Source organism: Ornithodoros turicata, unplaced genomic scaffold (genome assembly GCF_037126465.1).
Source record: "Ornithodoros turicata isolate Travis unplaced genomic scaffold, ASM3712646v1 Chromosome48, whole genome shotgun sequence".
Taxonomy (NCBI): Eukaryota; Metazoa; Arthropoda; class Arachnida; order Ixodida; family Argasidae; genus Ornithodoros; species Ornithodoros turicata.
In genome coordinates, this window is record NW_026999378.1 from 292,325 (window position 1) to 363,829 (window position 71,505).

Consider the following 71,505-nt stretch of genomic DNA (forward strand, 5'->3'; position numbering starts at 1 on the left):
TCGACCTTGACTGGGGCGGTTTTGCGTAGGCCAAGTTCTCGGCGCTTCGAAGATAAGCGATCCAGATTGACGGGAACAGCAGCAGCTGAAGAATCTATACAAAATGATACACCATTAGAGACCACACTCTACTTCGCTTCAAGAGACTGCCTGCGACGCTTCACTCTAGAGCCCTGCGCGGATGAGATTTTTGGCATCCGATCCGCATCCGCGCACACGTTATCCGCATCCGATCACCGCAGCATACACAACACTTTACATCCGCATCCGATCCGCTGAGCAAAACGCACCATCCGCATTCGATCCGCAAAAGCCGCACGTTTCGAAGGACGCGTAAGGACCGCCGGAAGCATATGTTGGTATAATTTCGGATGCCTCCATATTATCACCGAAGGACTCGCAAAGACAAGCAAAGGTAAACATTTAAACAAACGCGATATGGGGAGACTTCTGGAACGCGTGGAACGCTACCTCGTCGGTGCTCGCATGGTTCGAGACGCCAGAATGCCTTTTCTTCCATCTTGACCGTGCATGGTCGAAGGTGAACCCGAGCATGCGCTCGCTGTCGGCGCGCAATTCAAATAAATAGCTCGTGAAAAAATCACAGCGCGCGGTATATCCGCATCCGATCCGCTACCGATCCGCCGCCTTCGTATCCGCATCCGACCTCGCGCCATCCGCACACCGCAGAAAGTTCTAAATTTTCATCCAAATCCGCAAGTATCTTGCGGATATCCGCTTCCATCCGCGGATAGTGCAGGGCTCTACTTCACTCTCATAGAGACGCAACGTCACGCTGACGCGAGGGGAAGAGCCCACGCGCACCGGGCAATATTCGAGACAATCCAAATACTTTTCCAGACGTACGAAACAACTTGTGTGTTTTTTTTTTACTTCTGTAAATAAATAAACGCGAAAGAAAGATCCTTACCATCTTGAATTGAACGAGCGAAGTCACAGCTGTCCACACATGTGACCCAACTCTAATATAAAAATGACCAATCATTATTATCAAAATACTCGGACAAATGCTACCAAGTACGCCTCCATTTGCAAACACTCAACATGTACCATACTCACACAATTCGTGCCGCAATTGCCATCGGAATCTATGGAACAACCATCGAGACACTAAAGAACAGAAAAGAATTCCTCAAATTGGAACATTGCATTCACATGACGTCACTGGCGGGACATTTGCCGCCATGATGACTTCACCCTTGACCCATTTTATTTTATTTATGAATGCCCACGGTAGGCCAAACAGAATGTATACAGAGTGTACGCACAAACGTCATCAAACAACCTTTTATCTCGGGAATTACATTTGTCATAATTGAGGCGTTATTGTTAGTGTGCCGTTCACTGGCTGTTTCGAAGATGTTGTACCGTGTGAATAGCGAATGGGAGCGAATGAACGCCACATTTTAGCAGCCGTCCGAGTGTACCTCGAAATAAAGGATCGAAATCCCCGTTGCAAAATAAACTCTTGGAAATTAATGGTTCGTGGTCCTCCAATTGAAAATAAGCTGCCTAAAATGCACGGTCGCGCGCGGGAAAATGCTGGACTTATACATGATGGCGATGGCCTCCCCTTTTCGAAACCGTCTAGAGCTGTGACGTCAGTGAAGGAACTCTATCCTGGTTTGGATTGTAATCAAATGACATTACCTGCACACAATCGGGTGATGAGCATGTTGGTGGAATGGGGAAGTAACTGTGCTCCACTTCTGTGTCGTCGCTTTTGAACTTGTAAAGGAGAAATGAAACGAGATTTTAAACAAGAATTCTGTCGTAGAACTCGACAAACAAGACCGTTACATCACCAACGCCCTGACGACTTTTCTTCCGCGTTAGTTTGTAAAGAATAAGAAAATATCAATTAGCTCGGGGACCAAAATAAAAGCAGTAGGCGTCATGCTGACTCCGCAAACGAACAAAGATGCACAATATTAGCGATTTAATTTTTGTGTTCAGCAACAACAACAACAGATCAATTAATGATGATAATGTTCAGCAGCCGTTATAGAAAGGAAGGTAAAAAAAAGAGAGAGATGTGACCAGCAGAGCCGTCCTGGGCAATGAAGCCCGCAGGACAACTGTACATAACACAATAGCAAAAAAAGAAAAGGACATCATTGACTTTTCCGCGTTAGATGACTGGTTACTTATTCGTAGATGTTCTGCCCTTGAAAGAAAAATTCTAGAAATGAAACGGTGAAAAATTCAAGTTTAAACTCTATAGCGGAAATAGACCTCTCCCTGTTTGTAAACAAATGACGTCATAGTGTTCGACAGCTCCACCGGTGTATGGTCGTAGGTTTCGAAGCAGAGACAAATCGGAAGGGGAGAGCTGGGTTCCACGAATGGGCACGTGTTCGCTGCCTCCTACAGAAAGAAAAGTAGGACCGAAGGTCGCGTCCCTCTCAGGGATCTCAAGACCGTGGTTTTCGGTCGCGACCTTGTTCGCCAAGTAACTTGGAGCATAGTTCAACGACTATTCTCTAGAGAGCTGGCCTAGGATTTTCCCTCTCCCTCGCGCGCCCCGCCCACCCGGAGCGCGCCAATGGGAGGACGCGTGGGCGGAGTCGACTTTCATTGCCATCTGGGGGCAGAGGTTCGAACGTAGACGGAGACGTGATTTTCGCGATGCTACGTCCACTGGGTCGTTCCATTCACCATGGCCCTGAGTTGGCCCGTGTTCCAGAGATGGCCCTGCTCGATCTGTGAACCTAGGGACGCGCGTTCCTTGGGACCACGAAAATGGTCGGCGATAAGTACTGTGTCTGAGCGATGCCCGCGTTTGTTTGTTTTTGCTTTTAATGAACGTTTTATGATGACTTGTTTTTGCTTTTAATAAACGCTTCGTGATCGGCGTCTCTGAGCGATGCCCGCGTTTGTTTGTTTGTTTTTGCTTTTAATGAACGTTTTATGATGGCTTGTTTTTGCTTTTAATAAGCGCTTCATGATCGGCGTCCCTGAGCGCATCGCACACGAATCGCATGACATGCTCAATAAAAGGGAAGGCACACGCCAAAGAACGCCCTATTATATCAACCAAACACGGGCGCAACGATTCCGCGGACGTCTTATCAAGATCATTCTAACAACGCGTGTTCCATATGTTTAATAAAGCAAACAAACGCGGGCATCGCCCAAGGACGCCGATCATGAAGCGTTTATTAAAAGCAAAAACAAGCCATCATAAAACGTTTATTAAAAGCAAAAACAAACAAACAAACGCGGGCATCGCTCAGAATCGCCGATCATGAAGCGTTTATTAAAAGCAAAAACAAGCCATCATACAACGTTCATTAAAAGCAAAAACAAACAAACGCGGGCATCGCTCAGAGACGCCGATCAAGAAGCGTTTATTAAAAGCAAAAACAAGCCATCATAAAACGTTCATTAAAAGCAAGAACAAACAAACGCGGGCATCGCTCAGACACAGTACTTATCGCCGACCATTTTCGTGGTCCCAAGGAACGCGCGTCCCTAGGTTCACAGATCGAGCAGGGCCATCTCTGGAACACGGGCCAACTCAGGGCCATGGTGAATGGAACGACCCAGTGAACGTAGCATCGCGAAAAGCACGTCTCCGTCTACGTTCGAACCTCTGCCCCCAGATGGCAATGAAAGTCGACTCCGCCCACGCGTCCTCCCATTGGCGCGCTCCGGGTGGGCGGGGCGCGCGAGGGAGAGGGAAAATCCTAGGCCAGCTTTCTAGAGAATAGTCCAGGGCGAGGTCAACCGAATCTTCCGTGTCGTCCCCCTCTGAGGAAAGGGGCAGCTCCTGCACTCCCCACGGAACGACAATTGCCAGTATCGCGAGGGAAAATAATCTGGACGAATCATTTGTCGTCATTTTCAAGTTTTGTATATAGGTAGTAATTTTAAAAGTGATGCGATGCGTGTAGTTACATATTCGAGTGGAACACACACATGTGCGGATATTCAGCATATGGGGTCTTCGAATGAAGCACAACTCACTCTGTTTTATATCCTCTCTTCTGACGTTCTGGAGATTACGAGGGCAACTATTCCAATATGTTCGCATTGGGAGAGACATCACACTGGCCTGATATTTAGAAAGAAAAAAAAAGTCCATATTCTATTCGATTAATTCCAATCAATTATACTATTATTCGCTTCGGTATTGGAAAAATTGCGATATTAACCCTAGTTGGTCGCAAGAGCTATACTGAAAGCTACATAGCTTAACCTTTCTTCGAGAAAATTATGTTGAGTCACAGTTTTTTTAAATATGATAAATATGATAAAACACGGACTTACCAGTGCGAAGCATCTCGCTTGACATCGTGCAACCTCGTGCATCACTTCACAGCGTTCTCGTAAGACATCACAGTATTCGTCGCATCCAGAGTACTACAAGAAACACTGTTCACAATCCAACTGAGTATGGAATACTTCACTACGCAGTTCAGTACGTGTGCTCGCATACTGGCCCAAATTACGGGAGAAACAACGGAATAGCACACACGAGGAGCTAACAGACGACGCGATTGGCAGACGAACTTATGGATGGTGGTCGTCTGCGAGCCCATCAAGTAAGTACGGACTGCTTTCGAAGTATGCCATTCAGCCTTGTTTGGATCTCCACCACTTCCAATAATCCCAATTTCCTGTAAAGCAGGCCGAAGACAGGAAATTGGGATTGATGATAACATTGGCAATGTTGCAACAAGGACTCGCCTAATGGAAAAGGCTTATTTTTCTACACTTCTTCAAAAGAGAGAATGTGCCTGTAGTGTTATTGGCATAATGTCTTCCTCGATGCGCTTCCCATAGATAACACTTGAAAAATGCAGTGCTGGGCAAATATAATGTACTTATTGCCTTACGGGTTCTGCCATGTCTCTAAAACAAGACTAATGAATTTTGCAACTTATTACACACTTAATTGATGTAGCTCGCTCAACCTTGCTCCTAACAGTCTACAGCATTTGCGTAAAGGGACCTCATATAAAATGTCCTGCATGTACGGTCTCTTTACGTGCATAACTGTCATGCGAGCATACAATTGCAGTTTCATTTTTGACTACCTCACGTAAGAGGCATTGAAAAGGACGCACCAATGAATGCATGGAACACCCTTTCCAACACATCGTGACGTCAACCGCACTGTTGCTTCAACGCATCTGTTCAAAATATCTGTCTGCTTGATTAGCGCAAAGTTTACTAGAAACAGCTGAGCCGTGTAGGAAATGATCTGGGACGGGAAACACTGTTGTTGTTACCTGTCTAGCTGGTGAAGTGAAAATAGGCCGGTTCGAATGAGACACATAAGCTTGTTTGGATTCTCGCCGAGCTATATTGATTTGTAATTAACGCCAATCCTGCAGGATCTTCCCTCTTTTTTAAACCACATCGCTGAGTGTCGACGCAACGATCGAAACACGGTGCTTCCTACAGGGATGTTCCCAGCCACCCATAAAGTCCCGCCAAAGCAGCTCGGAAAGCCAGAACACACGGATTTGGGATCCTGCGTAAATCCCTGGGTTGATGCGTAACAAGAGAGACTTTTTTTAGACTCGTTACATTCATTCTCCTTAATGATATTTCCTAATTGTTAGTTTTTGTTCATATGCTCCACCTTATGTACGCTTAACATGCGCGTAAACCGTACACTTGAAGTAAATCGGTCCTACATGTATTACTGGGAAAAGGGCATGAGGAATATATAGTAGAGCATACAAAATTTGCCTAACGCACGTTGCTTTGTGGAGCAACGTTACGGACGCCGGTGTGGAAACACATATTTCGCCTTTTTACGGTTTAAAGGAGTAACGAGGCTAGAAACCCTGTGTCATATGTCAAGGAATCACCATGGAAAATATTTTCGCTGTGTGGTGTATTGACACTGCGCAATCCAATTTACAAGAACAGGCCGAGAACGTAGCCGCGATCCTTTCTTCTCAGCTCACGCGCTGCTCCGGTCTACGCAGACTTGTACGTATCTTGAGCACGTACTCAAAATAGAGTATTTTAAATACTTTTTCCGGTATTTTGGTACACTACTCAATACTTTTTTGCGACAAGTATTTTTAATGTATTTAAAATACTTTTTTCGGTATTTGCTACTCAGTACTCAAAATACTTTCCTTCCTCGTCAAGCCATATCCAGCACGCTTCCCGCCGTGCCGAGATTTTCAGCTCACTGGAATTTAACCCCCTTTTTCTTCGTTTTCTTTTTTTCGGGAATTCGCGAATCTGTCATTTATCCTCTTGTACAATAGGCTGGTCCCAAGCCTGACCTTGCTTCTCAATAGCCAGCTTCGTCAGAAAACCGTTCCTATTCATATTGCCAGGTGAATCACCAGGGGATTAGGTACAGTCGACCCGCGTTTATCCGGACTTCATTTATCCGGATGCTGCGCTATCCGGACAAAAAAGCATGGGGACGGATTTCTCCCCACGTATTTCGCCCTCGTTTATCCGGACTTCAGCTTCCGGACTCGGACGAGGATTCCAGGGAACAGAAGTGACTAATACCCAACAATCGGTTTCAGTTATCCGGTCATTGTCCAGGAATGACACTTGGCCCGCACCTAGTTAAGCGAGGTCGAGAACCCTGGTCGTGGCCTCCTTTTTACTCACACAAAGGCGGTGTTCCTAGGAAGAATTTTCTCCCTTTCCGACTTTGCACGTTACACAAAAGTAATCCAATGAGCAGTCTGGTCATTTCAGACTGATCGAGAAGGTCCGCAACGAGGACCCCTGCGCTGCAATCACACATGACGACATCGTCAGTGTCGTCGCTTCCGATAGTGTTCAAGAAGAATCTGATGATGAAAGCGTGGATGCACCGGCTGTGACGGTAGAAAATGCGGCACTGAGAACAGCACTATTATTTTTCGAGCATCAGAACAAGATTTCGCAAATCAATGCCATTAGCAAAGGTTTGCAAGACTTGGATGCGTGTATTAGAATGAAACAGATGACAATGTATAGTTTTCCGTGTAATGGTCAATAAAGATGTCCTTTTACGATCACTCTGGATTTTCGAGTTTCACTTATCCGGTTCCCCCGCTATCCGGACATTTTCACAGAAAACGAAACCGTCCAGATAAACGCGGGTCGACTGTACAAGGTAATCTCGGCATTTATTTCCTTGGTCATCAAAGCAATAAACACGTGCCAGAGGTTGAAAGACCCGAACCGACATACAGGAGGGATTACGAAGTTTTGGGTTAGAACATATCAACAAAGTTTACTTGGGTTCTCCAAAGTTCACCAAACATTACTTGACACCAAGACGTTGCAAATGAAAGATATGCATGGCTGATGAGGTTTATTCCTTTCATTTGTAAGGCCACGTTCAGAATACGCGTTTCACGTACTGCTAATACTAAAGTACTTTAAATAGTATCTTAAATACTTCTTAGAGTATTTAGTACTCTACTCAAATTACTTTCAGTTTTGAGTATTTTGTACTCTATTTTAAATACTTTTTCCGTAGAGTATTTTGTACTCTATTTTAAATACTTTTTCCGTAGAGTATTTTGTACTCTATTTTAAATACTTTTTCCATAGAGTATTTAGTATCTTATTTTAAATACTTTGGCTCAGTATTTTGTACAAGTCTGGGTCTACGTCACGAATACTATACGTCACTATAATACTATACGTCACAACGTCCCTTCTTTCCAAGAGTGGAGGACTTTTTGAAAGGAACAGAGGCCCGTCGTTCTTTTGGAATACGACGCGGCAAGAAAAAAAAAATCATTAAAAAAATCGGAGGTCACTCGAGTGCAGGGATCCGCCAGGCTTTCTCTTTTTCTTGCTAGTGAAGGTATTATTGGTTGGGGAAAATTTTTTCCATAAAATGTGGGAGATCACCAGCGGGTTCTGAACTAATGGTCCCCGTGGCCTAATGGATAAGGCGTCTGACTTCGGATCAGAAGATTGCACATTCGAGTCCTGTCACGGACGAATACTTTCTTTCTTCTTCCTCTTTTTTTTTTAATCTTTGTTCGACATGGAAATTTAGGTCTCATCAAGACTTTCTTTTTTATCTTTCTCTTCTTCTCTTTTTTTTTTTCGGCGTGAAACCGGCGAAGGTGAGGGAAAAGTTAAACAAGGTTAGCAGCCGGGTTGGTTCGCGCTACATTGGTAAAAACGACAAAATGCATGTGCCGGGACTATAAAAAATGACCAAGGGCAAGGCAAGGAAGCACACGCACTGAACTGCAAACTGAAGGTTCAAAAAGAAAAACATGATCTATAAACCCCTTCTTCTCGTTCCGGCCCGCTCACATGTTCAACTGGAGTTTTACCTGTACCTGACAAAATATTGCCTATATTACCTGAGAAGTGTATAGAGGGCTTGCCAACAAAAACGTCGACTTCCTAACCTTTCGATTTGCATGGAATCTTTACAAAAGGAGGAGGAGGATTCACTTTCGTTTCCCTCTCCCAAAAGTACTAACAAAAGTAAGATTTCAGGGGGTTTGAGCCAGTTTGAACCCTCGGACCTCGGACAACCTTCCCCTGGCTGTACGGCGAAACATTCAGGAGCCATCACCCTTGTTACGTAATAATAATGGCCTTCGTAGTGTCGCTTTGCCTCGGAATGTAGCATCACACTGCGACTCGTCGAAAAAATCGCAGATTTTAGCAACCTCAAACAGTGCCTCAGGGTGTATGCTATAAAAGGTCAGTCACATTTTCGTGCAAGAAGTGATACCTCCTCGATGCTATACCTCTATCACGAAAAGACTTCCTCTGCCTCAAATCGAATAATTTATGCTAGAGGAACCTACGAAACGATTGTGGTTACCTAGCACTGTGTAACAAAATAAATATGACGATCCACTCATCCACCATTCACATCCATCCATCGGTACTGCGCATAGGAAACACATGAAGACGAAAGTTTCCGTGGCCGTATTTATTTTATTACGCAGTGAATGGTAACCACAATTTTTTCGTAGGTTTCTCTGGCATAAGTGATTCACTGTATGGCTGCACAAGTCCGTCTCTCAAATAGATATAGTGTCACGCGCGAAAATGCCCCTGACCTTTTATAGCATACACCCTGTATTACTCGGGAGAATCTTTTCGGCTGTAGTTCGAGTCACACGGGCTCCGCCTTTCGGCGAACGTCATATGTCACGTGAGAAGGTCGCTTCTGCCCGCGCGCTGGGGATTCTTCTACCTGCGGAGAGATGTGGAATGTGGACATGTGCTCGGAGTTTTATAATGTAAATGTGTTTTACGCGCACTACTGCATAGCCTTGCTGGATGGACATGAGATGAGTTTGTGTAAAACCGACAGAGGTTCGCTACACTGAGTGCATTCAGGTGGTTCTTCCTCTCGAGGGAAACGGGGAAGTGTCTGAAGTTTCACCGCTTCCCCGGGCAAAATAGGAAAGCCGACCCGTGACAGCGCTGGGTGTTTGTCACTCAAAATAATTTATACGGCAAGGAAAGCTTTTGTTCGTTTATTAAACCAAGCATATCATTCCAGATTGCAAGAAGAAGAGTAACTCGTTCACCAGTCTTCGCGGGCAAGATGGGTGGGGGGATATATTAGACCAAATAAAAAAGGGGAGGAGACGCAAGATGGGGACCAGTGTTTGCCGAACGGCAACACAAGTGCCTGCTGCTGAACTTCGGAAAATTTTGCGATCAACAACTACAAATCGCAAGAGGACTGTTCTGAAGTCCCTGAACTTTCGCCTTCTGTCACGTCACCTTAACACCCGGACAACTGCAGTATAACACAATTTAGAATAAGTGCGACAGGTGTGTGAGCAAGCAGTTGTGTCTGTGATGTGTGATTCAAATGTGTGCTCAAATCGCTGGAAACATAAAATAAAATAAACGAGCAAAATAATACACTGAGAGCAATGTACATGTGATTACTGTATCTGTGACTCTGTATGTTCTTGTTAATATCTATATCTCGAACTTCGGAAGCACGTACAACAACAATAATAAATGATAGTGAAGCTATGATGATGTGCGATGTTTACCCCTGGTAGCCTCATGACCCTACCTACTTCACAGAGGCTAATATGAGAGTAAACACGTTACACGTACAAAAGTTACACATAGCCATGATAATCTTACTACTTTGTGAAGTAAGATAAATGCGAAAATCGCCGTGCATCGAATACATAATGGTGAATTCGAGAAGCCGTATTGGGGTAACACGCCTCGGACAGCAGTACACAGGCAGCAGCGTAAATAATATTTCATGACGTGCTGAAGTGCTGACTGTTTCAGCGTGTTCTCAGTCTGACGAGCTGTGTACATATAACCACTCTTAATACCTTTTTTGAAGTTAGAACTCCCAAAAAATCGCATAAATTGCCCTATTTGCAAACAGTTCTGCCGCCATGCACATACCAATCTTACCACCCCGCGTTTGCTCTTCCCGCCATTCCCGCCTCTCCCTTGCTCTCTCTGTCCATCCTCACGTGACATATGACGCACGCCATGAGGCGGAGCCTCATGGCTCGAGTCACACATGGCATGTGTGACTCGAACTACAGCCGAAATGAGTCTCCCGTATTACTCAATGCCTGTCCATTTGCAGATACGCCGAGTCGCTTCCCTTTCCCGCGGAGGGCACGTAGAGGGCGCCACTTCCCTATAGCCCCTGTCGTCTGCCATGCGCTCTTGTCTGATTCCGATAAGCGCGGTTTCGACCGTTTCGAAGAATGCGGTACTGCGTACTGCCTTCTGCCATTTTTTTTTACTTCTGGGACCAAGAAAAAGGAGCAAGGGGTATCGTTTCACGAGCTGCCTGCGGATCTCGCGTTACGAAAGAAGTGGTAGAAAGTGAGAGCGAGGAAATATTGGGAGGCCGAACACTACTTCCAACTGTTCCGTTGTGTGCAACAAGCACTTCCTTGCGAGTGATTACAAAGAAAACATCAAAACACGGACATGTGCGGCAGGTGACGTCAGCGCGCGTCAGACGCGTCAGACCCACTGATCTCTATAGTATAGGCTGGATCATGCATAGGGTGCTCCACAGCGTGGTCACCGGCCGCCATATTGGTGGGCCCATCGCATCCTGTCAGCTGCATTTAGTTCAAGCGGTGCTGCCCGTATTTTTAAAAATTTCTTTTAAATTAAAGGGCATGTCATGCCAGCAATAAGGAGTGTTTAAAGCCCAATAAATACTCCAAATCAAATCGCTTCACATTGTTGCCTATGGGAGCAGCCCGCGCCAGTGAGGCCCCCAAAATGGCGGCCGGTAGCCGCACCTCTCTTCCACGAGCCCCTCTCCTATGCGCGCTCCAGCCTCTATACTGCTCTATACATAGAGATGAGTGGTCAGACATGGGTGTAGGGTAGTGGCGCCGTCAAACGAGAGAACGTGGACTAATACGCATGCGCAGTCCTGCATCTTTGACCAAATGGAGAGGCATTGAGTAATAGAGGAGGCGCTGCCTCAAACTTACCGCCAATTTGTGTCGTAGAAAATTAAAACCAGATAACGCCACAATCGTTCCGCCAACATAACATTGCACTTACCCGTTGTACCCTGGTGGTTGTACCTGGATTGTACCACTCCGCGTACTAAGTTAACTGTTGCCATTTATTACTGTTAACACATAATTGACACTTTAACTTCTTTTCAGATTTTCAATCTCATGCACCAACCAATTTCGATATATGTTTTAATTATAGTTTTGGGTAGACTTTATATGTAACTACTGTCCACAGCGTAGTTAACTGTCATACTGTGAGGTTAAGATAGCGGTACGGCTAGCACGCAGGATGCTTTCTGCTAAACGACAAAATGCGTAATGTGGCGTGTTGTTTTTCCGATAACTGTAAAAACGTCTGCGGTGTCACAGATCATTTTTAGTGCTCTTTACTCAGATTAACAGCCGTGCAGTGTTGTAAATTCGATGTAATATGTTAAAATTTAAATAAGGCGTGACACTTTTGCACTCGCTCAAAATCACGTTTATACTTGTTTAGGTCCTTTGTTTTTATTGTACTTGTTTTAAAAGCGGTTGTTCCTGTTGTTTGTGTTCGCAGAGTATTATACTTGGCGTCCAGTTTCTTTGTTCGTTCCATAATATGAGTGAGGTGTATCGCCGAGTCGATTAAATTTGAGGGTGAGCAACCGGCTTGTCTACACAACTGATCTGAAGTAAGGAGTACGTCATGTCGAAGAACAGCAAAGAAAAAGAAAAGCCCCTAGAGAGAATTAAGTCATTGTTTGGACTGGGCAAAGGAGGATCATCGTCGTCGTCTACTTCGTTTGCGATTCGCAAAATCGAAGAATTACCAATCACTGCAGAGATTCTTAAGGTACGACTTGACTTTACTACGCTTATGATTGTGTTACAGCTGGGACATAGAGGTCGTAACTACCAAGCAGATCAATCCCTTCCGATTTTCAAAACATGTGGCTTTTTTTCAATCCGAGCTTTCGTAGCTGATACATTTCTGAACAGTCAAAAAGCACTAACATTATAAGTGGATATACCATGCATAACTACAATTATAAAAAAAAGGAGCGAAGCGGTCTCTTTAGGCATTACCTATCATGTCTTCAGCATGTGGGTGCTGTGATCAAGCAACACCCAAGTGTCCTTTTGCAACACTTAAGTGTGTGTGCAAGGTGTCACACAAAGCGTACATTGTAGCCATGTTTTTGTAGACATTAATTAATTAGCTTTTCCAAACCCCCGTTTTGCAACTCGAAGATACATTTTGCCACAGATCTTGTTGTCAATGTCCCAGAGACCCATTTCTGTTTTTTCTTCGCGTGTGAAACATGTTTCAAATCTTTTTCTTTTTTTCAGGGTATCGGGAAAGAGAGCAGCACACAACATCGCATGAAAGCAATGAAAGATCTCATAGATGTCGTCCGTACCAAGCGCTTGGAAAAGGTGTGGAGCTTACGTGACTGTCTTTACATCCCTGTAAGGACTCAATTATATACGTTCAAAATTTGTTTTGTGCAGAATGCTCCAAAAACATTGTACGTCAACACGTGTGACCTATTAAACCCACGTGCTAGCACGGAAGTGCGCCACCTGGTTCTCGGTTTCTACTGTCATCTCATCCAGGGGCAGGTGAAGATGTGCTCAAATTCCTTAGCATTTCTTCGCATCCTTTGCCACAAGCCCTGTAAAACACATGACACAAAGTTTTCAGAGACGTACGCAATTTTGCTTATCGCATCTGTCCTACGGTTGTAAAATGTGAGAGTTTGTACGCAGTTGACTGAAATGTTAGTTTGAGTGCTGATAAATGAAAAAAATGTGGAATAACTGTGTAACTTTTTTTATTATTATTATCGTGTTAGCGGCGCGAAGTAACTGTGGCTATGAGGGGGCGTACAGACGTGGACCGGTGGAGAGAGGACAGCAGGAAGGAGTGCTACCTATGAATATAGGTGGCGAGAATGAAAAAGTATGGGCACTGGAAGGTTACGAGCTCCACATTCACTTACTTGACAACCTTTATTCTCACACTTTGTTCTTGCCAAACATTCCTATAACTGAAACGCCTCTTGAACATCAGTAGCTTATTCGCACAGTGTATCGCTTGACATGCTTCCATAGAACAATCCCGTATGTCACTGTCATGGGATTTCACTTCACGGTAAGGCCTCTAGAAGCCAGCGAGCATGTAGAGGCCAGCTAATTCTCGTTGTTTACTGTTGGCAGCGTCACGATCCTTCTATCTCTCCCCACGAAATATTCCGTATTGCGCCCTCCACACGAATTCGTGAATTATTAAAACCGCGAAATTAACCACTTTTACGGTAGCTATCAGTGCAGCTGGAAGGATAAATACCATCACTCTTATCTTTGTTTACGTTATATATTACTAAACATTATGCTACGCTATATTTGTACGTTTATATATATATTTTTTAAATAAAATGCAAAGATAAAGTGTCTGAAAGCCGTAAGGTAAAATAATGAATAAGTAAGCCGGAAACGGAATTTACATGAAAGGGAGTAAAACAGTTAGTAGTTTAATGCATTTGAATGCATTAAACTACTAACTGTTTTACTCCCTTTCATGTAACTTCCGTATCCGGCTCACTTATTCATTATTTTATATTTATATATATATATATATATATATATATATAAATATATATAAGCAGGAAAAATCAGAAGACGACAAAGAGCTTACAGGAAAACACAAAGGGGAGTTTATTAACACATATAGGGATAGGGGTCGACGTTTCGGCAGTCAGCGCTGCCTTCGACGGGACTGGGGTTTGGTGACAAGAACAAGCTTTATATATGGGAGAGGGTTATGTACGAGGGAAAGAGAGCAGCGCATGCGCTTTTGTCATGACTAACATAGGTTGGTGACTAAGTGAAAGGGGAATGACCGGGTCTGTGCAGCAGGACCTTGAGGAAATACCCGTGAGCCTGAAAAAGAGACAAAAGAGTGTATGTATTGTGCTGGATTAGGAATGCAGGTTGCGAATAGTAGAAAGGATTCCTGGATCTTCGTTTATCTGACACTGGAATTTATGAATGAGATAAGACTCGCGCTGTTCCCTGAGCCGCTGGGAAAGAAAGCCTGACTGCAGGATGAAAATAGATATATTGGTGATTGAGTGTCCTGGTTTACTGAAATGGCGCGACACTGGCAGATTAGGTTTCTTCGCGACGTCAGATTTGTGGTTATTGAATCGCGTTCTAAATGAAGTAGCTGTCTGTCCGATATATTGGGCGTTGCATTCATTACATTGAAGAAGATAGACAACATTGGAAGAATTACAGTTAAAGTCGCCATTAATGTTGACCCGATAATTAGAATTGGTACTATCTGCAGAGTTAGCGGCTTGCATTGATTTACAAATTTGGCATCTAGTTGCATTACAAGGGTGGCAACCAATGTTATTTTCTGGAAGTTTGTTAATTTTGGCATTTACTAGTCTGTCTTGGATGTTCCGCGCCCGGCGATAACTTACGCGCGGTGGCTGTGAGAATATTTCCTTCATCCGATCAGATTGTGAAAGAATTGTGTAGTGGCGGTTGAGTATCCGGGTAATGTTAGGAACGCTGCCATTGAATGTGACAGTGAGATTTACTGCAGAATTTCCATTGGCTCGAGGAGATCTTTGGAGCAATTGTTGGCGATCTGTGGATCTTGCTCTGGCTATAGCGTCTTTAACAAGTTTGTCCGGGTATTCACGATCAATGAAGGTTTGTTCTAGTCGTTGGAGATGGTTGTCTAGTTCGGCATCGTTAGTGCATATTCTGCGGTAGCGCAATGCCTGACTATAAGGTATGGCTAACTTAGTATGCCTTGGATGGCAACTGCGGAACGATAAGTATTGCTGAGCATCTGTAGGCTTCCGGTATAAGTTGGTTGAGATGCCGCCGTTTTGTAACTTGACTTCCACATCCAAGAAGGTAACAGTGGAGGCGGAGTAGTGGGAGGTAAATTGAATGTTAGGGTGAATTTGGTTGAACCGGTTGATGAACGTGAGAAGGTCACTTTCAGAATGAGGCCATATGATAAAAATATCATCTAAAAATCTCTTGTACACAAGTGGTTTCAACACGGAACATTCGAGAAATGTTTCCTCCAGGGATGCCATGAAGATATTTGCATAGTTGGGGGCCATTCTCGTGCCCATAGCTGTCCCGTTAACTTGCAGATAGTGCTTGTTATCAAATTCAAAGTTATTGGAGGTCAAAATCAGTGTTAGCAGTTCGGTGAGGACAGTAGGATCATACGGCTGGTCAGGTTGATTTTTGTATGCTGAAACGGCCGCTGCTATACCATCTGCGTGGGGAATATTGGTGTAAAGGGACGTGACGTCTAACGTTGCCAAGAGACAGCTTGAGGGAACGGTTACTTGCGATACAGTTTGAAGGAAATGGTTGGTATCTTTGACGTAGGAAGGTAATTTAGGGGGGATAGATTTGAGAACGTGATCGACGAAGGACGATATATTTTCTGTAGCGGTACCGTTACTGGACACAATTGGTCTTCCGGGATTGCCTGGTTTATGTATCTTAGGGAGCATGTAAAATCGGCCTGGTTTAGGGTCTTTAGGAAGTAAGTATTCGTAGAGCGCATCGCCAATTTTCTTAGTGGTCTTTAACCGTTTTAGTGTTTTACATATATCTGCGGCAATTTCATTAGTGGGGTCGGATTCGAGAGGTTTGTAAAAGTCTGCACAATTAAGTTGACGGAGTCCTTCCGCCACGTAAGCTTGCTTATCCATTACGACTATGGCACCTCCTTTATCAGCCTGTTTGATGATGATACCTTCGTTGCTTTCTAGCGCGGACAAGCTTTGCTGTTCTGCTTTCGTAAGATTGTGCCGGAATTTCCGATTGTTTGAGCTTGCATAAGTACTGAGAATATCTTTCTGAACAGCTTTGATATACATATCAAGACTTTTATCTCGGTTCGGGTTGGGAGTAAAATCGGATTTTATACGGAAAGGATTTAGGTTTGATTGCGGTTTGTCGTAGAAGTATTCCGTAAGGCGTAGTCGCCGCGCAAAGTTGTCAAGATCCAGATGTAGCTGATATTCATCGATTTTACTGTTATTGGGACAAAACGATAATCCCTTCTCCAGTAGAGAGATTTCCGCGGGTGTAAGGTCACGGGAAGAAAGGTTAACTACGCTACATTTGGTTAGTGTGGGGATGTCGGGAGCAAACTGGCTGTTGCTGTCTAACGGGGTATCTGGACGTAGTTGTGAAGTATTGCTACGGGCTTCGGAATTAGGGGGTGCCGAATCTGTGGAAGTATTATGAGTTGGAGGGCAATCGATTTTGTCTCTAAATAATTTCTTTTGCTTTTGGAGCTTCAGGTGGATGTTTTTCTTTTGGAGGAATTTGTCTAACTCTGATCTATGAGAATGTGACAACGGGGTAGTGCTGTTAATGGCATCGGCGTCTTCGGATAGAGACTGGATAGTATCTTGGCAGTGAGAAATTAGAATTTTAGTTAGGTCTAAAGATGCTTTGTTAAGAATGGACAGCCATTGCACATTGCGTTCATGGTTCAAGGGGAAGGTTGATGTTTTGTGGATTTCTAGCCCACGCGGAATCCTGTCGTTTTCATGATAAGTAGCCAAAGTATCACGATGGGAGGTGTAGCGTGCAACTTTATCCGCGATTTTTCTGAGTTTAAAGAACGCCTCAGTGCTACTGCTGACAATTTGTGGAGAGTGAATTGGTACTGGCTCACCGGCTAGTCAATCCTGCTGCTTGGCTCGTGACGATTTCTCGGCACGTGTGGTTCTTTGTGTCCATGCTGCAGCCTCCTGGAGTGTCGGCCATACGGGGTCCGGCGTTCCAGTGCTTGCTGTACGTGTGGGTAGGCGACGGAGCAGCCGGGGTACCAGGGACCGCAGTCGGTGGGCGATCTGGGTGACTCCTTCGAAACTGGGGTGGAGGCCGTCAGCTGCAAGGACTCTGGTTGGGGGCTGTCGGTGGAAACCATGGTCCAGGAAATACAGGTCACGGGCACCTCGGCACAGGGTCATCAGTCGTTGGTTGAACGCAAATGCCCGGGGATTGCACTGGAATTCGCGTCGCCTGTCAAGATAAGGACGACGGCGGTTGTAGGATCTGGGTAAGATGAGGGTACATACCACAAGTTCGATGTTTCCCCGAGAGCGAATGTGGTCGATGAGTTGCACATAGCGACGGATGGCCATGTCGGGATCGGTGTCCGGCATGTCATTCGTCCCACAGTGCAACACCACGACACGAACACTTGCGGGCAGCTGGTCCACCTCTTCTTTGAAGTCTGCGATTCGGCCTCCGCTCTTGGACACGAACATTGTCGGGGCAGTACGGGATCTGGGGTCGAAGTGGAAACGGAGGTATTTAGTTTGTGAGTCACCAAGTACAGCTATAACAGGAGCATAAAAAGGGTCGACCCCTATCCCTAAAACGTCGACCCCTATCCCTATATGCGTTAATAAACTCCCCTTTGTGTTTTCCTGTAAGCTCTTTGTCGTCTTCTGATTTTTCCTGCTTATTTCATTCTCGTGGTCAACCGCCCTCCTAAGCTTCTAATCTATTTCTACGATGACCACCGACAGAGGAGGACCGAAGATGCCCATCAGGAAGTACCCTTTTTATGCTCCTGTTATAGCTGTACTTGGTGACTCACAAACTAAATATCTCCGTTTCCACTTCGACCCCAGATCCCGTACTGCCCCGACAATGTTCGTGTCCAAGAGCGGAGGCCGAATCGCAGACTTCAAAGAAGAGGTGGACCAGCTGCCCGCAAGTGTTCGTGTCGTGGTGTTGCACTGTGGGACGAATGACATGCCGGACACCGATCCCGACATGGCCATCCGTCGCTATGTGCAACTCATCGACCACATTCGCTCTCGGGGAAACATCGAACTTGTGGTATGTACCCTCATCTTACCCAGATCCTACAACCGCCGTCGTCCTTATCTTGACAGGCGACGCGAATTCCAGTGCAATCCCCGGGCATTTGCGTTCAACCAACGACTGATGACCCTGTGCCGAGGTGCCCGTGACCTGTATTTCCTGGACCATGGTTTCCACCGACAGCCCCCAACCAGAGTCCTTGCAGCTGACGGCCTCCACCCCAGTTTCGAAGGAGTCACCCAGATCGCCCACCGACTGCGGTCCCTGGTACCCCGGCTGCTCCGTCGCCTACCCACACGTACAGCAAGCACTGGAACGCCGGACCCCGTATGGCCGACACTCCAGGAGGCTGCAGCATGGACACAAAGAACCACACGTGCCGAGAAATCGTCACGAGCCAAGCAGCAGGATTGACTGGCCGGTGAGCCAGTACCAATTCACTCTCCACAAATTGTCAGCAGTAGCACTGAGGCGTTCTTTAAACTCAGAAAAATCGCGGATAAAGTTGCACGCTACACCTCCCATCGTGATACTTTGGCTACTTATCATGAAAACGACAGGATTCCGCGTGGGCTAGAAATCCACAAAACATCAACCTTCCCCTTGAACCATGAACGCAATGTGCAATGGCTGTCCATTCTTAACAAAGCATCTTTAGACCTAACTAAAATTCTAATTTCTCACTGCCAAGATACTATCCAGTCTCTATCCGAAGACGCCGATGCCATTAACAGCACTACCCCGTTGTCACATTCTCATAGATCAGAGTTAGACAAATTCCTCCAAAAGAAAAACATCCACCTGAAGCTTGTGGAAACCCCGGTGTTTCCACAACCTCGGGGCGTCAGTCCGTCCGTTCCGTCGCCAAGGAAGACACAGCAAACGAAAAGGTTCAAACAACAAGCAAGGATTTATTCCATACCTCTGACAACAGATACGGTCGATACTCCCAGAGTAACCCCAGCCTCAACTTCCCACCCGCTTATATCATATCGAAGCACACAATCAGCGCCCCCTTCCTGATGGGCGTACTCGTGACCGACGCGCTTGTTATCGACATAGGTCGCGATACTCCCCCCCTCCAAAGTCCAAGTAAACACAGCCCTCACACATCGGGCATGTCCAGTACAACGTCGTCGGGGATAGCCGGGACTCCTTCCTGTCTCTGGAGCAGGTCCGGGCGGTGCCGCTGGAGGACAGCCACTGCCGCTGCTACGTCTGAGACAGTCCTCCTGCCTTCTCTCAGTGCGTCGATCTTGGCTCGATGGAGGGGACCACGGCGGTGGGTAGCACGATGAAGTTCAGGCACTCCGCAGACGGGGCAGAGTAGACGTTTCTCATCCTCGGTGAGGGCAATCGGGGTGTCGGCGGGGTGCCTGTCTTGTAGCGTGAGTCTTCGAAACGGAGGAGGGACCTGGCTCGGGTCGCTTCCGCGGAGTGGCCTGGGCTGGGAGGACCAGCGGGCCCTGGACGCCCAAGAGACGGGACGGTTGTACGCCACCACCGTCCAGGTGGCAACTGACGAAGACCTCGGTGGTGTGGACGGTCTTAGGTCTCGACGGTTACGACGTCCTGTCGGGGCCGCCTGGTGCTGACGAGCTGGGCCGGCCGCAACCTTCTGTGCGCCTTGTTTCGGAGCCATCGCTGAAAAAATTGAAAAACAGAGACACCGTCAGGTGGAAACACCTAACGGCGAGGGTCTGGCAAGGCCCTCGTGCATATGTCGTGAGAAGCTAAAAATAGTAGCCACACGAACAAAACCCTAAATCACAAGCACTAGGTTCTAGCGATGGAGATAGTGGCAGCTACGTGCGCCGCCTGCGGGGACGCAAACTGTAGCGACTGGAAGGTCCGGGAACGGGATCCTGGTCCAGGTCTAGAGGGGGAAGCTGAACGTTTGCTTCTTCGCCCTCAGGGTCTCGGAGGTGGTAAGTCTTCAGGTCCGAGATGTGAACTGGCCCAGTCTCTTCGCCGGTGTTGCAGCGACGAAGCCTGTAAGTGAGGCCGGAGGAGCACGCACTTACCTCGAAGGGGCCATCCCACCTATCTGCGAGTGAAGCTGCAAAGCCTCGTGACGCATCACTTAGCGGGTGAGTCCGTCGAAGGACGAGGTCACCGACGCTGTAGGTGAGGTTCCGTCGCCCTCGATTGTACTGGCGAGCCTGGTCCAACCGTGCGACGTCCAGATTCTCCCGAGCCGTCCGAGCTGCATCGTCCAGTCGACTCCGGAGTTCCTCAGCGAACCTTGAATAAGGAGGCCGGGTAGCACCATCCCGGAGGCCCAGAGCATTCTCCACTGGAAAGGGGGCCTCTCGTCCCAAGTTCAGGAACACCGGGGTGAAGCCTGTGGATCTGTTTACTGTTGTCCGTGTAGCGAACGCTAGTTCAGCCAGGCGAAGATCCCAATCACGGTGGTGCTGGCTAGTAAAAGCAACCAACATCATTTTCAGGTTCCGATTAACACGTTCGGTAATGTTAGCCTGAGGGTGATATGGGGAAGTCTTCTTGTGCCGAATGCCTAAGACAGCGCAAGAATCTGAGAACACCTTACTTGTAAAGTAGGTAGCGTTATCTGTGATGAGCTGAGCAGGAAACCCGAACCGGCAAAAGGTGTCGAGTAGTCTTTCCCACACTCTCTGGGAAGTCAGCGTCCTGAGAGGAAACAGCTCAACCCATTTCGTGAAATGATCAGTAACCACAAACAAATACTGGTTACCTCTAGGACTACGTGGAAACGGTCCCATCACATCACAAGCAACTATCTGCCAGGGCCTATTACTCTGAATAGGCTGTAAGCGCCCAGGGGGTAAACCACCACGAGGTTTTGCTCTCTGGCATACGGGACAAGTACGAACATACTTTGTTACATCCTGCCTCATTCCTGGCCATGTCGCAACACGACATAACTTTTCATAAGTTTTCCTGCCACTGCTGTGACCTGCCAAGGCCGAATCATGAAAGTAACGTATGAAAGACTTACGCAACTTCCGTGGCACCACGACTCTGAATGGGGATGAGCCGTCATCGTCATCCGCCTGGGGTATGTATCTGAACAGGATGCCATCCTCGCCCAGCAGATAGGAGTCGTGCCGTCCGTCAGTCGTTCCGGTGCCTGCCGAGTCCTGCTCAGCTAACCATTGAGACACCCGCTGACAAAGGCCGTCCGCTCTCTGAGCGTCTAGGAGCTGCTCTCTGCTCACGACCGTGCCCCAAGACGAAGATACGTCTCGTGCCACTTGTGCTGCTGCCAGGAGCTGGGAAGGCGCCTCGGTGCCTTCCTCTCCCCCCTCCGGTAGAGGCGCACGGGAAAGCGCGTCTGCTACCACGTTCGTCGAGCCCCGCCTGTACTCCACGTTGAAGGAGTAGCCTTGTAGCGTCAGGGCCCACCTGGCAAGACGTCCAGATGGGTTGTGGAGCCGCTGCAGCCAGGAAAGTGCCTGGTGGTCAGTCTGGACGGTGAAAGTGGTGCCGTCCAGGTACAGATCAAACTTCCTGAGAGCGAAGATGATCGCCAAGCATTCCTTTTCCGTGACGGAGTAATTCCGTTCTGCCGGATTCAGCGTGCGACTTGCAAAAGCCACTGGACAGAGAATAGCGTCATGTTCCTGCAAGAGAACTGCGCCAACCCCATAATCGCTAGCATCTGTTTGCACTACAAACGGTTTGTTCAGGTCAGGCAAATATAGCCTGGCCGTATTAGCGATCGCGTGAGAAAGAGCTCGAAATGATCGTTCGTGCTCCTCTCCCCACTGCCAGGGTGTATCGTTGCGCAACAACCGGTTAAGCGGCTGTGCTAACTCAGCGCAATTAGGAATGAATTGTCTGTAGAAACCAACCATACCCAAGAAACGCTGCAAGGCTTTTACGTTACCGGGAACCGGATACTCCATGATCGCCTTTAGCTTGTCATCGCTAGGACTGATGGTTCCTCCGTCCACCATGAAGCCGAGGAGGCTGATCCTAGGCGATGCCAGCTGCACCTTGCGGGGTGCCTTGGTTAGCCCCGCCTGCTTCATCCTTGCAAGGACGATTGACAGGTGTTCCAAGTGTTCCTGAAAGTTTCTGGAAAACACTACGACATCATCCATGTACGCCATCGCGAAGTTATACTTCGCATCTCCCAATACGGTATCCATTAGCCGTTGGAAACTGGCGGGAGAGTTAGACAGACCGAAAGGCATCCGTACAAACTCAAACAAACCCCTATGACAGGTAAAGGCTGTTTTCGGGACATCCTCCGGGGCAACTTGGATTTGCAAAAACCCTCTACTACAATCAAGCGTTGAAAACACTGTAGCGTTGCCCAGGGAATACATAATAGACTCGATGGACGGAAAGGGGTAAGAGTCCCTTACAGTTACTGCGTTAAGTCGACGGTAGTCGACGCATAACCTAGCCATACCATCACGTTTCGGAGCCAGGACGACAGGAAACGCCCAAGGGCTCTGGGACCTTTGAACTGCACCGGTTTGGAGCATTTCATCAAGAGCAGCGTCTAACAAAGCACGCTTATGCACACTCAATGGTCTCGGATTACAACGCCAGGGCCTAGCGTTACCCGTGTCTATGCTATGCTGTAACACAGACGACTTACCGGGTTTTTCCGTGAAGACACCGTCAAACTGCCGCAGTACTTGTTCAAGCTGTCGGCGCTTCTCCTCGGGACCATGAAATGACCCCAAGACAGTCGGGAGCGGGGACGGTTCAACGGACGTTGCTGCAGCTTGCTTAGCTGAACTGCTGTCCTGTGGCACGGCGAAAGGAAAAAATCCTGACGATCCGTGGTAGACGTATCCTCCATTGGGCAGGTCCAGCACAAATTTCTGCCGGATGATGAAGTCCCTGCCCAGGATAACGGGCACTGCCAGGCCAGGAAGGTGGACGAAGCGCTGCTTTCGTCGTCTCCCATCAAAGCGAAGCCAGAGCACAACTGCAGTTTGTGCTGGAATCACGTCATTGGAAGCAAGACGTAGAGTGACATCTGTGGATTGCAATTCCACATTCCGTGATGCGCAGTGCTCATAAACACAATCGCCGATAAGGGAGACTGTAGCTCCCGTGTCGATAAGGGCGATGTAATCTCTCCCCAAAATTCGAACAGCGATGTTTGGTTCCTTGTCCTCGATGTTATCTCGGACAGAAAAAGCAAAAGGAGCTAAAGCGTCTCCTTTTATCTTGCTGCTTGCAAAGCCAGCTTCTGAATTATCAGGGTCACGGATTGTAACCGTTCGTTCGCTCTTTCGGCAGATAGCCGACGTCGCTGAGCGATTGTTTACCGGCGTCGGCTGCGACCGTTTCCCGTTGGCACATTACGGGGGTTTGGTCTTTGCTGCGGACAGTCCCGACGAAAGTGGTCCGGGCTGCCGCACGTCCAACAGCCGGCTGGCATTCTGCGTTGCTGCCGCGGAGCATGCCGTTGCTCCTGCGGCCTCCTTGGGGTTTCGCCAGCTAAATAGCCGGGTTGCCCATGATTATGGGACAGGACGGGTCTGCCAAGGCTCGTTCCTGCGGGGATCGCCCTCTGTTCATAACGGAAGGGATCGGGTGCTCGGCGTGATGGCTCCGCATAATAATTGCGGTTCTGCTCATCCAGTCCCACTGCAGGTGGGCGCTCAACCGAGGTTCTAACGCCAATTCAGGCGGCGGCGGGGGCCGATAGTCGAGTTCCGCTAAGAGGTCTCCTTCAATTGTGCGAGCCTCTTGCGCCAGCGCTTCAAGGCTATTAAAGCGATGGGCTCGAAGATAGGGCCGGTAGCGAGGATGACACTGACGGATAGCCCGCGTCACACGCTGCTCTTCTGTAGCAGTAGGTTCAGCTCTGCTATACAGGTCTTGCAAGGCCCGAACGAATTCTGCTAAGGTCTCATCTGGATGCTGAGTACGCTTATGCAGCTCCTCCAGGATACGATATTCGTAATCCGGTGGAAGAAATTCGCTGTTAAACCGCTTCTGAAAGTCCTGAACGGACGTAAACCTCGACTGCAGCCGAAGCCAGCGAGCGGCGTCTCCGATCAAAGCAACCTGCAGGATGCGTTGTATCAGGACTTCATCTGAGATTCCCATACCAGTCTGATAGGCTGTAAGGTCATCCAAGAAGTCTGCGACCGACTTTTTATCGGTGTACCCTGAGAAGGTAGGGACCGGTAAATTCAGTCGCAGGGGCGCTTGTGCCTGCGGCGGCGAAACCGACCCGGCATCAAGGCGTTGTGCCACCAACGAACATAACTCCGTCATGCGTGACAAGAGTTCTGTCGTTATAGCGGAGTCCAACTGCGGCACTGCAGGCACTGCAGATACCGTAATTGACGTACCTTGGGACGGAGGCACTGCATGTGCTCCTTTGCCCCCGGCTGGTCCTTTCGGCTCCGAAGGCGCCTCGGTGCCGGAAACCAACCCTTCCTCCGTACGGGACTCCTGCTGCACCGTGCCCTTCCATCCGTTCCGGAGGTCGTATCTGCCTGCCGGCGAATGGTGCATCGGCTCCGGGGCTCGGGCACCGAGTGGGAGCTGCGAAGCACTCGCAAACAACTTAAACACACTCAAAACAACAACGCTAGCTCAAAAAAGAAAAAAAAATGACACCCCGGAAAAAGAACACGAGCAAACCGGCGGGTCCTGAATGAAAGAAAAGAAAAAGAAAAAGCGTACCAAACGAAAAATGAACAACGCGTGCTGCGTCCTCCCCGCTGTCGAACGGACGAACTGTGACCCCAAACGTTGGGCGCCAGTTGTGGAAACCCCGGTGTTTCCACAACCTCGGGGCGTCAGTCCGTCCGTTCCGTCGCCAAGGAAGACACAGCAAACGAAAAGGTTCAAACAACAAGCAAGGATTTATTCCATACCTCTGACAACAGATACGGTCGATACTCCCAGAGTAACCCCAGCCTCAACTTCCCACCCGCTTATATCATATCGAAGCACACAATCAGCGCCCCCTTCCTGATGGGCGTACTCGTGACCGACGCGCTTGTTATCGACATAGGTCGCGATAAGCTCCAAAAGCAAAAGAAATTATTTAGAGACAAAATCGATTGCCCTCCAACTCATAATACTTCCACAGATTCGGCACCCCCTAATTCCGAAGCCCGTAGCAATACTTCACAACTACGTCCAGATACCCCGTTAGACAGCAACAGCCAGTTTGCTCCCGACATCCCCACACTAACCAAATGTAGCGTAGTTAACCTTTCTTCCCGTGACCTTACACCCGCGGAAATCTCTCTACTGGAGAAGGGATTATCGTTTTGTCCCAATAACAGTAAAATCGATGAATATCAGCTACATCTGGATCTTGACAACTTTGCGCGGCGACTACGCCTTACGGAATACTTCTACGACAAACCGCAATCAAACCTAAATCCTTTCCGTATAAAATCCGATTTTACTCCCAACCCGAACCGAGATAAAAGTCTTGATATGTATATCAAAGCTGTTCAGAAAGATATTCTCAGTACTTATGCAAGCTCAAACAATCGGAAATTCCGGCACAATCTTACGAAAGCAGAACAGCAAAGCTTGTCCGCGCTAGAAAGCAACGAAGGTATCATCATCAAACAGGCTGATAAAGGAGGTGCCATAGTCGTAATGGATAAGCAAGCTTACGTGGCGGAAGGACTCCGTCAACTTAATTGTGCAGACTTTTACAAACCTCTCGAATCCGACCCCACTAATGAAATTGCCGCAGATATATGTAAAACACTAAAACGGTTAAAGACCACTAAGAAAATTGGCGATGCGCTCTACGAATACTTACTTCCTAAAGACCCTAAACCAGGCCGATTTTACATGCTCCCTAAGATACATAAACCAGGCAATCCCGGAAGACCAATTGTGTCCAGTAACGGTACCGCTACAGAAAATATATCGTCCTTCGTCGATCACGTTCTCAAATCTATCCCCCCTAAATTACCTTCCTACGTCAAAGATACCAACCATTTCCTTCAAACTGTATCGCAAGTAACCGTTCCCTCAAGCTGTCTCTTGGCAACGTTAGACGTCACGTCCCTTTACACCAATATTCCCCACGCAGATGGTATAGCAGCGGCCGTTTCAGCATACAAAAATCAACCTGACCAGCCGTATGATCCTACTGTCCTCACCGAACTGCTAACACTGATTTTGACCTCCAATAACTTTGAATTTGATAACAAGCACTATCTGCAAGTTAACGGGACAGCTATGGGCACGAGAATGGCCCCCAACTATGCAAATATCTTCATGGCATCCCTGGAGGAAACATTTCTCGAATGTTCCGTGTTGAAACCACTTGTGTACAAGAGATTTTTAGATGATATTTTTATCATATGGCCTCATTCTGAAAGTGACCTTCTCACGTTCATCAACCGGTTCAACCAAATTCACCCTAACATTCAATTTACCTCCCACTACTCCGCCTCCACTGTTACCTTCTTGGATGTGGAAGTCAAGTTACAAAACGGCGGCATCTCAACCAACTTATACCGGAAGCCTACAGATGCTCAGCAATACTTATCGTTCCGCAGTTGCCATCCAAGGCATACTAAGTTAGCCATACCTTATAGTCAGGCATTGCGCTACCGCAGAATATGCACTAACGATGCCGAACTAGACAACCATCTCCAACGACTAGAACAAACCTTCATTGATCGTGAATACCCGGACAAACTTGTTAAAGACGCTATAGCCAGAGCAAGATCCACAGATCGCCAACAATTGCTCCAAAGATCTCCTCGAGCCAATGGAAATTCTGCAGTAAATCTCACTGTCACATTCAATGGCAGCGTTCCTAACATTACCCGGATACTCAACCGCCACTACACAATTCTTTCACAATCTGATCGGATGAAGGAAATATTCTCACAGCCACCGCGCGTAAGTTATCGCCGGGCGCGGAACATCCAAGACAGACTAGTAAATGCCAAAATTAACAAACTTCCAGAAAATAACATTGGTTGCCACCCTTGTAATGCAACTAGATGCCAAATTTGTAAATCAATGCAAGCCGCTAACTCTGCAGATAGTACCAATTCTAATTATCGGGTCAACATTAATGGCGACTTTAACTGTAATTCTTCCAATGTTGTCTATCTTCTTCAATGTAATGAATGCAACGCCCAATATATCGGACAGACAGCTACTTCATTTAGAACGCGATTCAATAACCACAAATCTGACGTCGCGAAGAAACCTAATCTGCCAGTGTCGCGCCATTTCAGTAAACCAGGACACTCAATCACCAATATATCTATTTTCATCCTGCAGTCAGGCTTTCTTTCCCAGCGACTCAGGGAACAGCGCGAGTCTTATCTCATTCATAAATTCCAGTGTCAGATAAACGAAGATCCAGGAATCCTTTCTACTATTCGCAACCTGCATTCCTAATCCAGCACAATACATACACTCTTTTGTCTCTTTTTCAGGCTCACGGGTATTTCCTCAAGGTCCTGCTGCACAGACCCGGTCATACCCCTTTCACATAGTCACCAACCTATGTTAGTCATGACAAAAGCGCATGCGCTGCTCTCTTTCCCTTGTACATAACCCTCTCCCATATATAAAGCTTGTTCTTGTCACCAAACCCCAGTCCCGTCGAAGGCAGCGCTGACTGCCGAAACGTCGACCCCTATCCCTATATGTGTTAATAAACTCCCCTTTGTGTTTTCCTGTAAGCTCTTTGTCGTCTTCTGATTTTTCCTGCTTATTTCATTCTCGTGGTCAACCGCCCTCCTAAGCTTCTAATCTATATATATATATATATATATACACTCTAAGAAAAAAAGGTTGAAAACGGGTAGAAGCGCAACAGTTCTTCCCGACCTATTTTCCCTCTACCGGCTGCAGGTTGAAGTTGTGCTGTTTTTGCCCTTTTGCTCAACTCTCTCCCCCTAACGGTAGAACCACTGTGGCAATCTTGTCACTATTAGGGTTCAAGTGACACTTTTTTTTCTTTTTGTGTGTTTCGTAGCAGGGTCACTAATGGAAGTGTAAATGGAGTCACTCAAGCGACGAGAATAGTTGAGGGTTACTAATCCTGCGCACAAAGGCGTTTGGTCCAACTTCGAGGTCACTGTTCAAGAGATTAGCCAGAGCGACCAAACACAGAGTGTCTGCGCTTGCGCGGAATCGCTGATTGTGTAAAAGGGGTCAGTATAGAGACGAACGCTGAAAGTGACAGACTGTCGGTTTGCACGTGGACATTGCTGCACCGAAGGCCATACGTGCGGCCTAATGACTATGCTGAGTCGGGTATTCGCATCTGCATGGTGGAAGGTGTTATCGGTTCAGCTGCAATGGTATGAACATAAGCAAGGTGGAGTTAAGACAGAATCAGGTGAGTAATTTTGATATTCAAGATTTTTCTTCCCGAGCGTCTTATATGCAGTGATCAGATGTGTTTTGCGCATTGCGTGTTCGGGTTGACCGGCATGTCGTCTGACACTTTTTCAGCATCCTATGAAACTGCAATATGAGCAAATGCGTTTGTGTAATACACGCAGGTCACCATGACAACTTTAGCACGGCACCTTATCAGCGCCCGCCGGATGTGATTACGGGATCCACTTCGAAAATGAAGAAACGGAGCCATAACATACGGTGAGCCACTGTTTGATGGGAGAAGGCATTCATCGCTCGAGTCATGGTTTTTTAGATGTGCGCTGTGTTATTTATTTATTTTTTTTCTTGGCTTTTGTTCACTGCCGGGTTAGCCTTCTTCTTTTTGCATGCCTATTTCTGAGGGAATCACACATGTAAACATATTTCTGATTTTTTCTGAGAAGTGAAACATGTACCGTCGTTATTATTTATCGCTTACCTTAATTGCTCTATTAATGCCATTTACATTTCAGTTGAAATCATCCGTCCTGCCACGTGTTCCTCCGGCCAGATATTACAGACCGGGCGAAGATTCGTGTGTATTTAGAGCGACGCAGTAGTGTGAAACGTCGAGCCCTCAGAAGTTATCCCGATGCCCTTGTTATGGTGCATGCATGTGGAATTTATGTGCAAGACAGTCCATGCAAGTGCTGTGCAGTCTGATGGATGCAACAATGGAGTCGTCTGTGTTGTGTCGTGTTTTCGTTCGTGTCTCCGTGCTCAGGCTTCTTCAAAATGGATGTACCTTTCACATTGGTATAAGCGCAAGTGTACGATTCCAATTGTGACGTGCTAATAAAATGCTGTGACCAGTAACAGTTGTCTACGTACATGTTCTATCTTATCCACACAAATACTATACGTCAAGTTCTTCTCAGAAGGGCAGACGTCCTTCATGAAAGGCGGAGTAAATATTTCCCTACAAGGTCTAAATGCCCCGTCATTACGGGTAGAGATATGCCACCGGTAGGCACAGCACGAATAATAGCAGAGATTATTACCATTTCGGGTAAAAAATTACCTTCCAATAAGGGAGAACAGTTCTACTCACGGTAGAACTGTCTTCCGGGAATGGTTGAATATTTAGCGTCAAGATGGGCAGATATTTCTTATCCTTGGGGTAGAGGTGTCTTCCATGTGGAGAGAAAAGATAGACCCCCCAGAGGAATAACAGTCAACCATGTAGGGGCAGAATTTTGCCACTAACAGGGTAGAATTCTCTTCACACTCAGGGGTAGAACTGTTCCACCAGTGCGGTAGAAATGAAGGGGTAGAAGTGTTTCTACCCCTCACTTTCTACCCCAAAAGGGTTGAGAATCTGTGACAACACACTTCTACCCCAAAAGGTAGAAAATTACACCTTTTTTTCTTAGAGTGTACAGTCGACCCGCGTTTATCCGGACTTCATTTATCCGGATCCTGCGCTATCCGGACAAAAAAGCATGGGGACGGATTTCTCCCCACGTATTTCGCCCTCGTTTATCCGGACTTCAGCTTCCAGACTCGGACGAGGATTCCAGGGAACAGAAGTGACTAATACCCAACAATCGGCTTCAGTTATCCGGTCATTGTCCAGGAATGACACTTGGCCCACACCTAGTTAAGCGAGGTCGGGGACCCTGGTCGTGGCCTCCTTTTTACTCACACAAAGACGGTGTTCCTAGGAAGAATTTTCTCCCTTTCCGACTTTGCACGTTACACAAAAGTAATCCAATCAGCAGTCTGGTCATTTCAGACTGAGAAGGTCCGCAACGAGGACCCCTGCGCTGCAATCACACATGACGACATTGTCAGTGTTGTCGCTTCCGATAGTGTTCAAGAAGAATCTGATGATTAAAGCGTGGAGTTGTCGCGTGTTGAGTGAGGCCAGGAGACAAAAGGCGTCAAGTCGGACCAAACTATTTTATTGACCGTCCTAGCCGGTCGCTCGAGTAGAAGAAGAAGTAACTAGCTCGCGTCTCGTGAGCGCGAGATGGCAGGGCACAAACAGGGTCATGTGGCCAAAGGCGATGTTGGTGCAGCTAGTGCTGCTACATCATCCTCCCTCCCCTGGAGAAAGATGATGCTGAAGCTGCAGGCTGGACAGTGCGGTGCAGATCCCACGATACGTGCTTGCTTGAAACTGGGCGCTGTGGGAAAGATCGAGATGCGGCTGAGGGGGCGGCTCGATTGTCATTCTGTGCGTCAGGCTCGTTCGAAGAGTCTGAAGAAACTTCCAGCTGGGTGAAATGCGCCAGAGATGAGGGGTCTAGGTGAGCGGGCTGCAGCCTATCGATGGAAATGTTGTCCTCGCGGCCATTAAGCTGTACACGGTAGAACTTGGCGTATCGGTGCAGAACTTGAAAGGGGCCGTCGAAATGAGGTTGAAGGGGCTTACGAACGGCATCCCGGCGAATAAAAACATGTGTACAGCTTTCAAGCTCTGGGCTGATGAAGGGATGGCTACGAAGGTTTCGTCGGGTTGGGGAAGGGCAGAGCTGGGACATTGTCAAACGGAGTTGGTGAAGGAATGACGATGGCTCGGCTGCTTCGGGGCGCACAGGATGGAAGAATTCTGACGGCAAACGTAGTGACGTCCCGTAGACGAGTTCTGCGCTGGAGGCGCCGATGTCTTGCTTGAGGGCCGTCCGAATACCGAGCAGCACTGTAGGAAGAGCGGCGAACCACTGGGTACGCTCACGCGCGCAGGAGAGGGAGGCCTTAAGGTGACGGTGAAAACGCTCAACGAGCCCGTTTGCTTGGGGGTGGTATGAGGTGGTTCGTATCCGATGTGTGCCGAGGGTCTGCAAGAGCTGGGTGAACAGCCTGGATTCAAATTGGCGGCCGCGATCTGTGGTAAGGGTAGCAGGCACACCAAAACGGGCTATCCAGCCGTGCAAAAAGGCTTCGGCAACGGTCTCGGCGGTGGAATCGGCGATGGGAATTGCTTCTGGCCACCTCGTAAATCTGTCAACGCATGTTAACAGGTATGAATGACCATGCGACGGGGGTAGCGGGCCCACCAGATCGATGTGCACGTGGGAAAATCGGGCGTCAGGGAGCGGGAATGCTGCTAAAGGTGCCTTGTTGTGCCGGTTGACTTTCACACGTTGGCAGACGAGGCAAGCGCGGGTCCATGCCCGAACGTCGGCGTTCATCGATGGCCATATAAAGCGGGTGGTGAGCAGCTTCTGCGTGGCGCGGATACCAGGGTGGGCTAGGGCATGCACGCTATCAAAGACAAGGCGACGGAAAACCTGCGGAATGAACGGCCTGGGTCTGCCCGTGGAGATGTCGCAAGTTAACTTGAGGAGCGATCCGGGCAGAGGCACCTCTTCGAAAGAAAGAGTGGTGGCAGAATCTCGCAGTTTCCGAAGCTCTTCGTCTGACTGCTGCGCCTCGGCGATCTTGGAATAGTCCATCGTCAACTTCGGGAAGGTGACAGCATCGACGTGCATCCTGGACAGAGCATCCGCTACAGGGTTGTCGGTTCCGTTGACGTGGCGAATGTCGACGGTGAACTCACTTATGAAGGCCAGCTGCCGGGCTTCACGGGGAGTGTAACTGTCGGCAGCCTTGGAGAGGAACGCGTAAGTCAAAGGCTTGTGATCTGACAGGATGTAGAACGTTCTTCCTTCGACGAAATACCGGAAGTGGCGGATGGCTAAATAGGCAGCGAGCAGCTCACGGCCAAACGCGCTGTAGCGGGACTGCGCTGGAGAGAGCTTCTGCGAGAAGAAAGACAAAGGTCTCCACTGCCCGTCGATGTACTGCTGTAAGACACCGCCAACAGCATGGTCAGAGGCGTCAACCATGATGTTAGTTGGCGCGCCGTGTTTCGGGTAGACGAGGACAGTAGCGTCTGCAAGGGCTTGTCTGGCAGCGAGGAAAGCGGTGTTCGCTTCTTCCGTCCACGAAAACGGCGTTGAAGATGGCGTGCCGCGCAGCATGTCTGTCAGAGGTCGCAAAATGCGCGCACAGCATGGAATAAATCGTCGATAAAAGTTCACCATTCCCAAAAACTCTCGCAGCTTACGCAGTGACGTTGGCGTTGGGAAGTTGCGTATGGCAAGAACTTTGTGGTCGAGAGGGCGGATGCCGTCGCTGCTGATTAGGTGCCCGAGGAACTCCAGCGATGGCTTGCCGAACTCGCATTTTTCGGCGTTCACAACAATGCCGAACTCTTGGAGACGCTGGAAAAGCGCGCGAAGGTGGTCTTCGTGCTCCTCGGGGGACCCGCTGGCAACGAGGATGTCATCTATGTAGGCAAACGCAAAGGGAAGGCCGCGCAGCACTTGATCCATAAAACGTTGGAAGGTCTGGGCGGCGTTTCGCAGACCAAAGGGCATCCTGAGATATTCGAACATGCCGAATGGTGTAACGATGGCAGTCTTGGAAACGTCGGAGGGTTCTACTGGAATGTGATGGTAAGCTTTTACCAAATCGACCTTGGAGAACATGGTCATGCCGTGGAGATTGGAGGCGAAATCGTGAACATGCGGGATGGGATAGCGATCTGGCACAGTAACCTTGTTAAGGGCTCTGTAGTCGCCGCACGGCCTCCAATCTCCGGTCTTCTTCGGTACCATGTGCAAGGCTGATGACCAACTGCTGGAAGAAGGCCGGACGATTCCAAGCTGGAGCATGTGTTGGAATTCCTTTTTCGCAATGGCGAGGCGCTCGGGGGCCAGGCGACGAGGACGGGCATGCACGGGAGGACCTGTAGTGACAATGTGGTGAGTCACTGTGTGCATCACGGGCTGCTCGGTGTTACATGGTTTCAAGAGGGATGGGAACTCCTGCAGGATGGCGGAGTATAGACAGTTTCCAGCCTTGAAGCGGGCGATGCGGCTGCACACTGAATGGCGACAGGGGATGCCGTTGACGCGAAACCGGGTTTCTGCATCCCAAAGCAAGCGTTTCTTCATGTTCACCATGAGACCGAAATGGCTCAGAAAGTCTGCTCCCAGAATAGGGTACTGCAAGTCAGCCACAAGGAAAACCCATGCGAAGGAGCGGCGGAGGCCCAAGTCGAGAGTGAGGGAATGCTCTCCGTACGTCGCAATCGGCGTGGAATTAACAGCTTGCAGGGTGCGGGACGTTGGCTTGCGTGGTGAACGGAAAAGAGAGGACGGAAGCACACTGACGTCAGCACCGGTGTCAACAAGAAACTTTAGTCCGGAATTGTTGTCAAGAACAAAGAAGAGGCGGGATGGACGAGTGCCAGAGTCACCAGCCGCCATATCTAGTGACTGGCTCGGGAGTTTCACTGGAAGGTGCATGGTGGTGTACAGTTGCGAGCCTTGGTGCGGAAACGGCGATGATACCAGCAAATTCCAGCTGGAGATGGGGAACATCGATGCGCGAAGCGGGATCGGCGTGAAGACGGAGAAGGACTGCAGCGGCGGAGGGCTGCAACCTCCAGCTGCAGGTTGGAGATCTGTTCCACGAGCTGAGAAAGGTCCACTGCTTGCGGCGAGCTGGAACCAGTAGCCGTAGGCGGAGAAGGGGGGTGCGAGTCCACAGCTGCGATCTGCGGTGGTGCCATTTCCATCACCTTGTCGGCAAGGTTGGCCAGGTCGTTCAGGCTCATGGTGCCAGCAGCGGCTAAAACCATGCAGACATTGGCCGGCAACCGCTGGAGGAAGAGTTGGCGGAGCAGGGAATCGTCGATTACGGCGCTGTCGGGACGGTCGCCGAGCAGTTGGCGCATACGCCGTAAGAGCTGAGAAGGCGCGCGATCTCCGAGTTCTTCTTGGGTCAGCATGTCCACATCTGTACGGCGCCCATAGCCAGAGCTGGTTCGCGGCGCCAACGCGGAACACACAAAAAAATGTTGGTTTGGAGATGTCATCGATAAATAGATTTTATCTGTTGATAAGTTTCTTGAAACAAATCCTCCACTGGAGCAGGATACTACCAGCATTTTCAGACATCTGTTGGGTACACGCATGGGATACGCTTGTATTAAGAGCTTGACATGAGATACCACTTGATATTGGAATATTATAACATACAAAACAGCTAAGAGATGAAAGCAAAATTTAGAAACAAATCTTTTGTTTTTCTTTCATCCTTCATTGCTTTGTATGCATGCAGTTTGTTGCATGAGCTCAGCATACAAGGGTGTGCCCTTGGATGCGTGCTTGAAGGAATTACGTATCTCCACCAGAGCATGTTATCATTGCTGAAATTAACTGCAATTTCAGACATTTAGTATAAGCTATCCTTGCAATGTACAATTCTCAGGTACACTGCAGAGGGGCGTACCCTTGTAAGGCTGAGTACCTCGTGCTATCACTACAGTGCCTTTTCACAATGCTGTGCAGCTGTCTATGCCGTAAAAAATCTCACAAATTGATTTTAGATTAATGTGACCACATTCCTTCAACCCCTAGGTGGGACAGTGCTGTTATTCTTCATCTAACTTTTCAATTTGTATTCTCTTTATTTTTATCGTTTGCATTTTATGTACAGCGGAGCACACACATCACATCAAATACTTTGGCCAGAATGTATTCTGTTCCTTTTTTCTTTTCTTTTTTTTTGCTCTGTCTTGATACTTGTAGATATGATGAAAAAAATCTTGCCCTGAACTTCCATTTCGTCATTATCGTGAGCTGATTATATCATTATATCAAGACCATTCTCCTCCTCCGAGGCAGCTTGATGAGCAAATCATGCGATCTTTGCTTTCCACGAAGTATTGTTGAAAGGATGGCGAACACATCATAATATTCCATTGGTTAGATCGTGGAAAGATCTGAGCTGGAAGAGGGCAACATGAGAGTAAAAACCGCTTGTTTAGCCACGTCTTTTTTTTTTTTCATTCGGGGATTGTGCCAGCCAAAAGCAGGACAAAACACCGTCCTCAAGCAGGCCGGCGGGACAGCGGCCTAAATGAGGACGTCTGATCCCATTATTTTCGATATATACATCTTTTTACTACTTGCGTTAGATGTTGCCAGAGTGGATGTCAGTAACAGAGCATTAAAGCACAAAGTCAAGTCTGTGACGGCTCGCAGGCCCTGGACAGCAAACACGCCGCCGTCGCCTATGAAGCTGTTGTTGCGCTGCACTGGCTAATGTATAATCGACAGGCACTTCTCACTGCTCACGTGTGGAAGTTTCTCCTGGATGTCCTTGCAAAGCTCGTGTGCTTACCGGAGGTTGGTCTTCAACAGCGCACGTTAATGTTTTGTACACGAATGTGAGAAAGTGCTGTTACACAACATGCTACAAACAGCACACAACAGCTGAGAGACTTAGTTCTCGACCTGGTTGCACGAGCCGAGGCGATGCACGACAATGGATCCTTTCAGGGGCCTGCCGACAAGCTCTTTGACGTCGTGGAAAAGTGTGTACAGTTTGCACCAGTGAGTATCGTACGTTAGCTAGAGCCCCTAGCTTTCTGCGGTGGAAAATTTACTTTTCCGCACGATTTACAAATCTGCTGGATTCCACGTGCAAGAAAAAACGAACAAAAGAAAGTGCGGCATTCTCCCAAAATCGCGTGCTGACTCTTCCCGTGCACTTTTCCGGCCTTTCGTAACTTTTCAGGGAGCAAAGAAAAACTTGACTCAACTCTGTCAATCTCTCTCCAGTCACTGCAGTCACGACTGATGGGGTTCAACCCGCGAAAAAAATTAATTGGCAATAAATTGATAAAAATAAATAAATACAGAACGAAAGAAAAAAATATGTCACAGATCGATTGAAATCCTTACATAGTAATTCTGTACGACATGGAATGTTGTGCGAAAAATGGGCGATTCTGATGGACACAGCAGGTTCCGTCAGACATGGCCAAATCCGTGAAATTTCGAGAATTCACGAAAAGCTATGGGCTCTACTCATGACCAGGTTGTTGCATACCACGCGCTATGCCTTTATCGTTCAGCAGGAATCGTCTGTGCAACGTCTCATACAATATCAAGCTGACAGAGTTCAGCTTCCCGCACGCAACTGGGTCAGCAACTTGTCGCAGCTGGTAGAGCGGTATTTCCAGGCGGAAACTTGCGGTCTCATTCGTGAGAAGACTTTGGACGTTCTGTCGTTTGTTCTGAGCACTAACAGACACTTTGACGAGGCAAGTTTGTGCATCGTAGGTTTGCAGTACTGCAGGAAGCGCAATTGTGACCATGGTATGTCCAGGAGGAGCTGCTAGAGAATGTTATCCTTCCTCACTTTGGATTCAGTTTCTAACCCGGTGATTGTCACAAAGGCGGTTCAACTCCTCACAGACTTCTTGCAAGACAGCGCAAGTGCACGTAATGAAGAAGTGCTGGAAATAGTGGGAAAAGTGAGTAATTTTTCTGTCTCCGAAATGCCATTGTACGGGATTAATCTAGCAAATAGTATTACACATTTTGATCGTATTGTAGAGATAGAAAACTGTGTTTACCCCGCATCAAACTTTTCAGACTGATCACCGTTTTCCAGATGTTTTTTGGAATTTTTTGCGAGTGTTAGCGTCATGTAGAGAAAAAACAAAAATCGAGCAGCATCTCACCACATACATTTTCAATGGCTTATAATCACACAAACAACATCATTTTTCGACTATCCCCGCGTTTGTTGACCAAGAGCGAGGGAGGCTCCGCCTCCTGGCTGTGTGCCAATAGGAGGATGCAGAGGGCGGGCACTTCCCAAGCCTCTGCTTTCGCCTAAGAGATGGCACAGCGTTACCATTGTTTTGCGTGTCACAAGGCTTCTGCCACACTCTTAAAAATGAACTTCACCGCATAGCACGCTCCTAGCCAACCATCATCTCGAATGGTATCATTACCTGATTTGTTAAAACCGGGAGGTGCACGCCTTTTTGTGACAATGATGAACAGCATAAGTGTCACAATAAGGCATGCCCCTCTCGTTTTCAACAAATCAGGGCGGATAATGACATAGTTCGAGATGATGGTTGGCTAGGAGTGTGCAATGTGGCGAAGTTCATTTTTAAGAGTGCATGGCACGCCAGCCGGAGGGGCCGTCGCAAGAAGCAGACGAATGCGAGTCACCACGCGCACCCGAAGCGGTAATGCTGTGCCATCTCTTAGACGAGAGCAGAGGCTTGGGAAGTGCTAGCCCTCCGCATCCTCCTATTGGCCCTTATCCAGGAGGCGGAGCCTCCCTTGCTCTTGGTCAACAAATGCAAGGGTAGTCACGTTATGCACTACAGAACCCTCTTCTTCTGTATGTTGGAAGTACCTGTGTGTTGTGATATGAAAATGAAGCGCACACAGGAAAAAATGGCAGCTTTTGAGAAAGATAGGCCATACAAAATGCAGGGGGTGAGACTTTGCTCAGTTTTTAATTTTTGTTCTACATGGCCAATAACACTCGTAAAAAATTCCAATAAGACTCGCGACAAATGGTCACCAGTCTGCAAAGTTTGATGCACGATAAATGCAGCCTTCTATGTTTGTGATGCGATTGAAATGTGCAATGTTTGCTAGACTAACCCTGTAGATGTATGTACTTATATGTGGCCGTTTATCAGGTTCTGAACTATCCATCGTGGTCGGCAAAGCCAGGATCAGCCGAAGAGGTCCGAGTGATCGAGACGACCGCTCAGGGGCTCATAGATGTCTTCAAAGTATGCTGCCATCTTTAAAATGGTTTTCATTTTATTATTGACACGCGTTCCGTAACGGTGCTTCAGAAAAAGATGAGGGTTGTACCTGAGACCGCCATTTTAGCCTACAAATTTCTCACAGACCATTTGCTGCAACAGAACGGGCCACCAGAGCCTGTTGATGATTGGCACCTGTGAGGCTTGTGGTACGTTATGCTCTTATTGATAGTGCACTGTCTTTCTACAGTACTGTCATTAGAGGCACTGACCTGTTTAGTTTGGGACAGATCTGCTCGTAAAGTAGCTTCTTTGCCCGCCTTCATGCAGTTCTCCAATGACTGTACTGCCAGACTTTCATCTTGACAAAGGCGTGATACAGTCTGCTTCTGTTCTCTTTGTAGATACTGAATTTCTTGCTTTGTATCCGTCTTGATGAAACTTGTCAGCTTGGAATCAGTGACAATGATGGCATTCATTTCAGTCCACACCTTCTCCCTTCAACCAGGTGACACAACACAACCATATTAAGTGTTGATCCACATCCTAATCATCACTCATTTTGAGCAGAGAAAGCTTGAGCGATAAAGCCAGTCAGGTAGCATCATCCCCGTCTGCAGGAAGTCCAGTTGTAGAACCAGCTCAGCTCAACGTTGCTTACATGAACCTGGAAGATGCATTCAAGGCAGTGGTTGCATGTGTCAAGCTGGTACGCGTGTTCTTTTTATGCTAATTGCTCGGCGTTAGTAGTACTTGCAGAGAAAAACCATACTTTTGGTGATTGTAGCCATAAAAATGACTTCAGACACTCGCAGACACCATTTTGCTCCAGCAGACGACACAGAGCCTTTACACGTTAACAATGTGAGGGAGAGGCGTCGTTTAATCTAGACAAACTTTCTTAGACTACTATACAGACTCGTAGTTTAAAGTGTCCAAGGAGATAAATACCCTTCTTGCAAATATCTGCAGCATCTGGCATGCAAAATAAGTTTGTAGTAAATGTCTAACGAATGTCTTGCATGGTATTGCGGATCATTATCAATTTTCTCGTAAAATATCTATCACAGAAAACATACGAGAACTCGTAAGAAATTTGCAAAGCATGTACAAGCGTGTTGGCATTGTACTTTGCTGACCAGGTTAGATTTTCTGTCTTCTTTATTGCTCAGGAACGGGAATGGACAGTTCTGTCATCAGTGTTGCAGCGTTTGCCAGGTCTGATGAAAGATAGGGGCTTGGTGCTCTGTGGACAGTGCTCCATAAAGAAGCTCTGCCTTGCCCTGTGTTCTCTTGTGAGTAAATGTTCTCAATGTGTAGCACTACTACTGTGACTTCACCTACCTACATAGTTAAATGGACAACCACAGTTTGACCTCACACCTAGTCCCATAAAATGCAGGTGGCTGACAAAGGCAAAAAGGCCTTCGAACAACTTCGTAGAGTCCCACCAGGGGTGGTTTCGTCTGACCTCATAGTGCTGGTTTTGCCTGTCCTCGGAGTCCTAACTATTTACCGCGGAGAACTGGACAGCTATGTTGTGGTAAGTCATTAGTGGGGAAATTTATTCCCAGTGGTGACATGCATGGAAATCATAAGCTGACAGGCTAGAAGGAAGAGAAAGCAAAGGATCTGCTGTAAGGAAGAGGTTTCGGAAAATATGGATACTGAACCTGTACGAGCAAACGTGATACTACCGACTGGATGTCAGTGTGGATAACATTATTAGTACCCACAAAGTCCCTGTAACCTCTGCAACTGCGCTACTCGAAACAAGTGCATCCTCACACATATTAAACACATCCACGAATATTGTATTTGTGGGAGAGAAACGTCTTTGCTTCTGAGCGTTTAGGAGAATTATGTCATCTACACTCTTCCAGCAGTTAACTGCACAACGAAGGATGGCATGCCATTTTCGTTCATTAACCACTCTCAATTGTGGCTCCACCTAGCTGGACACTTGAGCTTACCTACTTGAGGAGATCGGCACGCACTACATGCACTGGATCTGCGCACGTAACCTTTGTTATCGCACCTCACCTGCACACACCGCAGGTCTTGTGATTATGGTCACTGTATTCATTATGGAAGCTCAGCTGCTGGTATCTCCCGTATCGCTTTATACTTAGAGGTATGCGCAGGTTTGGTTATACCTGCAAATGAGGATTGCTGTCTCTGTCTACGTCCCCCAGGTGGAGCCAAAATTGACCCAAAGAATCCAAAATGGTGTCAAAGTGTGTCATCCTCTGCGTTGATAAGCCTGGAATAGCATTTTTTAGGGACAGTTGTTGATGACACAATGTTCCTGAGTGGCTTGTAACATAACATTTTCAACATGCGGATTTTTTCCCACAAATGCAGTGACCGCGAATGCGTGGATAGACTCAAGATCTGCGCGGGTGCGGATACACCTATTTCAAGCAGCGCGGTTGTAGATGCGGTCGCAGATCTGACACACGCACGTACAGTGCGGATGCGGATACTGTCAGTGTTGTCTGTGCTCACCTCTGACTATATTGGTAGTTTGGCCATCGTATCATCAATCATGTTTCGCAGAATGTTCATCAGCAGCCTAGAAGCGGGATTGGTATCTAAGTCTGCCTGTACCTGCATTCGAGCTCTGATGCTGACAACACTGGAGATGCCCGATGCTATGTACAAGCTGTTTCCTGAAGTCCTGCAGAAGTTGGCTCAAGTACCTGTCAAGTAGGTTACTGCCCACACTACCACTCACAGAAAATATTGAGAAAGTGTGCCGTCTGAAAAGATGGGCTAAAATATACCTCATCTTACCTTATCTTGAAGAATGAACCTGACCAGGGTGGTACATAAACATCATTTATCAAAGTTGAAGATTTCACACATTTATCCGAGGCATTAAAATTTAAACCTCATCCTCATGTCGCAACACTTATGCAACATATTTTAAGAAAAGATCTTCCAGGGAACAGTAGTGCAAGCGATACTTCCCTGACGACCTTTTTATCGGCCGCGCAACGTATTACTGCAATTTTCTGGAGCAGTGTGGTAGCTTAAATTTGAATATGATCGTGGACTGATTTTTCAGCCTCCAAAAATAAGGACACATATAACAAAGGGAGCCATTAAGTTATCAGTGGCTTTGAGCAAGATTTGATATTTCAGATGTTATCAGAATTCCTCAGCTGTATGTCAGCTTTGTGGAAGAAGAATACAGAAACATCTTCGCTATTGCCCTGCCTTATACAAACCCTGTCAAGTGAGTGTCTATGATTGTCGCGTGAAGTACCTAATGTCCAATAGTCTTACATGCGTGTGAATTTTCTGTATTGCAGATTCAATCACTTCACTGTTGCGCTTGCTCTGCATGTCATTGCAATGTGGTTTCTCAAGTGTCGTATCACGTTTCGCAAAGATTTTGTGTCCTATATCGTAAAGGTACGCATCACTGATCTCATGCAACAGAGTCGTTTTATTTTGTTATCAAGAGGGCACTTTGTTGTCTAAAGAATATTGTATTTTCTTATCTGGCACACAGTTAGTCTTTCCTATGTACTGGGCCTTTAGCAGATGCCCTTTGTTTCCCACTACCTAGAAGACACTAAGTTTTTTACTAGAGGACACGTACCCTTAATGTTATTCGGAAAATGCTTTAGCCTTCCTATAAAGAGGACACTTTTTAAATATTATTTATGTGGTGGACACTGACCTTGTCATCTAGCAGACACTCTTCTATAATGAATGAAACTGGCACCACCCATAAGATGTGGGGAATGCTATTAGGGCTGTGCGAATATTTGACATGTCGAATGCGAATCAAATATTTTTGGTATTCATATTCAATTTGACAATTTGATGTTTGTGGCTTTCGAATGAATCGAATATTGTTGAATATTTATTCGAGATCTTCCAACTGCACAAGCCGTTCGCAACCCTACACGGACGATTTCAGGAAGAAAGATCCATAGGGAAAGAAGATCCAAACGAGAAAGAACATCCATGCAGAAGAAACATCCATAGGGAAACAGATCTTTTTGCCGCATGGATCTTTTTTCCTTATGGATGTTTCTTCCCTATGGATCTTTATTCCCTCTGTCACGTGACCACATTGGAACTTCTTTGTGTTGTACAGTTACAGTTCGCATTGCGACATGACTCCTTGCGTTTATGTTTTCCTCCTAAGAAGTACTACGTCGTCGTCACTTAAGCGTTCCGAGTAGGGTAGGGTTTTATGACTTTTCAAATTTGGGAGGGAAAAATCGGGTGCTATTTACAACCGAGAATTCGGGAAGAAATCGGGCGCCGTGATCTCTGTTTGATATGTCACTAGGGAAGTTTCGGGTGAAACGAAAGGCGTATGAAACAAGCCGCTGCTCTGACACAGGGACGAGAAACAAGAATATTTATATTTCCGCCCGGAACTAGGGCAGTGAATGACCACGGTATTCAAACACTTGCCAGAGCTCCACAACAGCTTGTCTTTGACTCATGCAGGAGGTGATCCTAAATACAGGACCAGTAGGTTGACACAAATAGCTGTCTTTGCTGACATTATGATTTACTTTTCCGACAGTTTACAGAGAACGACAAGGTGAAGGACCACAATAATTACAATAATTTCGGGTAGATATCGGGTTTGATCCGAATTCTTGAAAACTGGTTCGGAACAGAACTATCGTGAAAAATCGGGTTTAACCCGAAAATGAAGTACCCTTAGCACTCGTTGTTATTGTTGTTGCTTACTGTATTTCATGAATTCTTCACAATCAGTATTTGTAGAATAAGCAAATAATAATTAGTAATAATACCCTCAATATGTAATATGGTTCCTTGTCCGAATGGCAATCCGTCAGTTCAGTCGAAGCGATTCCGATCACTTGGTACTTCTGCTGATACTTGGAGAGCTTCTGGATCAAAAATGCTATCATCAAAGACATATGGGGTCAATTCAAGAATACCGGGCCTCGAACCACGAACATGGCACAAGACTGACACAACGGCCTACTGAGTCGAATCGGGGTCGGCAATCCAGTTTGGCAGAGCTGTTGCAGTGGCTTCGAACCTCGCAGCATGCCACTCAGAGTCGGATGCATGCTCTGAGGCTTGATCCGCTCGCCATAGGAAGACCACAGTGCCCAAGCGTGCTTCGGAGGAAGAGACTGTTGCTTTCCGAGATGGACACATTAGCAACGTATGTAGCAGAGCACGTCCCCACGTTTCCTCATGTTGTCAGCTACTTGGACTCAATCATTGATATCTGCGTGCAAGTTCGAGATATTTTGAAATTACTTTGTGGCTGTCGGAATGCAATGACACACTGCTGCAAAACGAGAGACTGCTCAATTCGTGTCCGAATAGTGCTGATTCACAACGGAGCATTTTCTTCTCTTAGGATGAGGAAGCTGGGAACTACTGCAAAACTCTAACGTGTGTGGCTCCAAATTTTTGCGAATTTGACAGAAGGCATATCTGCCGTACGGCCTGAATTTTTCTCTTTTTTTTATAGTTTGCAGCAGCATCGGGGGAGGGGGGGATAGGGTTATATATTTCCTCAATAACTCGGGTGTAATCGGGTTCCGCTGAACCTGATTCAACCCAGTTCTGGTGGAATCTAATTGAATCAGGTGCAATTCCTCGGAATGCTCTGCGTAATACACGTTACACACCAGTAGACACAGAACATTCCGCAGTGTCTTTGTTTGGTGTGTTGGACAGGCCGTGCCCTTCAACCTAGTGGGATTCGAGGGGTGGATTCCCACAAGTTCTGTGGTCCCTGGTTCCCTGGTCCTGAGGTCTTCGTGGAAATATCGGGTTAAACTTAATACAAACAGCAGTATGGTACGATGGCCCACTTATTAAGCATTCTTTTCGATCCGATATACACATTCACGCGCTTCCTCGCTTGGATTCCCTTTCACTATTGACCTTTCTGCCGCGTGGATCTTCTTTCCCTATGGATGTTTCTTCCGCATGGACCTTCTTTCTCATTTGGATCTTTTTTCCCTTTTGATCTTTTTTCCATCTGTCACTTGACCCCGTTGGATGTTCTTTCCCGTTGGATCTTTCTTCCACAAGCGTACACGGACCTCTCTTGCACACTTCGGTGTATCACTCACCAAGTCCGCTAAACGATTCCTCCACGGCTCCTCGTCATCCAGGTGTGGCATACTAGGTAACCAGCACTCACTAACGAAACGTACATGGCGGACGGCTAAAATTTCACGTAAACATTGCGTATGGAATGTCCGCAGAACATATTGCTTCATGAATAAACGTTCTTCACAAAGGCGACATGGGGAAGTAGTACGCAAGAGAGCTGTGTTGTTTGCACTCTCGTGCACAATCGCTCTTGGCACTCTGAGCTGTATGCTCTCGAATGAGTTTCACTTTAGGGCACACATTGGTCCTTGTTGTGCTAACCTTTAACCCCCTCCGTATCAGCAACCAGGCAAGGGTACAGGTCAGCTGGTACATGTTAATCACACACAAAACCCAAGACACGTACACGATCTCAAACACTGTTGCAAAGTGTCTGATTGTTTGAGATTGTGTATGTCGTCTTCTTTCTTCCCTGGCTCAGGTTTTTTCATGTGGTCCTCTTTGTGTGCTGAGAATACACGAATGCTTCATGAATCATAACGCCAACACTGTCAAACGATGTGCACTTTGACAGCTCCTACAGCACTGCATGCAAACAGGGGAGGAAAAAGAGGGAGTATTTGACACACAGGTTGTCCGTTACTGTGGAGTACAGCACTAGTAATCAGGTGCTACAAATACCAGCAAGTACTACGATGCCGTTCCACAACCACCTCAAACTGCATCCCGGTATCCTAAGCGGGTTTCTCAAAAGCAGGAACTGTGATCATCGCGGCTGCACTTTCGAGTGTCATAAAACGAAATCAACCACCTGAGAGAGCAACGGTTTTGATAGCGCTCGACCTGCATTCTTTCAGCATTGTGGAAGACCAAGTGCAGCTGTGTAGGATATATTTAGCTATACCTGCCATCGTTCTCCAGTGAAAGGGTGTTTTCTTCCGCTGCGAATCTTGTTGCTGTGCTGGGATACCTGCTTCTAGAGTAATCTATCCGTACTGTAGTCCGATAAGGGTGCTACTAAGGTTATCAGTATGTCACCATATCTATGGGACTGTACGTAACACTCTTTGTTGCTTAGAGTAATTGTGCCATATTTTCTCTTTAGTATTCGATCCGATACTCGACATTTTTATTATTCGCACAGCCCTACATGCTATGTCTCTATATGCTTATATGTTGCTCTCTATGCTATACTTCAAGACCCGAAAGTGTAGACACGCATGGACACACAGAGACAAAACAGGAGCGCGTCCCTCTGTGTCCGTGTGTGTCTGCACTTTCGATTGTGGATGGAATACCAACATGCCCAACACTTAACTCTTCCACTATACTTCATTATGGTCGTGCAAAAGATGAAAATCACTTCTGAAGCAAGCGGATGAAGTACTTGCTCAAAACAGAAACCTACTATGCATAAAATACTTTTCAAATACACAGTCAAAATAACATCTATACAGAACTTGAGATCAAATCTGGACCTGCACCCTGAAGACTCTTCCCTTGATGAGCTGGCACAAGGAAAACGAAGTAGCAGTCTCAATGATCCTTCCTCTTCCTCTCAACAGCCGCGAAGGTATGAAATCAGGTGTTCTGTTTAGTTCAGTCTGTCTAGTTAGTGTCAGAAATGAAATGAAATGAAATGAATGAAATCCTACTTCTTCATGTGAAGTTCCCGTAGAACCTCTTTTAAAATATCCTTTTTGGCTGCGTTACTGGCATTCAGTAATGCTACCAAGTTATTCCAGCGTAAGTGAGATACCCAGAACTGTGCAAAGCGCCGTTACAGAGTACGAGGACTGTTATCGGAAATGGTAACAGGAGCAAGAAACGTTAGCTACCCTACTTTTTACGGGAAACGTCAATAGAAACAGAAATGAAAATATTTTCATTTCTAGAAACCGAAACCGAAACAAGATCCAAGGGTGGTAATGATAATGGAAACCAAATTCATGAACCATGAACTTGTCTTTCACTGAATTTATGCTGATGCACATCGTCGGCCTTTTGTGGAGCCTTGCAAGTATTGTACTGAACGTAAAGCTCTCCAATTAATCCACACGAATCTCCAACTGTTGGCCACAAACGGTATCAAAAATATGTAGCTTGTAAACGAAAACACAAATGAAACACTGGTTCTGGAACAGAAACGGAAACCGACATCGAAATTAGCTTGGAGGTGAAAATGGAAACAAAAGTCTGATTTTTTTTTTAATGTGCCAAAGACAGAAACATTATCTTCCTTAACAAGCCCTACAGTTGACTTTCTGGGAGCCATATAATTTGTCCAAACTAACCAAGCAGTTAGTGGCAGATTGCAGTTTCTCCAAAGCCTGTATGGAATTTAGCTAAAGAGGAAGCTCCGTATCACACAGACTGCTTATCTCGGCATGTAAATGGAAATTTTGCAAGCGTAGGTAGTTGCGAGACCAACGCTGATCCTCATGATTGACGGGCATGTTCGCCTCGAAACTTAGATGCCTTTTACCGTTGTCACCTCCACCTTTGCTGTACAGTGCTTGAGTAAGTTGACTACCGGCGTTTGCTATCTTGTTTACACAATTATGATGTTAATGCGGTTTTTGGCACCGATTACTGACACGGCAATGGCCTTTCTAACTTAACACTGAGTGTAACACATTGGTAACTCCTTTCCCAAAATCCACTGGCATTGTCTGTGGGACCGTCGAGTACATCCACTCATGCCTACGTGCTGGCTTCAGTGCTACGTCGGCACAACCACTGCATAAGCTCCCTGAAATGCCACAATCTGAAATACATATACACTCTTGTGGCTTCTTGATGATCGGAATATGGACGCTCTGAAAACGCAAATGTCGAGCTCGAGCCTAACCCCGTATTCCCAACCAACCCTGAGGACTCCCTATGTAACCTCTAGCCCTGAGGGAGGAAAATTTTGTTTCCCAAAGCGCCCGTATCTGCAAGGGGCTCCCCAAGGGCACGCGCCAGCCAAGTGAGCTCGCGAGCTCACTGTACGCTCCCTGAGGGACGCTCGCCTCGAAACAAACATGGATTACATGTGCATTTGTGGATCGCGTCATGCGATTCGAGCGTTATACTCTCACGGTGTTATTGTCGTAGTGACGGTTCGACGAATTCGTGACTGGGAAAACCATCTTGTGCGGTGCGACGAATATGAATTGAAAGAAAGGTAAGTTGGGGGGGGGGGCGTGTGCATGAACACTACAGACTATACTGAACATCAGGAGGGGCACGGACAGTCCTGGCTTCCCTTGTCCGCCCATTCAGTGATTGTTACAATCTGGCCGTTTCGTACAACACACACACACACACATAAGGAGACGATGGTGAGATGTGTACATATGATATCCGCAATATCCAACAGTTGTACAACATCTGAATACTGACATGAAGTAGCCCACCATACACGAAGTTTGCAAGTCAAACGCGAACAGAACAGGAGAGATACCAAAGTAGCAGACGACAGCCGTCGGAAGCGGAAATGAAGCGCGGTCCTGCGCATGCTCTTCTGCTTCGTTCTACGAGGAATCGGGCCGAATCCCCTTCGCAGGTCCCCCAAATTCACTTCGGAAAATCGTGCAACGAAGAAGGCCGCCACTAGATACCCCACTGTTGCCGTTCCGGATCACTTCAGCGCGCTAAGTTTAGCGGCAAAATGTTTTTGTTGTTTCTGCGAATGAATCTAGTTTTTATATGTCCAAATAAAACGCGTATAACAACTTTCTGTGTCGTGTTTCACTTTTTGGTCCCGTTTTTAAACGTGTTGAGCGATCGGAAGGCTCTAGTGCACGGCTGCGTGCATCACATAGCGTACCTGTCGTACCAGGCGCCGCACAGGAGCAGTCGTCCATTTCTCCTTCGGTGACTTGGCCTGGCTTGGATTGTGCTTCAACTGGATCTTTAGCGCGCTACAATGCAACGCAAGCCAACGTCTGGTAACAATGGGGTTTCTAAGGGCGGCCTCCGGCATTGCGCGCATCGGGATAGGAACAAATACATGGGAAAATGGCGACCTTGGGGGACCTGCCCCTTCGAGCCCCCCGACGGCCAGCCCTTCGCTGAGGGCGTGCAGGTTTACGTTTGAGAAACGCATGCTGCCCCGAGGGGATGTTCGCCCTCAAGGGACCCTGGGCTACGGGTGCCCTGAGGGCAAAGTTGCGGGTGGTTTGGGAATACGGCCCTAAGTGTGTACAAAACATTGAGCTGTTTGTTGAAGAAGCGGTCCCGAATATTGGACACGAAAATACGGGACTCTATCATATTGAGTTGTGACACATCCTGCAAGGAGTTCTTTCTCATTGCCATCGCACAGGTGCAACAAGTTTGGAACCCGAGGCATTCCTACGAGTTAATTTAAAAGTATCATCGATGCCTGGACAGCTAAAGAAAATTGCTGAATACAGTATTGACACTGAATATGAATCAACTTTTCTCTTTTCTTTTTCCATAAGTTACTAAAACAAATCTTAAAAACTGAGCATTTTATTATACAATTTTTAACATTCCATATATCATTGAAAAAAGTTTCGACTTCTGTCATACCTGCGGTATTTTTTAACAAGTGAAAGAAATACTGGACTTTATGTATATTGGTTCCGTGGAGAGCTGGATGGTGCCAGTTGGTGTCTCAAAAATCATAAACTTTTTGTGAATTTTTAGGTGAACTTACAGTGGATTGACCCCACGTTAACCAAAGCAAAAATTTGTGTGAAACCAAAGAAGCGTGTTATCTTCTGAAACGCAATTTAGTCCAGCACATTTCTATGTGTTACTATTGCATTTGCATACTTGCGTGCTAAAAAATTTGTATGTAGCCCTTCTCTATTGTACTGTATATACTTGAGCATGCATTTTCCTCTAATGCCTACATTAGAGCCCCGTACACAATGAAGCATGCCGTGAATTGCACCATCGCGCCACGCACTAATCATTTTATCGTGAACTAGTTTTATTTGTGTCACTTTGTACGAATTTACGTCTTTTTCTATGCCTGGTTTAACGCCATCGTCTATTTTTTCCAATCCATTCCTTTTCCTTCTTGTGGCTCTCTGTGCTATTAAACGGCTATGGCACTTTGCTATTGCACTCTGACATTATCTTACGCTTGCATTTCATCAATATCGCACACCTTGCCCTTTCTTACAACTTTCGCCTACCCCCTTCTTCCCCTTTTGGTAACTATTCGCTCCTTCCCTATCCTTTTCGACCCAATCATTGCACTTGGCATGCTCCCCAAACCCTCCAGGATCGATCCTCGTCACTCAGTAACAGAGGTGGGCACCCTCGCGAGGGCTTGTGAGGGTGAGGGCTCCCTCACCCTCACCTCACGAAATTTGAGGTGAGGTGAGGTGAGATGAGGGAAATTTTCCTTGGGAAAGACTGAGGTGAGGTGAGGAAAATTTTCTAAAAAAAATTTGAGGTGAGGTGAGGAAATTTTTTCTTCAGAAAGGCTGAGGTGAGGTGGGATGAGATACATTTTCTGAAAAATTTTTGAGGTGAGGTGAGGGAAATTTTGTTAAAATTTTCTGAGGTGAGGATTCCTTTTTCATGTGAGGTGAGGACTTTTTTTCGTGTGTCGAGAGAAGAAAAGAGAAAATTTGTCCGAAAAATTTTAGGTGATATGAGGCAAGTTGGCAAAAGGTAGTTGTTAGGGCTGTCTTCTTTACTTTATTTGTTTTTTCAGTGACTGTTGTAAACCGAACGACGCGAGTCGTTGCACTTCACTATCAATAATCGCTGCTTATTGGCTGTCCTGAGTCCTGACGATGGGTCTAGACTCTGGCTGCACATCCCACAAAAAGTAGGGGGCAATATGGGCACGACATTGGGTGCACTGATGACGTGACACTCATATGATTATGATTCACAAAGCTGCGCTTCGATTCGACCACCATGCACTGTAGCGCTCAACCTATCGGATGCCATGCGAAGGCGGTGAACGAGACAATTAGCAATGCACCTGCCATCCCACTAGCTGATGGCGAGCGGCCATGATATAATGCGTAGGACATGATCCGTAAATAATTTTAGCCATCATCGCCATTCATCAGGTACTCACCGCAGTCGTGGCGCTTTCTGGCCTCTGTTGCGCTTGCGCCACAAACACCTACAGTCACAACCTACCGCTGAAGCAGAGAGTCGGGACCTGATGCTTTAGTCTCGATTGTCGATACTTGCTTTACGCTGCGTACTTTCGTCATTTAAAAAAAGTGAGAAGCGTCGACCTTGAGCAGGGAGGGCACCCTCCTAACTGCAAGTGAGGTGAGGGCGCTTTGAACCCCCTCACCTCACGGACTTTGAGATGAGGTGAGGTGAGGGAAATTTTTTTTATGCAAGGCTGAGGTGAGGTGAGGGAAATTCTCTGAAAAGGTTTTGAGGTGAAGTGAGGTGAGGAAAGATTTTTTCAGGAAAGGCTGAGGTGAGGTGAGGAAATTTTTCTGATAATGTTTTGAGGTGAGGTGAGGCGAGGCGAGGAAAATTTTCTGAAAAATTATTTGAGGTGAGGGGAGGCGAGGAAAATTATCTGAATTTTTTTTAGGTGAGGGAACTTCTCCGAAAAGTAGTTGAGGTGAGGTGAGGACAAAGCTCCGTCCAGCAAAATCGAGGTGACCGTGAGGAGTTTTGCCCACGTCTGCTCAGTAGCGAGCGTAAACTACAGCCCCGGTGCATCGTCTTCCAGCGACACCGCCCAGGAAGAATTACTGGAGATATTTGTCGACCTGATGTCACAGTACTCCTTCGGCATGTGCTCGTCAAACCCGAAACTGTGAGTACCAACACCTAGAGCACTGTATGAACTGGTTCTGCAGTCTCAGTTTTCACACTGGGTCCAGTTGGAGAATTTTGCTGGGCTTTCACCAGTTGAACATGATGGCAGTTGATGTTTTGAGGCTAGAACACATAGAAAGGAACACATGACGAACCCTCGGAAATAACTGGGGACGTGTGCGAAGGTCATTGACAGATCATCAGAAGGTCATTGACAGGTCATTTGAGCCTTCGTGTTTGTGTTTGTTTACGTGTTCTTGTCCATCGCTCAGGCTTGCCTATCATGGAACTGGGGACGTGTGTTAGTTTTGTTCAATTGGTGGAGCCCTGGACCGGTAATCCAGAAGATGTGGGTTGAGTCCTAGAGCTGGCTAACGTTTTCAGTGACTTCCTCCTTCTTTCGTCATTAATTTGTTAGGCACTTGAGGCTTTGTATGTAATTGTCCCTTCTGTGTGTTCCATCCTCAGAACATCAATTGCCGTCATGTTCAACAGATGCCGTTTGCGTCTCCCGTCGTGTGAATGTATGTGCGAGTGAGGAAACGTGTAAGAGTGAAAGTGGAGTGAGTGAGTGAGTGTGCTTGTCCCTTCAAATGACGCACCCTTGGAAGTCACTGGAGAGGTGTGTTACACGAGTTCAGAAAATCCCAAAGTGCTTACCCAAGCAACAAACAAAGGTTCGGCCAAGCTAGGCTATAGTTACGCTGGCCTACCAGGCCTTGCTTGGTACATCATCGGCCAACAAGCTTGTTTCTTGATACGGATCTGTTCCGAAACCGATTCCAGTGACGTCGGGCCGCACGCTGTTGCCTGAATTCAGCCGGGACCACGCAGCCGGCCGCAAGATCCAATTAGATTCATTTTCTAACGTTTCCGACTGTTTCAAAACGAAATACCCCGGTTACATGTATTTCAGGCACCCACTATTCCGATCGCACTTTCTTGTTCGGACACCTTGTGACACTCGGAAGCGGAAACGTGTGTGTGTGAAAGAAATACCACCATGTATGACGTCCTCTCTTGAGATGCATGATGAACAAATCTCACGATGTATGACATCATGCTCTCTCTCTTTTGAGGTTCGCTCGCGAGGTTTTCGGTGTGCTTCGGCGACATTCGTGACGTTAATTGCCTTAATGAGTTGAAGATTTTGACTGGCAAGTTGACAGTTCTGACACTGCGCATGAACCTCTCGAAGTCGACGTTGACGGCTGTTGCTGTGATCCAGGGCTTCGAGATCGTTGGGTCGAAGGTTGCTCCGCTGATTTTCTGCCCCTATGCTCTCGGAGACGCTTCTTAACGCCAGTGACGTTACGTAGGGTTTCTTTAATGATGGTGGTGGAACTGCCTGCCGTAGTCGGACGTGCTCATTATTCTTGAGGCTCGTGTTTTCCTTTCCTCAGAACATCATCAACTTCCAAGGCTCAGGAAGGGGGGGGGGGGGGGTTTGCGTCCGGGGCCTACTTCGACGTCCAAATGCCACATATATTCGACGTCCAAAATGCCACAAGTGCAGGAAGATTGATGCAATCTTCCTGCACTTGTGGCATTTACCAGGTAACGCACCTAACGCACCTAGCCGGCCATTCATTCTGAATGATGCTAAAAACGGGAGGCCATTAACGTGAAACCCGTACGTTAACGTTATGTTAAGCTAAAGGTGCACCCTGTGCTAAAATCAGGAGTGGTCGCATTAGCTTTAGCGTGGTAAAGTTTCGTTTCTAGAAGGTCGTCCCCACAGAGATTGCAACCCCATCAATCTATTTCGGTCGTCATCCAAAAAAGACGACTTCCTCTTCCCCTTCGTAACCAGGGGGACACTAAAAAATATTGCACCCAAACCCCAAAAGGAACACTCCCATATTTATACTTCCTCCGCCCTTTTCTCCATATTGCTGTCTATAGTGAGCTCCGACAGCATGCAGATGCTACTTGAAATCAAGTATACATAAGCAAGAACGGTTTCTCTCATACTCTATTTCTTCATTCTTAGATACGAGCTCTGCATATACATGTATGTATATGCTGGTATGTAGTTTCCTGACCAGCGAAATGCACATTTCTGCATATTTTAGAGGCTGCCTCGAACATTCGGCATGCCTATACGCAAAGTGTTCGTCTGCCAACTTCTATCGCAGTCATCATCCGCCAGGACGATAAATTTACGGCCATATAACAAGGACGCATCGCCGTCATCATCAATTACCGACCGATAATTACGTGTTCTCAGAAAACGAAAGGGAGAGCGTCACAAAGGATGCACAAATTAAAACATTTCAGTAAAAAAAATGCGCGAAATAAAATATACATTACCTTAAAAGGACTCCATCGCGCCATTCAATGCATAATTTCATAGCCGATAGGAGCTGCTCTCCGAGTCCTATCGCAACCTCACACCGTACACCGCACATATATATATATATATATATATATATATATATATATTATATCAATTCTTAAAGAAAGGGAACCGTTGAGGACAGTAATGTGAGGATAAAGTACTGCATGAGGGATAGCCTCCACGGGCGGTCTCTCTCAGTTTTGGAAGATTCAACAGATTGGAAGGTCTTTACGATAGCTAAAACTCCCGCAGTGTCTCTCGCGTGATGTCGTCCACGTCATCCGGCAACACGGAGGAACGAAGAATAATCCTTCACATGAGAGAACCGATGTTCTGAGGCTGGAACAACGTAGAAGGGACAATCACATATAACGCCTCAAGTTGCTTAGCTCAATTGGTAGAGCCCTGGACCGGTAATCCAGAAGATGTGGGTTCGAGTCCTACAGCTGGCTAACCTTTTCAGTGACTTTCATCTTTCATCGTTAATAATCCTTCACATTTCGCTTTCGCTGACCTTGGCACGTCGGGGACAACGTACCGGTAGGGGAGAAATCGGAATAGTTTGGAGGTCACCCGTTTCTTTCGTATTAGTAAACCCCTATACCCGTATTCACCAACTTACTTAAACCATTGGTTTAGTGACGTCGGGTTTAAATTGATCACGTGAGACTTTCGTTCGCCAATCCTGGATCACCATCCCATGCTCTACAACCTGCTCCTGTGAAGCCAATGGCACCGCACATAGCGAGCTTCCTGCACGGCGCATGCGCATTTCGCCAGGGTCTGCCAGAAGCGATGGAGGCCGGTAGGCCTAATCCCCGGTTCACGAAGAATTTTTCATCAAATCTTGGGTAAGTTTTGATTGATATAGTTACTAGAAGCGCCCAGGAGGTAGATTTTATCGCAATGGGACGAATATTCGATTCAAATATTCCATTTCGATCATCCACCCAAGCTACTTAAACCGGTGGTTTAAGACGCATGTATTTGAATAGGACGTATTTTAAACTAGGCGAGAGGCTAGTTTAACGTCGGCCTAAGTACGTTGCAACTGTGAACGTGTGCTGAAAAAACTATTGTAGAGTGGTTGTGGTAGGTGATGTTTCACTAATTCGAAATCTAACTGGTAAAAATTAAGCAGAATCGTTTTAAATGCATGGTTAGTAAACGAAAACGGCGTAACGCTTGACCGGGGGTACGAAATGCGGCTGTTGTTTTTAGAAGGCGCTATCGCGAACTTTTGCATGACAAACGTAAAAAACACCGTTAAAGTGTGGTCAAAGAGAGTGACATCGACATGTGCCACTGGACAAAATCCAGATACCAATCCAATGTACCGATAGAGCGTGCGGATGGCCGAACGTCAATGTGCATCATCAAAAACAAAGCATAGCGCTGGCGCTTATTATGATGTCATCTCCTGTGATACACACTGTAAGCACCCCGTCATTGTACAGTAAGAGCAATAACGTGCTAGATAGTTGTTGCGATCCCGATGGAGAAATTGACGGGCGTTATCCACTCGCATGTTTATTAACCGTCCCAGTATCTATCATCTCTTTGCAGCGTGTCTTATCTCCAAAGACATTTAACCGTGCAATAGGACTGATCAAAAGTGCATTAGCGTCTTGCGGCTGTTGTGTGGATACTATCTAGGCATGGAAATATGCATGTTGTTGCACTACACTGAGCACAGAATTTGAGCAGATTTTGCTTTCCCAGGTTATGAAAATACTGGATCAAACCGAACGAGGTCCCCATTTTTTCTGAATTCACATGTAATAGATTTGTAGTTCACATAGATGAAACTGAAATGTGTGTTTTACTTATTTCAGCATGCCACAGCAGAGGAGACCAATGAAAAACAGTTCTTCAGGTATTGTGTTACTACTGCTACATTGAAACACATTCAAAAAGACAGCTCCTTACTTCTATTTTGATTTATCGTATGGTAACAGTAGATCTGCTTTTGTAGGGCTGTTTCTGCAAAAGACACTACACAGCAGTGTGCTAAAGGAGGCTGGAGACCTTTTGGATGCATCATTACCTTTTCAGGTTAACTATTGCAGGTACATAGCCATAACCAATCACTGACAGTTTTTCTGCATTGTATAAGCACAGATATTCAGGAGATCTTAAAAATCTCTGGTGTGGACTCATTCGTCACAACAACTTTGTATTCGTGAGATTTTTCTTTATATTCAGACAATAAAGGCTATTACGTAGTTCCACAAGGATGACTGTTTTCATACAGGCATGCATTCTCGATACCCTGCTCAATTACTCCGTGAGGTCACGTGAAAGCATAAGCAACAGTGTAAGCAACATACAAAACATAAGCAACGGTGCACAAGCAAAAAAATCCTTGCTACATTCCACATGCTGACTCCACTAATATATCTGAGGTGTACTGCAAAAGAGCTGAATTGCATAGGAATCAAGGGCAATGTGTACAGAAACTTTGAGCTCCCTTGCTCACATTGCACTGCACTGCAAGTTGAAAATTAGATCAACCGCAATTACTACATATAACACTTTCCAGATAAATATAACACAATGTAGGCTACGGACTTATCTGGTATTGACAATTATAATAATAGCCAGCTGGTACATGCAACATCAAAATGGAAATGTGGTTCTGCCATAACTGTAGCATGAGTGCATGGAAATGTTGTACATGGCCACATGACGGTTGTCAACTACTTAAAAGAAAGTTAGCTTCTGTTAGCATGGGTACAGATTTGTCCTGCCAGTGCAGCTGTTTCTATATATACACTGAGCACACGAGAACATGAAAGCACAGTCCCATGTTAACAGTAGCTATCGTTCTTTTACGTTATAGACAGCTGACGTATGGCTGCATAGTTAATTTCTGTGTGTATGTGTTCAGTGTGGATATTGATGACAGTAGCAACGCAGGGTAAACATGCACCCATGTTACACTAGCTCTCCTTCTTTTCTTTCAAGCTAAAATGTATGCATGCTGTTCTGCATCATTTCTGTGAGCAGGAATGTTAAAAATTACTCGACGACACTGCAGCTTTACAGTGGTGTGATCAGTGCACTCTTGTTGTGTAGTCTCGTATCCTGTACAGGTAAATCTTAAGAATGGGAAAACACATTCCTATGGAATCATGCTAAACGATTTATAATATACTCCCGCATGCACATTGCAATCATGCTTCTATTTATCGCGAATGCCACAATGCCTCTAATTTGGTGTTGTGCCTGTCTTCAACATGTCCTGAATAGCTGAGTGCAAAAATAGTGAACCAAACCAATATCCACTTCTAATATGCATATGTGTAGTACCTCACTGTACATTCAGTTATGTTACAACTTGTTCCCGTTACACCAGCTCAGGTGCATGCTAAATGTCCACGGTTTTTCCCGTATGACATGTCCTGTACAATATCTACGCAGAATGGGTACTCCCATATCACACCGGCTCTCCTCTGCCTTGACTCGCACTCCACTCCTGAAGCAGTGAGTGGAGGGTATACAGAATATGGGAATACTACGGTAACCAAGTTCGGATGTGACTAAGAATGTGTCATCAGCGTCATGACAAATGATTTTAACATCTATGGATCTGTCACTCGGAACAGTGCCTGAATGCTGTTGCAATACGCGACACCATGACATACATTCATCACAGGAATGCATCCTTCCCCCTCATCGTCACCAGGAGAATATGTGAATGACTGGCACCAAATGCCAGTGACATATGATTGTATATGTGTCACACCTGGTTATTTTTTTTTTCAAGTAAGCAGTTCTTCAAAGCCACATGTGAAGAAAATTTACTGCTACACAAATTTGTGACTGGCATTAGCTTAGGCTTATCGCATACCATGCCATCCCCAACACAACTGACCTTCATGAAACGCACGAAAAACAAGTCTGTGTAAGAGCTTGCGTCAACCTTAGGTTCATAAATCATGTGGTTGTGTGTGTGGAATTTTTCATTTCTTTTAACGAGAAATTCACACTACTTCTGCTTCTTTTTAGAACGCCCCTCTCGTCCCACATTTTCTATTGCACCCTTTGGGGTGCATAAAGTTCAGTAAAGTGGGACGAAATAATTACATGCTTATCTTGTGCGCCAACATAATGCATTTGGCCGGAACTTGTGAAACTGTTGCTTTGGGTGCTGGTAAATCTTCTGAACCATTTCCCCATACGTCATCTATTAATTTCCTGAAGTTGCCTGAAGACTGCATGTTCATCACTCGTTACTGAAGTTAGGTGGTTAGTTATGCAGAGGCATCTGTATTATTTTACTACACATTCAGTGTAATGTCCCATACATCTGCTCCCAAACTTTGTCCTTCATGATGCAGTACACCATGCTCACTACGTTAAACTGTCCAGTTGCATAGATTTGTGTTGACACAACTGGATGAATATGTCCGCCTCTACAAAGTGACAACTACCAAAGTGGTTAAAAAAATAAGTGAAATTGCGGAAGAAAGATATACAAACATGTAAATTTTAATAAAAGTAATACAGCACATTGTAGCTAAGATGCACGTGATTTCAAGTTGCATTCCTTTCTTTGTGTGAGCTTATTTGCATTGCACATATTTGTCCATTGCAAACTTCATCTCACTGTCTGCTATAGATCAATACAGAAAGCAAGCAGACAATGGTCAGTGCTACTAGAGAGATTTCATGCTAGAATGAGCACCTCTAGGTGTGCCTTGCTTTGATATTCCACTGTGTTGTTTCTCAAGAAATAGCACAATTTCTCTATACAAAGCTGTACAGTCAAACTGGATAACCACACAGTGGAGAAATGCAGCCTGCGCAATAATTTTTCAGAGCTTTATCATCGGTGTAAAGAACGAGAATTAGTCGAGGCAGGTCACAAACATGTAATCCTAGAATGCCCAGTTGCTTGAATTACAGTGTGTAGCTCAGGATGTCTGCAATCCAGTAAAGCATGGAAAACTGGGAAAATAGTCCGAGAACTATTCCATGATTGGAAAACTAAAAAAAATGCCAAGCAAGCGGTGAAGAGCTGCTGAAATAAAAAATAACAAACGAAGTTTACACAATTATACAGTGGCAGTTATCATTCTCATGGCATCGCACAGGCCTCTTATGTCATTTCACAGTCAAAGTTGAGTGATCTGTGTTAGGGTGGAGTGATTACTAACTGCATCACTAACGCAAATTCTTTCTGAACAAGAATCCTAAATTAAAAGCTTAAATAAGGAGTGATTTCACAGAGCGTAATGCATGATGCAGTCGTCCGTGTCATTGTTCTTCTGTCCGCATCTTTTGGCTGTCTACACACCATAATTCGTATGACCTACCCTGCCTTGCTACACTTGTTTAGTGCATGATGCGCTGCCGGCAGCCGTATTTTAGCATGGTATGGCATGAGCTGTGGATCTTTTAAGCATTAGTGGTCGTGATGGTTTGGCATGTAATGGTGCGATGATAATGCTAGTGAAATTTACAATGCCAGTATGAAGTTGAGAGAGAAGCTTGTAAAGAATGAGCATGGAAAAAGTCCCGAACCAGTTGCATAAAAGTGTTCCCTCAATAATATATGAAGTTTAAGAAATAAGCACAATGCAGTTATTGATGTTGTGTTTTCTTTGGTCCATTCCTTTTTGTTCTATCCTTTGAACACCACTCGTAAAACTGGTATAACACCTCCTTCTTTATGAGATATTTGGTTCATTTTAACATCTGAATTTTGTGTACATGGTCTCATTAAGCTACAAATCCTAAAGTGTGGCCATTTATTTTAACAATGTCGAATGCATCATATCAAATGACAAATATACTCAGTAACTGTAATGACAAATATATACATTAGGTATGTTCCTATTTCGTGAAATTTCATCAGAGCAAGAGCCAGTCACAACGTAACGGTGGATCTTTGTGGGCTGAACAGAACAATCAATTTAGTGCTTAGTGATCTCTACAAGAATCTGATATGCAGAAATAAAAGCGGTCAGAGTCAAGCACAGCAACGCACCGCACTTACAGGGGGTCACAATACTTCCACGCTCACAAGCAAGGACGCCCTGGGTAACATGACGAAAACAGAGCTAAACAAACAAACGAAATGCACACACACGCACAGGACGACGACGCAAACAAGGCAGCACCCTGAGTACTGATGCATTCCTTCCCCCGAAACGACGACACAGAGAGGTCCAGCAACTGGATTTTAATGAAAGTCGTAATCCCTGGCAGACATGACGATGGACCAGACCAGTCAAGAGAGAGACCATCAGCTCCCGTGCTGCCCGGTTTTGTTCGTTTCGTGCACGAGCCGCCCGCGTTTTCCCGCGCCCGACGATGCCTGTGATGATGGCAGTAGAGCGGGACCGACGGTAGCGACACAGTCGTGACAACTTTCCCCGCCGATGAAGAGGAAGCCAAGGAGGTGTGACGGCTTGCTGCCGTGACTCTGGAGTGGCTTGATGGTGGCGATGTTTTATCCAATGGCGCAGTAAGGTCCAGGGCCTGAAGGTGGCGGCTTGGACAGTGGCCAATCGATGACGTTTGTTCGATGACCAGGAGGGAATTCATGTATGAAGCCTCCAGATGTAGTTGGGGTTGTGAACACTGCGTGAGCAAACGGAAGCAGACAAACCACCAAAGCACCCCAAGCAGCTCAGGCGAGGCCTAGCCTATACCTTTCAATTGAACCAGGATATGTAAAGAAGAAAAGGTGTCCTATCCTTAATCCCATGAAGGCAAAGTACGTATGAAATCAGAATATCAAGAACGATACCCAAAATAGTAACCAAAGTGTGAACTGCACTTTTATATACAAAAATCCAACAATGTGCAGTAACGAAGTAAGTTTTGATACACCATAGCAAACGAAGGGAAGAGTGGGAGAATGAAAGAAAGATTCTGAAAATGAAAAAGTATTCCAAAAATGAACTCATACTGCGCGGCTGAGAGCATCAGCGTTGCCATTCTCTTTACCTTTACGGTAGCGAACATCGAAGTTATATTGTTGAAGAATGATACTCCAACGTAAAAGTCTAGAGTTTTTGTTTGACATTTGGTTTAGCCAAGTGAGAGGACAGTGGTCTGTCTCGACTGTAAACCTCGTTCCGTACATGTAACAACTAAGTTTTTGAATGGCCCATACAATGCAAGCACATTCCTTTTCGGAAGCACAATATGCCTGTTCGCGTAGGGTTAGTTTTCTAATGTATACGACGGGGTGTTCTCTTCCAGCTTCGTCCCTTTGGCAAAGCACCGCACCTATACCTCTGTCACTTGCATCACACTGAATGATGAAAGGACGTGCGAAGTCTGGGGCCCGAAGGAGTGGTTTTGAACATAGCGCTGTTTTTAACTTTTGAAAAGCGCTTTCTTTGGTCGTATCCCATAGAATACGATTGGGTTGGTTGTTTTTCAATGCATCGGTTAAAGGACTGGCGATGTCAGCATAGTTTCTGATGTACCTTTGATAGTATCCAGTGAGTCCTAAGAAAGACCTGACTTGGGTTTTTGTAGTTGGGCGAGGAAAATCTTTAATCGCAGCAACTGAAGTGGGCTGCGGTACCCATGTCCAACAATGTGACCGAGATATGTTACATGGGAGCGTGCAAGTTTGCACTTCTTTGCTTTCATAATAAGCCCTGCCTCTCTAAAACGCTGAAAAACTATTTTAAGGTGTTGAATGTGGTCTTCCCAAGTGGAAGAAAAAATTGCAACATCATCAAGGTAGGGAACTGCAAAGTTTTCGAGACCCTTTAGAACTGTGTCCATGAGCTTCGAAAAACAGAAAGGAGCATTCTTCAGGCCGAATGTGAGCATGACAGGTCTGAAAGTACCGATTGGTGATGTGAATGCTGCGTACCTTTTTGCTCGTTCTGTGAGGGGTACTTGCCAATATCCTCGTACCAAATCTAAGGTTGAGATAAATTTTGCTGCACTAACAGTCTCAATCCTTTCTTCGATGTTCGGAATTGGGTAGATTTGATCCCGCGTTATTGCGTTGAGCTTTCTATAATCAATGCAAGGGCGAAGATCCTTGCCTGGAGCTTCAACTAAAATTAGAGGCGATGCATAATCACTTTCACCGGGTTCTATTACCCCTAAGTCGAGCATTTTCTTAATTTCAGTTTCTAGTATGGCCTTCTGTCTAGGTGCCATTCTATACGGCTTGGACTTAACTGGCTTTTCTGATGTTAGTTCTATGTCATGACAAGCTAACGTAGTTTTGCCGGGCCTATCAGAAAATAAAGTCTGGTACTCCTCGATTAAATGAGTCAGATCTTGGATTTGATTAGGTTGCAAGTCACCGGCTTCGACGATATTAAGCATTATTTCATGAACTGTGGGAACTTTACCCGTTCCTAGAGAAGGGATGTCTAAGGGGATTTCCTCAGGTTCGTTTAGTGTGAGGTTAACAATAGCCTCGCGTTCGGTGTACGGTTTCATCAAGTTTGCGTGGTAGATTTTGACGGATGATTTACGTTTGCCAAGCTGAACGACATAGTTGGTGTCGGAAAGTTTTTCTATTACCTGTGCTGGACCTTCCCACTGAACTTGCAGTTTGTTTTGACGACACGGTCGTAATATCATTACTTTTTGCCCCGGTGAGAAGAGCCGTGACCTAGCTGTCCTGTCGTAGTAAGTTTTAGCTTTTTCCTGGGCAATTTTCATGTTCTCTAGTGTTAGCTCTTGAGCTACATGTAAACGATTTAACAATTCTAAAACGTACTCTACCACTGTGGGATCGTCCCCACTATCTTCCCATTGTTCTCTGATTATTCTCAGCGGTGATCTTGGTGATCTGCCATAGACTAGTTCCGCAGGGCTAAATCCTGTTGCCTCATGGGGAACAGTTCTAAGAGCAAACATTGCTGCCGGCAAACACATGTCCCAATCTTTTTTATGTTCATAACATAGAGCTCGTAGAACTCGTTTGAGTGTTGAATGCCAACGTTCAACTGCATTGCTTTGTGGATGATATACTGAGCTGTGGACGATGGTAATCCCGCAGCGTTGTAGAAAGGTTGTTGTCAGTGCACTAGTAAACACGCTTGCCTGATCGCTTTGAATTTCGCTGGGGAAACCTATTCGTGCAAAGACGCCAAGCAAGGCATCCACTATTTCGGAAGAAGTTATTTCCTTGAGAGGCACTGCTTCAGGAAACTTCGTTGCTGGACACAGCAGCGTTAGTATGTAACGGTATCCTGACTTAGTTTGTGGTAAAGGACCTACCATGTCGATTACTAAGCGCTTGAAGGGTTCTGTGATTATAGGGACTAGGTTAAGTGGTGCTTTCCACTGGTGGGTAGATTTCCCTACTCTTTGGCATGAATCACATGACCGAACGAAGTTTTCTACATCTTTAAAACATCCTGGCCAGTAGTATTCCTGAAGGAGTCTGTCTCTCTAGCGTTGAGTCACTTTGTTGCTCCAGCTTTAGAGTTTGTTTGTCAAGTCCTCGTAAGCTGTCAAAACTATTTGATATGGGAGGCAAAAAGGAGCACGCTGCAGAGTTTTCTGCGTATTCAAGATCCTGCTGAATACTGTTTTGACCAACATCTGGGGAGGATTCTTCGTTAGGATTCGGAACGGGAACTTTTGGTTCCGTCTCTAGGATTTGCTCTGTGTGGTAATCGTACCGATGCTTATTCGCCAGTTCACGCGCTTTCGAACGTGTGAGAGCGTTCACCTGTTGTGCACTGCATTCTTTCCCTTGTTCTGCTAATAGATTTGCAGACTTGTTCGAAAATAAATAGGGATAATGTTGGGGAATACCTTTAGATACAGCAGCTTCGGTTGTGATTCACCAAAGGATCCCTTAAGGGTCACCTTAGCTACAGGAAGACATACACTGTTTTCCTGCACAATTTGCCTGATCCACGTTGATTCGCCTGTATAATCCTGGGGTCTAACCAGCGAAGGATGGGCAACATCTATCGTGGCACCGCTATCTCTTAGTGCTTTACACGGTGTACCGTTTACCGTTAAGTCACAGAGGTAAGGTCCTAGCAACTTAAGGTTTTCCTCGTCATCTTTTACGTAGGAAAAGGCTGTTTTCGGTTTTTTATCACAAACACTTGCGATGTGACCTGGTTCGTGACAGAAATAACAAACTGGAGGTTTTCTAGCTTCGAAAACTCTCGCATTGGCAGTTTTTTCTTTCATGGTGGTACTCTGTGCACCTTTCTGACTGCTTTCACGAGGGGTAGCAAGTGGGATGTCTCTTTCCGGTTTGTTAGTAGCAAACTTCCGATAAGGTGTGAAAGGGCGTGTTTTCAAGCTCATGGATGACGAATTGTAGACCCTTCTAGATACATAATCATCAGCCAATTCTGATGCTTTTTCTATGGTGTCAACGTCTGGTTTGTCCTGAATCCAGAATCTCATATCTTCTGGGATGCGATCAAAGAACTGTTCTATGCAAATATGCTGTATGACTTTGTCATGATCGCCATAAGCCTTTACCTCCGTCAACCATTCCACCAAATTAGACTTTAAATTATACGCGAAGTCTACGTAAGGTTGATTGGGCTTCTTAACATCTGATCTGAATCTTTGGCGGAAAGCCTCAGCAGATAGGCGATACTTTCTCAAAAGACTGCTCTTTACTTTATCGTAATCTTCAGACTCATCCTTTGGCATCCGCGCTAGAACATCTGCTGTTTCACCAGGCAAAAGAGTAAGGAGCCTTTGTGGCCAAGAAGACTTGACAAAATGTTGCCTTTCGCAGGTACGTTCAAAGTTTACTAGATACATACCTATGTCCTCTCCTAACTTGTAGGGCTGCATAAAATTTGTCATTTTAAATGACTCCACCTGCATTACTTGAGGAAAGCTAGTCTCAGCAATTTTATCAGCTTCCTCGTTGCGCGCGACTTGCAATTTAAGCTGAATATCTAATAATTCTTTTTGCTGGGCATACTCTCTCTCTTTCCTCTCCCTTCTGTCCCTTATCATCTGCCAGGTTTCTTCGACTTCATCATCGTCGATATCCGCACTCAATATGGCTTCAATAATGTGAGGCTTTCGCTTCAATTTCGAAGTATCAATACCTAAATCCTCACATATTTCTAACAAGTCATCTTTCTTGAGTGAATCTAGCTTCATACTTGGGTATCTTTGCCTACAAACAATACTATGAGGAAAACGAACGAGGACTCCTCGACAGTAGGGTTAACTAACCAGATTTAGAACACTAGGCTAAATCCTGGTTACAACTAATCAGCAAAGCTAGTACCCACCTTTACATACTCGAAGCACATGAGGTCCGCCGTGCACCGCTGCCACCAGTTGATGCATTCCTTCCCCCGAAACGACGACACAGAGAGGTCCAGCAACTGGATTTTAATGGAAGTCGTAATCCCTGGCAGACATGACGATGGACCAGACCAGTCAAGAGAGAGACCATCAGCTCCCGTGCTGCCCGGTTTTGTTCGTTTCGTGCACGAGCCGCCCGCGTTTTCCCGCGCCCGACGATGCCTGTGATGATGGCAGTAGAGCGGGACCGACGGTAGCGACACAGTCGTGACAGTACGTCTTCCGTATCAGTCGCGCTGCAAAGAAACACAGCCAGCAAAGAGATACTCTAACGCGTTGCAGGTTTGTGACACGTTTAAAGTATTTTGTCGATTTCTTAAAACGATAGCAACATAAAAGTTGTGCGTGTGGGAGTCCCATGCAGCATACGGCCACCCTTGCATCAACTTTCTTTCTGTTTACATAGCCCACAGTGATCAAACACTTGCACACACGTTGCGCTCATGACACCAGGCTCGAAAGCGTATAAAGGGCGCTGCTGGAATGCCCCAGCAATTGAGAGGCAATCTTGATCGTTTCAGTTCACCACACATATCGCACAACAGACGATAAATAAGCGATGGTCGATGCGGATGAAATGATTACACGCAACCACAATCGACGACGAAACACTGACAATAGCACAACGAACACCTCCGCGAGGATACCTACTTCTGTTTTTCAAATAACATTGCAAACGCTCACTATGTAGTACACTTATTTAGTGACCATAACAACCATATCTCGCGGAGCTTGTCATTAACAGATACAGAGGTAGATCTAACCACCGATTACCGATACCCGATACCCTGATCCGCAACCACCTGCAGCAGCGCCATCTCAACTTTTCTTCCGTAACAACCTCATAATAAAAAAAAGAAAAAAAAACAGGAGCCTTCCCTCCTTCGCAGTCCTACCGTCTGCTACTTTCTCCCTCCCCTCAACCGTCACGTGACAACGTGAATAATGCGCATGCGTTGTGGTCAACCGTTTGGATGGCGCTTCATAGCCGGAGAGATCACGTGATCGATTTAAACCCGACGTCACTAAACCAGTGGTTTAAGTCGACTGGTGAATACGGGTACTATAGTTCAAAGCGGCGCTAAGCACTCTGGGATTTTCTGAACTCGTCTAACGTGTATGGGCGTTGTTATGGCGTGGGCGCAGTGCTTGGCTGGCGGTGCCAAAAGCGACGATTGAGGTTGGGACGCCCTTTCAGCACCATTTGACGACCGCAATATCCTTCTCTTTTCTGACGTACCCCATATGGAAGAAACTATTTTGGGTACCACAAGGTGCTTGCCGTTCTTTTGCATATCGTTACACAAAAAGACGTGCTCTCCTCAAATCAGAAGCGGTAAAAGCGGTGGCTATACAGACATATTCTCTTTTAGAACCCGAAGAACTGTGGGAAACGTCATACACGCCCCACTGCTCACGGGAGGATTCAATGACGATAATTGGTAGCTTTGCGCCGTCAGACAACCACGACTGCATTTCCTTTCCGATCATATGCATGGAAATGAGGGAGGGACTTTCTTGCGCTTCTCTAACGCACAAAGGCTAGTGATGATCAAGTTAAGGCCTACTAGAACGAAATCGATATCTCACCAGGATTACGAGGACAGTCCAGTGTGATTTTCAGATGCGGTGATAGTAAGATAGCACTGATAACCGAGATAATGCGGTGACTCTTTTGAGGTAGGACAAAACGTTTCTCTCAAACACCAGTCCATGAATTTTGCAGGGTGACATCATACGTAGGTTTTCTCTCATTGGGTCCATGCATCCTTGCAGAAGCACCTCCCCTGCGCCTACCCATTATACTTTCCTATACTGAATACATAATGTTCAACCATTCGGTATCGCCTTTGCCCACGGCAAATGAACACCTCCATGTCTCCATCTAAATGAGATAACAGATGGCGAACAAGATATGTGTGCGATCAGAAACCGATATTCGAGCACGAAACAGACAGAATAAATAATACATCAAACGATGGAAGGCCCTAATGAGATCTTCCCGCAATTTCACCCGATCCCAGCGCGGAAGGAACACCTCTGGCCTGGGGGGGGGGGGGATATGTTTAATGATACGAAAGAAGAGGAACGAGGGAAAGGTCAGCCAAACAGGGTGTCGGCTTGCTATTCCAAAAAAAAAAACAGAGAGAGAGTACCCAGGCGGGCACAGTCCGGTTCACAGGGCGACCAGTAGGTCGGTTGCAGCGAGGTAACGGAGGAGCAGTCTGGTGACTACGCTCTGTCGAGCGCGCTGCACGGGGCCGAGTAAGGTCCGCAGCGTGAGGTGCAGGCCGAGGTGTGTGAGCTGTTGCTCAAGTGCGGCTCTGGCTGAGGAGTACAGGCGGCAGTGCAGAAGGAGGTGGGTAGTGTCCGCCACCACACCACATTTCGTGCATAGTGGGGAACCTATGTTGCCCATGAGGAACTGGCGCGATGGGGTCTTAGCGACGTTGAGTCGTAGGCGGTGAAGGAGTGAGCTCTCCCTTCGAGAGAGGCTCAGTGGGATGGTGAGCTCCATCTTGGGATCGATGGAATGAAGGAAAGTGCGGGCTGGGACGGCGCTCTCAGTGAAGAGGCGAGTGTGCTGGGCGCACATGCGGCGTATGTGGAGTCGGCATGACGAGGGTGATAGCGGGCTTTTGGCCTGGTTCATCCAATGTAGTCGTCGTGATGTTGCCCTGCTGCGATTGCAGATACGATAATAATGTCTTTCTGTGCGCGAGGAAATGGCCGCAAAAAGAGTGATTGGCTGTCAGCGACGATATACTACTTTTCTTCCTTTTTATTCTGCTCATTATTTTCTTGTTGTTTACGACGACGGGTAAAACGTTTGAAGCTCGACTGGAACAGAATGCTAAAAATGCTGCGTTCCACCGTCGTCCAAAGTTGAACCAGGGGAGGAATATACTTATAGTATGTGTTATATGAGAAGAAAGGTGAGCCGGACTACAGTCGTCCGATGTGAAGTGTATGACTCCATGTAGTACGTGAAATGTGAATACCTTTTTGCATTCCGTGTTTGCACCGCCAATATTTATGAAAGCAATAGCAAGTCGGTCTTTGCCTGACTAACCTTTCCTTGTTTTTCTTTTTTTTTTTCAATAACCACATCCCCCCTCCCTCTGACCAAATGTGGGAAACGGGAGACTGTAAACGGCCAGGGGCTCAATGTTGATGTGCACATAGCGATCGTTATAGCTATTTTTCAAAATTTGCGCGCTCATTCCGTCACGCGCGTTGGCTGTCAACCGGGGAGCACGAGCGTTTAGCAAGCGTTACGGGATAGCGAAAAGTTCAAAATCTAGCCCCAGGAATGTCCATATTCACGGAAAACGTGAATTTGCGCACTTGAAATACATACGCACGTACGTAAAACTTTGCGTGAAGTGAAGTGTGTGCAAATGCACATGCATGTGCATTTGCTGAGGGAACACAGTGCGCACTTCTGAGAAAGTTGGAAGCGTCACTCGCACGATTGATGACGCAGGTTCCTCGCTTAGTGTATCCGTTATTCGGTTGATTAGAATATACGGTCGTTTATGGGATCCAATCTAGGAACCACTAAAGTGCATGAAATACCATTTCATGTAATATTATGCTATTATGTAAGAGACTATGTTCACGATAAGGGGGGCGGATAAACTAGATTATCCTGCAACTCTATCCCTCGAATAACATTATTTCGATATATTTTTTTTTCTTATTATTATAATCCAGTAAATTTCCAATGGATTCGTCGCTGGTTGCTTTAAGGGCAACCTCCATGGAGCGAATGTACAGCGAAAAAGCTGCGAACTTCGCTCAGCGTCGGACGCCCTGCGCGAGGCGTCAAAAATGTGAGCGTCCGCCGCCGATCTGGCCATGCCAGATAAGGGCAACCTCCATGGAGCGAATTTTTGCAACGAAGTTCGCGCGGCAGACTGCCACGCGCGTTCCGCCGCCAGTTGTTCGCCGGCACCAGCTCCATGGAGCGAAAAACCAGCGGACGGCGTCGGGAAGTCATGCTGTGATGTCACTGTTGCCAGGGTATAAGGTGAAAGCTTAGTGAAATCAATTGCTCGAAAAAGTGCATTTAATGTCACAAATTTTGCAACTAAATCCAACAACTGTCTGAAAAGATGCGCCTAGTAACGTATCAAAAAGCATATTCACTACTACGAAAGGAAAACATGTTTTTTGGCAGAGAATGCCTCACGTTCTAACGATGCAGTTGGCGAAACAGCGAGCAGACGACAGCACCCAGTTGCAAGAAGAGGACGATGACGATGATTCACACGTGCAGACGACCACGTGCAGGCGATCTGGCGTAGATTCGTAGCGGAAGAACACCTTGATTGGTTCATCTGCAGTTGACGCTTCCGGAATCGCGGACGCTGGGCGAAAATATCTGGCATGGGCAGATCGGCGGCGGACGCTCACATTTTTGACGCCTCGCGCTGGGCGTCCGACGCTGAGCGAAGTTCGCAGCTTTTTCGCTGTACATTCGCTCCATGGAGGTTGCCCTATATTTTCGCCCAGCGTCCGCGATTCTGGAAGCGTCAACTGCAGATGAACCAATCAGAGTGCTCTTCCGCTACGAATCTACGCCAGATCGCCTGCACGTGGTCGTCTGCTCTCGTGAATCATCGTCGTCGTCCTCTTCATGCAACTGGATGCTGTCGTCTGCTCGCTGTTTCGCCAACTGCATCGTTAGGACGTGAGGCATTCTCTGCCAAGAAACATGTTTTCTTCTCGCAGTAGTGAATATGCTTTTCGGTACGTTACTGGGCGCATCTTTTCGGACAGATGCTGGATTTAGTTGCAAAATTGGTGACATTAAATGCACTTTTTCGAGCAATTGATTTCACTAAGCTTTCACCTTATACCCTGGCAACAGTGACATCACAGCATGACTTCCCGACGCCGTCCGCTGGTTTTTCGCTCCATGGAGCTGGTGCCGGCGAACAACTGGCGGCGGAACGCGCGTGGCAGTCTGCCGCGCGAACTTCGTTGCCAAAATTCGCTCCATGGAGGTTACCCTTTAGCTGTGTATCCAAGCGAAAGATAAATAAAATGCACTTACGAACGACTTCACGAACTGCGCAACGTACCAAGAAAAACAAGTTGGATGACAATCGAGTTGTTCCTTTTGTGTGCGGAAGATTATTCAGATTACTTCGTGAGATGCGTGAAAAATGGCGTCGATGCCTACCAGTAACAAGGTCGTCATGTCGGAAATTGAACGAGCACAAATATATTAACTTCGCAACTTTTTGTTAGAAGCGTTCGGTAAAATGACAATAAGAGGTCGAGTGCACTTACAGAAAGTAGTTACAGAAAGTAGATAAAACAGCGGAATAAATAGGACATATTGTAGTTGCGCCAATGATACAAATATTATGAAACCCATACGTCGGCGAGGAGCGCCGTTTTGTACAGGCCAGTGTTTGAGTGCCGGGATTCGAACCCGTACCTGTTTATTGGCTATAGTTGCATGGGCTGCGATATGGAAGATATGGAAGATACTATACATGTACTTGGAAACGAAAGTAGAGCCACACATTTATTATGCTCGAGCGTCGTAACAGGTCGCCGTTTTCCCACATATTCCAGCATACGCTGTCTAGAGGCAACATAGGAGAGCACGTGACCATTTTTCCTACCATGCTAGATGGGACCATCTTTTCCGAGGCCATTTTTTCCTCCACCCCGACGCAATAGTGCGAAGCGCGAGAAGGGGTTTCGACAGAGGGTCAGTACAGGATCCAACGTGTTGCGACAGAACCGTCAGAGCTGTTGGCCGTTGAGCAATGCGACTGGTTTGCAGCGATCGGGACCGGAGCTCAACCTGAACCAAACCACCACCAACAACAACAATAAATGACGATGACATGGGATGTTTCCCCGTGGTAGCCACAGCCCACTTCTCAGCGGTTAATATTAGAGGATGAATTATGGTGAACGCGAAGGCGACGACAGGTCGGAGTTCTGTTTAGAGCGCTTCGAGGAGTCCATGTGGCTTGCATGAAAGCAAAGAGGGAGTCAAGAGCCCGGCACTGATGCGCAGAAAAGCTCTATGGGCCAAGTACTTTGGACAACCTGAATGTTCTATGGTCAAGAAGCTCAAGTTGGCGTTCACTCGTATACCGGTCGCAGTCCTCGATGATATGGAGGATCGTAGCTGGGCACAACGCCGCGTTACTGTAACCCAGCTTCACCCAGAATACTTGGGTGAAGGCGCCGTAGAAGCACCAAACCGAAATTCTTTGTACAAATGAAAAGTAGCCGATCCTGGCTGCACGTGAAGAATATGTTTCCAAGTTGAACGTGCCATCCCAGCTGCCATTTCGTCTTATTTGGGACTCATCGGCGTAGCGCAGGGAAGTGACACAATCTTGAGGCGGCACAGACAGTGTGTCTCGGGAGGACATCAGTGTGGCGACCCGTGTTCCCATAGCCGTCAATTGGAATTGGGAAAAGCCTAAGAAAAAGAAGAAGAAGAAAAGACAAGAAAAGTTCTCGACCTGTCAATCAAACTTGAGCTCTTTTCATTGGTTGCTGTTTTCTGTGGGTTCCGCCGTGACACCAGAACTTCCTCAGACGCTTGCAGACATATGTTGGCACAGTTCCCTTAGAAGTCGGCCCAGGACGCACATTGCCCCAGGGCGTCAGTCGTGACGTTGCCCACCTCTGTGAGGCCGACAACGGCAAGCCCTCTCGCCATCACCCCCACCCAGACTTGTACGTAACGGGTAATTGCGTTACTAGTAATCAATTACTTTTTTGAGTAA

The 71,505-nt window shown here is 46.5% G+C and overlaps 3 protein-coding genes and 1 long non-coding RNA gene across 5 annotated transcripts; 1 reads left to right on the forward strand and 3 right to left on the reverse strand.

Annotated features, from left to right (window-relative positions):
• Positions 1-14,307: 14,307 nt before the first annotated feature.
• Positions 14,308-17,803, reverse strand: LOC135374218 (uncharacterized). 2 transcript variants are annotated; one of them, XR_010416796.1, is made up of 3 exons: positions 17,588-17,803; positions 17,182-17,531; positions 14,308-14,390 (listed from the first exon to the last, which is right to left on the reverse strand). XR_010416796.1 is itself a non-coding variant. In XM_064607220.1 (3 exons), exons 1-2 carry the CDS (start codon positions 17,777-17,779, stop codon positions 17,189-17,191), a joined length of 519 nt encoding a protein of 172 aa, XP_064463290.1. In that variant the 5' UTR covers positions 17,780-17,803; the 3' UTR covers positions 14,308-14,390; positions 17,182-17,188. The 2 variants fall into 2 exon arrangements, 1 of the variants encoding a protein (XP_064463290.1); XM_064607220.1 differs by having other exon boundaries at positions 17,182-17,515.
• A 16,139-nt stretch (positions 17,804-33,942) lies between these two features.
• Positions 33,943-34,443, reverse strand: LOC135374206 (uncharacterized). Its single transcript, XM_064607201.1, has one exon. The coding sequence runs from the start codon at positions 34,441-34,443 to the stop codon at positions 33,943-33,945; it is 501 nt and encodes a 166-aa protein (XP_064463271.1).
• Positions 34,444-38,365: 3,922 nt separating this feature from the next.
• Positions 38,366-41,658, forward strand: LOC135374219 (tuberin-like). Its single transcript, XM_064607222.1, has 8 exons — positions 38,366-38,453; positions 38,649-38,752; positions 38,815-38,953; positions 39,417-39,539; positions 39,647-39,787; positions 40,804-40,953; positions 41,392-41,485; positions 41,562-41,658. Exons 3-6 carry the CDS (start codon positions 38,906-38,908, stop codon positions 40,840-40,842), a joined length of 351 nt encoding a protein of 116 aa, XP_064463292.1. The 5' UTR covers positions 38,366-38,453; positions 38,649-38,752; positions 38,815-38,905; the 3' UTR covers positions 40,843-40,953; positions 41,392-41,485; positions 41,562-41,658.
• A 17,951-nt stretch (positions 41,659-59,609) lies between these two features.
• LOC135374225 (uncharacterized) lies at positions 59,610-64,909 on the reverse strand. The gene is made up of 2 exons (XR_010416799.1): positions 64,660-64,909; positions 59,610-60,096 (listed from the first exon to the last, which is right to left on the reverse strand). It is a non-coding gene; the product is annotated as an uncharacterized LOC135374225 (long non-coding RNA).
• Between the last annotated feature and the right edge of the window lie 6,596 nt (positions 64,910-71,505).

What these genes read in the sequence shown, in the direction of transcription:
- LOC135374218 (XM_064607220.1), bottom strand. Translation starts at nt 17,779, where the DNA reads ATGTTCGTGTCCAAGAGCGGAGGCCGAATCGCAGACTTCAAAGAAGAG. An exon ending in GGGGAAACATCGAACTTGTG is followed by an intron (nt 17,516 to 17,587) that starts GTATGTACCCTC and finishes CGCGAATTCCAG; the next exon opens with TGCAATCCCCGGGCATTTGC.
- LOC135374206 (XM_064607201.1), bottom strand. Translation starts at nt 34,443, where the DNA reads ATGCTGACCCAAGAAGAACTCGGAGATCGCGCGCCTTCTCAGCTCTTA.
- LOC135374219 (XM_064607222.1), top strand. Translation starts at nt 38,906, where the DNA reads ATGAACCTGGAAGATGCATTCAAGGCAGTGGTTGCATGTGTCAAGCTG. An exon ending in TGGTTGCATGTGTCAAGCTG is followed by an intron (nt 38,954 to 39,416) that starts GTACGCGTGTTC and finishes TTTATTGCTCAG; the next exon opens with GAACGGGAATGGACAGTTCT. An exon ending in GCCTTGCCCTGTGTTCTCTT is followed by an intron (nt 39,540 to 39,646) that starts GTGAGTAAATGT and finishes CATAAAATGCAG; the next exon opens with GTGGCTGACAAAGGCAAAAA.